Below are 72,089 nucleotides of genomic sequence, written 5' to 3'. Positions count from 1 at the left end.
AATGATGCTGTCCTCTACACACAAAATAGACATTTTTTTTTTCCTTCTTCAGAGTCCCCTTCACTGTTTAAGATTCACTTAGGTATTTTATTATTTTAAGGAAAATAAAATATGGTATTAGTATAAAATATAGTACTAATAGCTAACATTAATTGAAAATTAAATTTTAAATGAGCCATATGCAAAAAAATCCACAAAAAACCCCCACATTTAATACTTACAAAAGTCCTATAAGTTAAATACTAATTCCATAGCTAAAACTGAGGCTTAGAAAAGCTAAATAAGACTTCAAACAAATATAAAGGATTCCAAAGTCACATCTGTGAACAACACTGATATTTCTCATGCCACAGAACTCTGGGGGTAAACTAGTCTGCTCACAGCCTTAGAAGAATCATAAACCTCTCATTTTGACTATATTCTTAGACTTGTGGCCAGTTCAGACTTGAGCAAAGCACTAACAACCAGTTCTAGGAATATTCTGAGGGTCTCCTCTGCTCATTTTTCTTTGAGAAACCAGATGGTCCCTCTAGTCCTTCCTCACTTGTTATTTCTGGTGCATGTCTGCCTACCATGCTTGCTGCTATTCTTTTCTAGTCTCTATTCCAGATGTATGAGTACTGAACCTAAAAGTATCCATTCTGCTAGCAGTAGTTAATGTTAAAACTGAAGAACTGAGACATTAATGCCCTGAGCAGTGCCAATTTTGAATGGATATCAGAACCAGTGGTATAAAGAAGGTCAAAATGAAAAGAGGGTCTGGTCGAAGACTGAAAGGTAGAATACAAATTGGTGTATGACTGGTGAGGCCAAAGCCATGAAGAAATTAGTTGAAAGAACCAGGACCAAAGAACATAAAGTCAAAACTGAGTCACTGAAAAACCCCTCCATCTCTAATGCCATTTGAAAGTAATTTTTCCAGCCAGAAGAGTCCCGGTGTCAACTCAGAGGATGTCCACAGACAACTTGAAAAAAAAAAGTTCTTAATATCTTCCTTTTTGACAGAGTAGTGTCTGACACATAGCAAACACTCAATAAATATTAGTTGGAAGAAAGTGCACACATTCTGGAATGGAAATGCTTATCGATTAAAATCAAGGGTTGTTAAGTCAGACTGAGAGAATGTGAATTGCCCAGAACAAGCTCACTTGGTTTTCAACCATTTTGAGTTTAGAGCTGCTTCTATCTTTTGACATTTCATTGCTATTTATGGTTGAAAAGATTTATTGGTTTAAAAGGAGAAGACATGCACATCTCCACACATGGAGGCACATAAGGCTTCCCCAGACATAAAATAACTCTAATGATGGTTTGATGAGTTAAGGGTAAGTGAATCAGAAATTTATTGATTCAATTTCCTCTGTAATACACAAGGGTTTACAAATTCTGGGAAGAGCTCAATTGAAGAGATCAAGTTTAAAAAATAGAAAACTTTGTCAAGCCATAGTGCAATAATTTTCTCCCAATCCAAGCTGAGATGTCTATAAAATAAATGGTCAATACATTTCTGTTAAGTTTGGTTTAATGTAAAAATAGTTGGACCTGGGTTATTGATCCTGGTCTCCATCACTGATTCCATAAATGAAGTGATACAAATGATATTTTTTCTAATACTTATTGAGGGTTTTAGTATTAGTCAGGCACTGTTCTAGTTACTTTACATGAGTTACCACATTTAATTCTCACAAGAGTCTTATAAAGCAGACACCCTTATTACCACCATTTTGTAGATTAGACCATGGACGCACAGGGAAATTAAAGAATCTGTATCAGTTTAAACAGCTAATCGAAAAGCCTAGGATTCAAACTGAGTCAGTCTAAAAGACTTATTTATTTATTTGAGAGAGAGAGCAAGAGACTGGGGGAGCATGAGTGGGGGGGCAGAGGGAGAGAATGTCAAGCAGACTCCCCGCTGAGTGCAGAGCTGGATGTGGGGCTTGATCTCAAGACCCATGTGATCATGACCTGAGCAGAAATCATGAGTCAGACACTTAACAGACTGAGCCACCCCAGTGCCCCTCAAACCCAGGCATTCTAACTGCCACATACTTTCAATTCCTTGAAATAGATATCCTCTAAGGTCCCTTCCAGTCTGATATTCTTTGACTGTCTATTCCCTTTCATGGTTAACTTTTAATTAATATTCAGAAAGCCAAAAGGAAGCATCTATGGATTCATGGGACACATTGCCATCTGGAAGATGGGTCTGGAAAATCTAAGCTGAATCTGAGCTATGCCTTCCAGGTCCTCTGGAAATCCCAATAGTAAGAGTAGCTTATTGATGTGATCTACTGGTTCTGAAAGAGGTTCAAACAAAGTGAAGGTTTAATGCTAACTTCACTTACCCTTTCTGGAATGGCATGATATCGCTATACTCAAATGCTCTGATTTCTATAGAGCACCAACTATTTCTAGTAACTTCAAGATTAAATTTTGTTACCCTGGCACATAGGTTATAAATAAAGAAAAGTCTATTTAAAATTTGATCTTCATCTGGGGATGTGATATCCAGGGTAAATGAGGAATAAAATACAATAATCAAAGGATAATAAAAAGTAATGGAAAATGACCAAAAATAAGAAACTGTTTCACTAAATTCTGGCAAAGATATAAGATGGAATGTTCTTAGACATTAATAATGTTCATAATCCCATCTTTCTCAAAATATGGGAGAATATTCACGACAAAATACACGAAAGGAGCAGAATAAAATATTGAACACAAATGTGACCATAGCAATGTAAAACCAGCAAATGAATCAAGCACAGAAAAAAGACTGGAAGGAAATTAACTAAAAATATTAACAATGTCTGTTTCTAGTGTAAAAATTATATTTTATTTTTTATTTCTTTTAAAAATTTTTGTTTTTTTCAAATTCCTTACCATGATCATGTTGTTTTTATTATCATGAAATAAAAACCCAATTTAAAAATATGTGAATAGTTTTTTAAAGGTTCTCTGAAATTTTTAACAAAACATTTACTAACACATATAATTCTTGTGAATTCTCTAAATGATGGCATGACATCCAACAGAAGAAATATATAAATGGCAATATAAAAAATATGCAAAGAACAGTACACTATTAAGCAGATAATGTGGTTTCTTGGATTTGTTATGCACTAGCTCTATAATCTTGAAAAAGCATTTACCCTCTCTGAGTCTCAATTTCTTCATCAGTAGGGTAGAGATAATAATATTTTCCCTGTATGCCACAGAGAGTGGTTGAGAAGATTGAATGTGTACAGAAATGCTTTGGAAAATTTGAAGTATCATACCATAGACCTTATTCTTATTAAAGGGCAATAGTTATTTCATTCTTTATGAATAATAAAGGAATTCATATTTATGTGTTTCTTAACTCTTATTATTTACTTTTCTAAATTCCCTTGACCATTACTGGATAGTTTTATCTTTGAGTGAAATAAATGAAGGCCAGAATTTACCAAGTTCTAATATGAGTGGTGATAAATGGGGAAAGGAGTGCATGTGATAAATTATTGAAGAAACATCACTGAACTCATTATCCCCATTGGAATTCTTGGTAGAATCATGGCGGGAACTTTAAGGCTATTGAGAGAAACAGACATAGAAGATCCTCGGGGGGTAGAGTGTGCCTAGATGAGACATGAGGTCAGGGAAAGAGAATCATTAAATTAGAGAAAAAATGCCTTCCTTCCTCCCTTGTACAAATCTGCCTTTACAATCACTTTGAAAACACATCATCACATGCAATATGCCTAGTGCTATAGTGGAAGGTGCAAAGGGCTATAGGAATGTGGAGAAGGATGAGGCTCACCCTGCTTACAGAAGTTAAAGAAGACTTCCTAAAGTAGGTGATTAAGGATGTAGCTGGATTATGCAGTGTGCTATATGGGGACAGGGCAGGGGGGACATTACAGGAAGAGGAAGTGTAATGACAGGGAAGCACAAAAGAGTATGGCCTGCTGTTGGGACTACAGAGGTTCTCTGTGATTGGAGCTAATTGGGAAAGAAGTGGCAGATGAGGCCAGATAATAGGTGGAGCCAGGGTGAAGTCCCTTATATACCTTCATTAAAGGTTTATACTACAATCTGGAGACTATGGTAACACAACTAATGCTCTAGAGCATTAGTATTACATGGTAATTAGGATTTTAGAAGCAGTAGGACAGTGAGCAAACAAAATGGGGATTTTTCAGGTCGGCAAAGACCAGATAGGAAGCTACTTTTTGGTAAGGGATGATAAAAGCCTAAAGGCAATAGCAAGTGGATGAAACATATTTAAAAGGCAATTGGAGGAAAATAGAACTAGTTCACATTTATCAATCATTACTACATGTCAGGCACTGTGTGATGTTTTACATGGGATATCTTATTCTAGCCTTAAAACACTAGGAAGTTGGTATCATTATGATGGACATGAGGCAAATGAAGCTAGGGATTTTATGTAACTTGTCAGAAAAACACAGAGTGCTAGAGATGAGGTATGGATCCAGGCTGCCTAATTTTAAGTGCTTGGTATGCTTGAGAAAATGGTGAGTGTGAGAAAATAGGAAAAGTCCCATGGTTCCAGATTGGGACAGTGGGTGGACAGAAAATGAAGGAGAGAGAGTTTAAAAGAGAGGCATATTTGAGAAGACTGATAATATAACCAGTATTGGAATTGTTGAATATGAAGTAGCTGGGTAGAGACTCCAAGAAGCAACTGGAAATGCTGGTTTAGTATTTATCAAGGAGAACCAAGGAGAACTGGTTTAGTATCTAGGTTGGATATAAATGTTTAATTAATTCTTTGGAAGTTAAGCTGTTACTAAAAGAAAAAGGCCATAAAAATTTAGTTGTATTAATTGAGAGAAAGAAAGAAAGAAAGAAAAACAGGAAGGAAAGGAGAGAAAGGGGGAAGGAAAATATGACAGAGAAACGGAAGAAGGAAGGAAAGAAAGAGAGAGAGAAAGAGAAAGAAAGAAAGAAAGAAAGAAAGAAAGAAAGAAAGAAAGAAAGAAAGAAAGAAAGAAAAAGAAGAAAGAAAGAAAGGAAGGAAGAAAGAGAAAGAAAGAAAGAAAAAGAAAGAAAGAAAGAAAGAAAGAAAGAAAGAAAGAAAGAAAGAAAGAAAGGAAGAAAAGAAAGAAAGAAAGGAAGGAAGAAAGAGAAGAAAGAAAGAAAGAAAGAAAGAAAGAAAGAAAGAAAGAAAGAAAGAAAGAAAGAAAGAAAGAAAGAAAGAAAGGAAGGAAGGAAGGAAGAAAGGAAGGAAGAAAGAAAGAAAGGAATTTGTAATAAGGGAGTCCGATCATCAACATCAGAGAAAAATAACCCAGGCTGGAATGCACTTGTCAACCTGCAATGAGGGCTACTAGATACCAGCACATGTTTTCTCTTCTTGACTCCTAAAGAGGCCTAAAGAAATGCAGGCTCCATTGTGAGTATGCCAGAGTGATTGGAGGTTGACAAAGAAAATGTCTTACTAACTTCTGTGTTTGGTGTGGCCTCCAAAACTGAGATATTTGTTGTAATCCATTATTTTTCCCCACACAAAAGAACATTGCAGTCCCATTTGAACTTTGTATTTGATCAGTTAATGAAGAAATCCAGTGTTTATTCTGAGATGCAACTAAAGCCACATCTTGACTTATTGACTGTTTTGGCTTTGATGAAACAAATTACATACCATCTGCGAGCAGTCAGAATATGCTTCTCTGAGAAGTTATCTACACTCCTCCCAAGTTTCTCTCTATTGATTTTTTTTTTAAGATCTTATTTATTTATTTGACAGAGAGAGACAAAGTGAAAGAGCAAACAGAAGCAGGGGGAGAGGGAGAAGCAGGCTTCCTGCCGAGCAGCTGAGCAGGGAGCCTGATGTGGGGCTCGATCCCAGGATTCTGGAATCATGACCTGAGCCAAAGTTAGACACTTAAGGACTGAGCCACCCAGGCACCCCATCTCTCTCTATTGATTCTTAAAAACAAAACAAAACAAAACAAAAAACAACCGCCCCCACAATATCTAAAATAAAACAATGAAACTAGTCCTCATTTACATGGGTGAAGTATTTTAGAGTCTGTGCACTCTTTCAGAGTAATATTTTCCAACTTGAAAGCTATTAATCCTTTCTGAATTTTAACGAACCCAAAGAGCCTCTCCATCAATTTCATGTAGAAGGGCTGGTGAGTGCCGCTTTCCACAAACTTTAATTTTATAATAGAGTTCTTCAGTTCAAATAGGCTTTTGACCTAGCTAATTTAATTGTCTTTGTTATTGATAGCTTCAGAGCAGTAAATAAACTTAGTCTGAGAATGTGTCTGTGAGGTTTACTTTCCAAACAGCATTTTGGATGACCCTCCAAGTGGCAAAATTTCCCTTCGTTTCTACAAGGGTATGGTGGTTTTTATAATAAGCAACATAAGAGGGTGATGTGAAGTGTTTATTATGGCAGAATATGAGGCATCAAACTGCCTTCCTCCCTTAGAACCATGCTCCCACTGGGATCATCCAGTGCTAGTTTTAACCACTTGGCCAGGGGAAAACACACATAGTTAAATAAATTAAAACATCCTATTTGTTGTACCCTTCTTCTCCATCTGACTCATCCCCCCCCTAACTGAAGGAGGTGGGTGGATAGAAAATGGCCAGGAGGGGAATGGCCTTATCTAAGGCAGAGCATCTGAGAGTAACTTCCCTTCCTCCCTATCAACACCTCTGGGGGTTATCTGAACCATGGGAGCTTCTGGAGCATGGGAGAAGCTTAGGGAAAAATAGCTCAGTGATGCTGCCTGGAGGAAGGAACAAAGACTAATACCCAAGATCTTAGCATTTTTGAGGTTGTTTTGTTTTTGTTTTTGGTCTTGGTTTTTGTACATGCTTTTTGTTTGTTTTAGCCTTTCCTACAGAGATTTGAAGAAATCATGGCATGCTGTCATCACGGGTCCATGCAAGGACTGGTTTGTTTTCCCTCCCTCCCTCCAACCCTCCTTCCCTCCTTCCTCCCTCCCTTCCTTCCTTCCTTCCTTCTTTTCCTTTCCTGCTGTTTCCAATTCTTGTTCCTATTTCCCATGTCACCCACAAATAGGCAACTATTCAAGCATGTTTGATATGTATTCTTTGAGTTATATATGTTCTTTTTTTAAAAAAGTTATATATATTCTTAAAAATATGAGATATGTATATTTTTAATGGATACAAATGGAATTAAGCACTAATTCTTATTGTTGCTTTCTAGATTCACTCAGCATTGTTGTTTTGTTTTGTTTTAAGATCTGTGTCTGGTGCTATGTATACATCTTTTTGGTTGCTTCTAAGTACCCCAAAGTATTCCACTGGGTGAATTCACCATGTTTTACTTACCTAGTCCCCCAACTATGGACAACTTGATTGCTTCCAACTCCCTACTCTCTAAAAAAAAGCCACATTTAATTTTCCTTACACACGTTGTCTGCTTTTCCATATATGTATGGAGGTGTGTTGCTGGCTCATAAGGCATACTACCTGGAGTTTGATTCATTTTATTTTTTTGGTTTATTTTATCTTATTTTATTTTATTTTATGTGTTATGTTAGTCCCCATACCATACATCATTAGTTTTTGATGTAGTTTCCATAATTCATTGTTTGTGTATAACACCCAGTGCTCCATGTAATATGTGTCTTCCTTAATACCCATCACCAGGCTAACCCATCCCCCCAGCCCCCTCCCCTCTAAAACTCTCAGTTTGTTTCCCAGAGTCCATAGTCTCTCATGGTTCGTCTTCCCCTCCAATTCCCCCCCTTCATTTTTCCTTTCCTTCTCCTAATGTCCTCCATGCTATTCCTTATGTTCCACAAATAAGTGAAACCATATGATAATTGACTTTCTCTGCTTGACTTATTTCACTTAGCATAATCTCCTCCAGTCCCATCCATGTTGTTGTGAAAGTTGGGTATTCATCCTTTCTGATGGCAGAGTAATATTCCAGTGTATGTATGGACCACATCTTCTTTATCCATTCATCTGTTGAAAGGCATCTCAGCTTCTTCCACAGTTTGGCTATTGTGGACATTGCTGCTATGAACATTGGGGTGCATATGGCCCTTCTTTTCATTACATCTGTGTGTTTGGGGTAAATACCCAGTAGTGCAATTGCTGGGTCATAAGGTAGCTCTACTTTTAATTTTTTGAGGAACCTCCACACTGTTTTCCAAAGTGGCTATACCAACTTGCATTCCCACCAACAGTGTAAGAGGGTTCCCCTTTCTCCACAACCTCTCCAACATTTGTTGGTTCTTGCCTTGTCAATTTTTGTCATTCTAACTGGTGTAAGGTGGTATCTCAAAGTGGTTTTGATTTGAATTTTCCTGATGGTTGATGATGATGAACATTTTTTCATGTGTCTGTTAGCCATTTGTATGTCTTCTTTGGAAAAGTGTCTGTTTATGTCTTCTGCCCATTTTTTGACTGGGTTATTTGTTTTTGGGGTTTTGAGTTTGAGAAGTTCTTTATAGATCTTGGAAATCAGCCCTTTGTCTGTAGTGTCATTTGCAAATATCTTCTCCCATTGTGTGGGTTGCCTCTTTGTTTTGTTGAGTGTTTCCTTTGCTGTGCAGAAGATTTTTATCTTGATGAAGTCCTAAAAGTTCATTTTTCCTTTTGTTTCCCTTGCCTTTGGAGACATGTCTTAAAGGAGGTGCTGTGGCTGATGTCGAAGAGGTTATTGCATATGTTTTCCTCTAGGATTTTGATGGATTCCTGTCTCACATTGAGGTCTTTCATCCATTTTGAGTTTATCTTTGTGTATGGTGTTAGGGAATGGTTGAGTTTCATTTTTCTGTATATAGCTGTCCAATTTTCCCAGCACCATTTATTGAAGAGACTGTCTTTTTTCCATTGCATATTTTTTCCTGCTTTGTTGAAGATTATTTGACCATAGAAGTCCTAGCAACAGCAATCAGACAACAAAAAGAAATAAAAGGTATTCAAATTGGCAAAGAAGAAGTCAAACTCCTTCACAGATGACATAATATTTTACGTGGAAAATCCAAAAGACTCCACCCCCAAATTACTAGAACTCATATACCAATTCAGTAATGTGGCAGGATACAAAATCAATGCACAGAAATCAGTTGCTTTCTTATACACTAACAATGCAACTGTAGAAAGAGAAATTAGAGAATTGATTCCATCTACAATAGCACCAAAAACCATAAGATATCTTGGAATAAACCTAACCAAAGAGGTAAAGGATCTATACTCTAGGAACTACAGAACGCTCATGAAAGAAATTAAAGAAGACACAAAAAGATGGAAAAACAGTCCATGATCATGGATCAGAAGAATAACCATTGGGGGTGCCTGGGTGGCTCAGTTGGTTAAGCGACTGCCTTCGGCTCAGGTCATGATCCTGGAGTCCTGGGATCAAGTCCCATATCGGGCTCCCTGCTCAGCGGGGGGTCTGCTTCTCCCTCTGACCCTCCTCCCTCTCATGCTCTCTGTCTCTCATTCTCTCTCTCGCACATAAAATCTTAAAAAAAAAAAAGAAGAAGAAGAAAAACCATTGTTAAAATGTCTATGCTGCCCAGAGCAATCCCTCAACGCCATCCCAATCAAAATTCCAATGACATTTTTCAAAGTACTGGAACAAACAACCCTAAAATTTGTATGGAATCAGAAAAGACCCCAATTGCCAGGAAATGTTGAAAAAGAAAAACAAAGGTGGGAGCATCACATTGCTTGATTTCAAGCTATATTACAAAGCAGTGATCACCAAGACAACATGGTACTGACACAAAAACAGACATATAGACCAATGGAACAGAATAGAGAGCCCAGATATGGACCCTCAACTCTATATCTTTTTTTTTTAAGAGTTTTATTTATTTACTTGTCAGAGAGAAAGAAGGAGAGAGAGGGAGAGAGTACAAGCAAGGGTAGCGACAGGCAGAGGGAGAAGCAGGCTCCCTGCTGAGCAAGGAGCCCATGTGGGACTGGATCCCAGGATGCTGGGATCATGACCTGAGCTAAAGGCAGATGCTCAACTGACTGAGCCACCCAGGTGCCCCACCCCCTTTTAAAGATTTTTATTTATTTATTGACCTGTTTATATCTTTTGCACATTTTTCTATCTGATTCTCACCTTTTACTTGATGATTTTCAGATTTTTTTAAATGATATATGTAAGTTCCTTATAAACTTTTGACATTGCAAATAACTTCTCCAAATCTGTAACTTACATATTTGATCCTTGAAATCTTTAATTTTAGTGTGTTAAAATTAATCATTTGTTTTGCCTTTGAAATCATCCTCCATTATCTTCTAGGATCTTTATCTTTCACATTAGATTGTAATTCTAAATCCTTAATCCTAGAGTCCTAGATTCCTGTGTTAGTTTGCAAATTATCTATCTACCTACTTACTATCTATCTATCATCTATTGAGAAAGATTACCAGTTTTATGGATGTGTTGCAACTCACTCATGTATTGTATTTCTCTATATATGTGATTTTTTCACTGAACTCTCTATTCTTTTCCAAAAATCTATTTGCTTGTCCTTGCACCAGTGCATGCATGATTTTTACTACAAATGTTTTATAATGTTTTAGTAATTGATAAAACAAGTGCCCCCTTTGTTTTACATTTTCAAAGGTGACTTTTTCCCCTGTCATACATATTAAAAATAACTCTATTGGATTCCTCAAAAAATATCAACCTGAAATTCCTTTGGAGTTGCATGCAAGTGACAGATTCATCAGAATATCTAATATATATCAAGTTGTCCCACTTAAGAGTATGCAATGTTCCCTCTTAATCAGTACTTCTATGTATTTAAAAGACTTGCATTCCCCTCCCATCAGAGATCATGTGTACTCTTTGCTAATTCCTAAAACCTTTAAGGGTTTTGTTTCTATTTTGAATGGCATTATGTTTTGCATTATATTTTCTGTTTTTCTTCATTCAGTTTGCTTCCCTCACTCTTTCTCCTGGGCTTAGGCCTGTCCGGAAAAAAAAAAAAAAAATCACACATCAGCATTCTCTTTCTGTAGAAGGGCTACTATTTTCTTTATCTGGTGTATCTAAAATACACTGAAATCCCAAATCTGGCTGAGGTTGAAACTTTTATAACTGTGTCTAGTTCAAGATTTATAGCAACAATATTTTTATTACTAGAGAGATTTGAACTTTCTTTTAAGGGCTTAAAATGCTTTGCAAACATCACCTCCTTAAATTCCCACAGCATTTCTAAGGATAAGAATGTAGGTGGCAAGGGTAAGATACTGTCTTCCCTCAGTCATGCAAGGCAAAATCCTGGCCTCATTTGATGTTGCATTCAGTGGGAATCACAGATGAGCCCTTCAGCAGTGAAGACAACTCCCTGACTAGTACATTCAAGTTAGGTACATGCTCTGAGATGGGCTCAGTGTAGAGGAACTAGTGGCTGAAACCAGACCCATGTCCCTCTGAGGAAGTTCTTTGTTTGTATTGGTTTCAACTTTTCCTGCCACTCTTTTCCCAGACAACTCCTTCCCCTTTTTTCTTTTTCCCAAATCCAGATACAGAAAAAAAGCAGTCAAAGTTAATCCAAAGCAAACTGCCAAATATGTTTTATAAGCTTCAATGTACCACTTAAAATGCCAGACTGTTGAACACCAGACATAAAGTGCATTCTCAAGGGCAATGGCTGTAGGTGGAATGTTTCTAGTAGTCGTTAGCCAACAATTTGTGAGTTCTATGCCTGTATTATTTCGTTATCTTGGAAAAAATGAAAGGTTTTCTCCTTCTCTCTCTCTCCTTCTCCTTCTCCCCTTCCTCCTCCTTCTTTTTCTCTTCCTCTCCTCATCTTTGTTCATAGCAGATCTTTTTGAAATGAGGGAAAATAGGCAAAAGAATGTGGTAAAAGTATAAACATGTATAATGACCATTTTATCAACAATATCCAAGAACATTGGTAGAAGAAATGAGAGGAAAATTTGTCTTTAAGTTTTGTCCAAATAAAATTAGAAATAAATTAAAAAAAAAACATACAACAAAATGTATTAGTTTTGATTTTTTAGGAGTTAAATCAATACATGGACTTGGGATAAATTTAAATTAAAAAATATTCTCACAAGTGTTTCTGTGATATTTTCTCTAGAAGAAGAAAATAAATATATTTTGATCACTTTGATCAAAAATCCAACCATAAAGTTAATGACAATTCTTCCTCATACAAGATTGTTACTCTGGGGCGCCTGGGTGGCTCAGTCGTTGAGCGTCTGCCTTTGGCTCGGGTCGTGATCCCAGGGTCCTAGGATCGAGCCCCGCATCAGGCTCCCTGCTCGGCGGGGAGCCTGCTTCTCCCTCTGCCACTCCCCCTGCTTGTGTTCCCTCTCTTGCTGTGTCTCTCTCTTCAAATAAATAAATAAAATCTTAAAAAAAAAAAAGATTTTTACTCATACCATGTTTTAGCATATGCATATTTGCCTCTGAGTAGCTTTTCCAGATTCAGAACAATTTAGTTTTGTATATTCTCTAATCTCAAACCATTTAATTTGGAGATGATTAGAAGGAAAATGGGCTGAAAAAGTAGGCAAAGTTTCTGCAGCCCAGACTTGAAAGGTATTAAAACATGAAGAATGATTTTCCTTTTAGAAGTCATTCCAGTTGCCTGCTTATATAGTGGGGATCATAACTCATGAAGAAGGGGCAGATGGAAAATTAGCTCAATTCTGCAAAGTTTCAGTGTGCTCTGTCTTGAAGTTATAATAAACAGAGCTGATATTTTAAGTAACCCTATCTATCGGAACAGTATTTAAGAAATAAAAGTGAACTTACTAGAGAAAGATTGCATCAGTCTCTTTCCATCTTAAGTATACAAGTTACTATGTGCCTTTGGGATGGTCAATAGAACTCCTGAGAAGAGAGTCAATAATTTCAAATCACAAATAAGAAAAGCATAACAACTGGAGAATAATTATACCAATACATTTTAGTTTATGTGTAGATCAGGGTTCAAATGCAAAATGATTTAATCCACAAAACTGGTTAGTTTAAAAAAGGTGGAAGGGCCTAAGGATTAAGCTCCAAGCAGGGGTTCCAAGATTAAATGTGAAAAACATCACTGCAGAACTGACCCACCGAAAGAGCTGTTGCCACTGCCACAATAAAGAAGGTGAGGAATGATCAGGAAGTTGAAGAACTGGGAAGCCACTGCCTCAACAATGGACTCTAGCCCACACTCCTTCTGAGCTCAGGTCCATCAGAGGATCAAAAAGCTGTTGCCAAAACAACTGACTCCAGAACCCCCACACCATCATAGCCACAGATCATGCCAATGAAATTAATATCCCACCAAATTCTCAACACTCACAAAATTATGCACTGGATACTTAAAGCCTTATTTCTGCTGTTGCTGAGAAGCCAAATGCTTCCATGTTTTGCCCTCTAGCAAAAGTCTCCTATCTGACTTTTGCCTGCCAGTTCTTCCATGGGTACATCCGCTGGATGGGAAACAAGTACTTGCAGAATGTAAGCTATAAGGCAGTTGTGCAATAAGGTAAAACACAAGGTTATTAGAACAGAGTTGAATGAGTAAATATCTACCATTTGCTGCAGTATGCATATTATCTACAACTAAGCAAATTTATAAGCATTTCATAAAAGCTGTTATGACACGAAGATGTTGCAAAGTTACCAGTGGGCAAAAAGGGCAGTAGGAAATTAATTATAGTTTCAATTTGTATTAATTTTAGATATGTAAAATATTAGTGAACTATTCTTTATTTAGTATATATTTACTGCAGTAAAAATATTTTCAAAGGCTTCTGTGGTTCACTCACAACCTCAGTCCCCCTTACCATATTTTTCACATAAGTTCTCATGTTTTTCATCTGTAATTTCACCATCAGAGTTGTCAGAAAACTGTCAAAGTTAGAGTGGATATATTCAATAAGAATCATTTAGTATAGAGCTTTACACTTCTAGTAAGATAGCATCTTGAAATCTTTACCGTTACATTTTCTTTTTTCCTGCTGTATTGTATAGGACTTTTATCTTAATCAGTTAGAGATATCCAGATTGTTTCAAAACATATTTTTGAAAATGAAAAGTGAAGAACTAATTACAAAAAGACACACAGGCTATCTATCCATGGCTTTAAAGAGACTACAGCAGGGTAGTGGGGTGTGACCTCAGAGGGGATCTGGCCTGACAGGGGTGCGAGTGGGGCATTTGGAGAGAAGTAAGATGAACCTTGTCCAGCATTGAGTATGGGCTATGCAGAAATCTGATTGGGAACTGAGCCAAAACAATAAAGTCTGCAGAGCTTATTACCATTCCAGGGAGTGCTGCTCATCACCTGGGTAGCAGTTTGTATGGTCACTGAAGTCAGGGCCTTCCTCAGATTCTGAGAAAGAAGCTCATCAATACCACAAGGTTTTACTAAGCTCCATGTCTACTGTCTTTTGAGAAAGCTTTGCCCATTTTAAAGAGCCCAGAACACTCATAAGCCCTCTAATAGAGTGTAAGCAGACTTGATGGTCAGGAAAGAGGTTGAATGCAAGAAAAATCTTGGCCCTAGAATGAGGATGACCCTAAATATTGGTGACACACTCACTCATTACAAAGACTGTAAGAGGTGTTCATCTACATGATCTCCTTTGAGCCTCACAATATTCCCAAGTCAAAAGCAGAGAAGTTGTTACCTTCATCTAATAAATAAAAAACAATAAACCTCAGAGAGGTTTTAAAACTAGCCAAGAGTCACACTGCTGATAAATGACAGAATATGGAAGGGAACCAAAATTTTCTGACTCTAAGACCTGTGCTTTGTCAATGCACTGGGTCTGTGGATACTGTAGTACATCATTTGTAAAGAGGAGATAGCAAAGAAAACTGTACCACAAAGTTGAATTTAGTCAAGTAGTGTTATTTTTTACTGCAATAGATTTAATGCAGTAAGTAAATTGCCTTACTAAAAGGAATAGGGTTTCTGAAACTTGAATTCAACTTGTTTGGGTAGGAGTATCCTGAAGCTATGTTATCATAGGAAAACAAATGTTTAGAAGAGTATCAATGTCAAAGCAATGGCTGATTTGGTCAATTCAAGTGAATTACCAGTTAATTATATAAAACATGCTTAAAACTGAGAAAAAATGCAGTTAAAGTGCTTATTTGATGTTGTGAAATCAAATCAAAAATCATTGCATTTTTCCCACTTTTCAAATAATGGTGTTGGCACAGTGTAGGGGAAAAAATACTATGGACTTATAGAATCCCATGTTAATGGTTCTTGGTACATTATGAATCATTTAATAAACTCTCTATATTTCTACAGCAAAGTTGAATTGCCGATCCAAATTTTACTACCATCTCCTCTAGCTCCTGTGCTAGGAAAATTAATTTGGATAATTTATTTTGTATTCATTTGCTTCTTTATTCATTCCACCCAGTTTTAAGCACTTGCTAGGTGACATGTACAGAATGATCGTAATAATGAAAATATAATAGCACTTCTGCATGAGAGAGAACCTAACGTTGTGGAACTGTGCTTGAGCCACAGCAGATTTGGTGTTTCTTTCCAGCTCTAGGCAAAAGTTCTCAGAGAACCCAAGAGAGAATACTTAAAAAAGATATTAATGGTGACATTGGCTATCATAATTAAGAAATATTTCTGGTTGTGAAGAGGTAGGATTTCATCATGGTTTAGATATTATGATCTGAAAAACTGGGAACAACCCCAATGTTCAATAAATGAACAGATAAACATATTGGTATACATCATCGAATGAAGATACTTGGCAATAAAAAGGGATAAACTGCTGATTTCTGTAACAACCTGGTTAACCCTTGGTGCATTATACTAAATGAAAGAGGCCACACTCAAAAAGCTACATGCTTTATGATTCCATTGATGACATTCTGGAAAAGTGAAAACTAAAAGAAAGGAGACAGATCAGTGGTTGCCAGGGGCTGGGCAAGGTGGAAAATGGTGTTGACTACAAGGGACATGAGGGAATTTGGGGAGGCGATGAGACTGTTAGGTATCTTAAGTGGGCTGTTACATGTTAAATGTGGCTGGTTTACATTCCTTCTCTATGAAATGTCTTTTGCTTTGTCCATTTTGTATATTAATGTCTCCAGACTCTCAGAACTGAGTGGAGAAGCCTAGGGATAGTTGGATACTTGGGGGAATTGAGCTACAGTAGACACAAACATAGGTGAACAAGTTCCCCACTGAAATGGCTTCTGAGAGAGGCATCTGAATGGTTCCTAGGAAAAAGAGGGAGGATTTGGCTCAATTCTCCTGAAGACTGGGCAATTTGACTCACTTTGATGTCCCTCTGCAAGGCATGCAGAAAATCTTGTCCTCTCCTTGTTATCCTCTCTTCACCATTGACCTTTAATCACCTTTGACCCAGACTATTTTCAAAATTCCCAGAAGCTTCCTGAGACTAGTATTTGTCTCAATAGCAATTTTTCCTTTCTCATACATGCATTCCATCTTACCCTTCCTTTCCTCTTGAGTCTATATAGGAACTCTGACTTGTTGTGACCAAGATAGTGTGGCAAAAGTGATATTTGGGACTCCTGAGGTCAGACATTAAATAGATGAACAGTTCCCACTTTCTCCTCTTAGAAGCCAGCGGCCATGGAAAAGACGCAGGTCCCCATGCATGAGATGACTATGCTGTGAGTAACTAGTCAATGGTAAGGCCATATGGACCATACATGTAAATGAATGCTAGTGAGTGATCCTAGTTGACCCCACATGAAGCAAAAGAACAACCCAGCTGAAACTGCTGAACTCACAGAACCTGTAATAAATTGTGGTTTTAAGTCACTAAGTTTCAGAGTGGTCTGTTTTGTACAGCACACCAAAAAGGATGACTTTTACTGTATATAAATAGTATCTAAAAAATGATACTGGGTTCTAGAGTTTGATTTGTTGGGTTTCAATCAAATCCCACTTCAGCTATTTGTTATTTGTATACCTTAGCCGAATTAATTTGCTTATTGAAGAGTCCTCATTATTAATATAAGTATCATAATAATATTGACCTCATTAAGTTGTCATAAGGATTAAGTGAAGTAATCTATGTGAGTTGCTTAGCACAGTATTTGGAATGGATTTACTTTCAGCAAAGAGAAAATCACAAGTTTGTGTAAATAACAGCAGCATACTTAACCACTACCTCTTTTGTTAGACTCATGGGTCCTCCTGTATTTCCTCACATTCATACACATTCTCCTAGGAACATAGTTCACGTCCTGAGCTTCCCCATTTGCCACTCAGCACCAGTATGGCTACCAAAAGCACACGCCATCCCCTTTTCTGGTGCTTAGAATAGCTGGTTCCATGACATGTTTTCTCTTAATGGCAGCCACACACTGTGCTTGCCAAGGCTGGAAAGAAAGAGAAGACAAAACACAATTCAATCATCTCTCACTGCTGATTTATTCATGATGACTGACTTTTTTCCTATTTTTTCTTATCCAAAATATAAAAAAATGTCATTTATAAGCAAAAATAAGGAATGCTTACAATAATATATGAAACTCCTTATTTCAAAGCATTACATTATTAGGTCCTGAAAACTCCTCTAAGCAGCATTATTTGGTACTGCAAAGAGTTTAGTTAGTTTAGAGGTCAAAAAAAAAGGAAATTACTTTCTTCCAATATCAAGGCTAATGGTGAGGAACCATGGCATGGGTCCTCTAAAACAATGGATAGTGCCCAAATTCTCTACATGGTACAGTGCTTCATTTTGGAAAGAATTTCACTTCTTTTTCCAACAGATTGCTTTTCTAATTATATTTTGCTTATGTCATTGTCCTTACTTTGCATTTTCAGAGAACCCAACAAGGACAGGTGGGGGTGAAAGGAAATGAAATGGCCTAGAGATATACTAGACTCATCTTTTGGAAGTTAGGAGCACCAGTGTATGGTTTTTTACTTCTGCAAGTTGATGGTCAAACATAAAAGAAATGCATTCATATCATAAACCTTGGTCTCATGTTAGATACAAATTATTCTAGAATGATAACATATTCAATCTTATTAGTCATTTACATGCTAGTAAGAAAATTTACATGTTAGTAAGTTAGTAAGGTTTATAAGGTGATTTGTTGATGAGGGTAAGAATGAGAAAGAGGAGAAATGAGACCTTTGGGCAACTGTTGAGAGCAAGGAAAATACAACTCTAAGGGTTTTAATGATGCAGAACTGTTTTTCTTACAGTTATCAACCCAACTTTTCTTATAGTTATCAACCCAGCTTTTCTTACAGTTATCAACCCTTTTAACCCTTGGACCATTAAGTGGCTTGTTTTTTTCATGTATTTGGAAGCTACTTGTATATTGAAATGTTATTGATTTTTTTTTTTTTTTTTGCATAACTAGATAGTATTCCTTCTAGTCCTAGCTGCGAAAGCAGAGTGCTGTTGTCCAACTAGTCACATTGTCACATTTGATGCAACAGAGCCTTACCTGAGACTTTCTGGAGAGTATACACACACACACACACAAGCACGCACAGCCTGCACAGACTCTTTTGCCTCTTTTATAAGTCGAGAAAAGTTTAATTCCACTCTATCTGTACCTTGTGCATGGCCTAACATTTGAGTTGATTGTTAGTAGGTAGTAAAGGAGGAATACACACAGATAATAATGTGCCTTGGTCACCACATACACTTTTATTTCAATCATGTGCCAAAAGGCCCTTTATTCTTGGAAGAAGAGTTTCCTGACAAAAATATTTTATAGTTTTCTGAGGAAATACAAATAATCTGTGGGCCATCTAGCTGTATGAACAGTATAATATACTTTCTGTGGTAGTCTCCAAAGATGGCCAATAGCAATTTTTCCTTTCTCATACATGCATTCCATCTTACCCTTCCTCTCCTCTTGAGTCTATATAGGAACTCTGACTTGTTGTGACCAAGATAGTGTGGCAAAAGTGATATTTGGGACTCCTGAGGTCAGACATTAAATAGATGAACAGTTCCCACTTTCTCCTCTTAGAAGCCAGCGGCCATGGAAAAGACGCAGGTCCCCATGCATGAGATGACTATGCTGTGAGTAACTAGTCAATGGTAAGGCCACATGGACCATACATGTAAATGAATGCTAGTGAGTGATCCTAGTTGACCCCACATGAAGCAAAAGAACAACCCAGCTGAAACTGCTGAACTCACAGAACCTGTAATAAATTGTGGTTTTAAGTCACTAAGTTTCAGAGTGGTCTGTTTTGTACAGCACTATGTACGGGAACATTTTCCTTCCCCATTCATTTCACATGTGTCACCTCCAACAAGGATTACAAAGAAGAAAGTCAAATAAACATGCATACTAACAATTACGAATGCATATACATTCGTAAGTAACACTTCGTTGTCAAGACCCCAAGTAACCAAATTTTCAGTTTAAATTAATCTTTCAATTTAAATTAAGCCATTATGATAGATAACTTTTTTATTAAGAAGTGAACCTCCATACCATTAGGTTTGGAAGATCCGTTTTCAATGTGGTATCTCATTTTGCTAATATAAGCTGAAGGCAGTGGTAAAACTAGAAATGCATGTAATTGAAAAGTACATCCATCTATTCATTCATGTTGTTTTCTTTGATCCACATTTAAAAAAAAATTATGAGCTTGTTTGGAAAATGTGAAAGAAAAAAAATCAATAGAGTAACCATGATTTATAAAGGTGAAACATTTATGTCATGAATATTTCATCAGGGAAATGTGGAAGCCATCAGATTTTATCTGAGCATATTCCTCAATCTGATGTGATTAATTCATGAATGGGCTGACACCCATTATTAATGGAGATGATCACTGGGTACATGGAAACCTCATGAGAGCTGCAAAACAAATACTAGTCTCAGGAAGCTTCTGGGAATTTTGAAAATAGTCTGGGTCAAAGGTGATTAAAGGTCAATGGTGAAGAGAGGATAACAAGGAGAGGACAAGATTTTCTGCATGCCTTGCAGAGGGACATCAAAGTGAGTCAAATTGCCCGGTCTTCAGGTGAATTGAGCCAAATACTCCCTCTTTTTCCTAGGAACCATTCAGATGCCTCTCTCAGAAGCCATTTCAGTGGGGAACTTGGTCACCTATGTTTGTGTCTACTGTAGCTCAATTCCCCCAAGTATCCAACTATCCCTAGGCTTCTCCACTCAGTTCTGAGAGTCTGGAGACATTAATATACAAAATGGACAAAGCAAAGGACATTTCATGGAGAAGGAATGTAAACCAGCCACATTTAAGAGGCCCGTAGTCGAGCAATTGGTGGTACAGCCAGTGGCGCAATACACACCCGTGGATCCCCAGGAGAGTGGGGGTCGGCACAAAGACAAGGTAAATTACAAGCAGATAAAAGAGAAGTATATTCAATAAAAAGCTCTCTTGGAATGCTGCCAGGCCCACTGTGCATCAAGGTTTCAATGGCAAAGGCATGAGGGGCTGGATTGGCCCAAGCTATGCACTGCCCTCAATAGTTTTCAAAGGCGGCCCATGGTGATGTGATTCCATTCTCAAGCTGTTGATTTCATTGAAGAAACCCAAAACTTTCCAAGAGCCATTGAGAAGTACTCTCTGAGACTAACATGTTTCCTTGCAGAGGAAATTAATCATGGGTTTGAAGTCAGTCTTTTCATGGCTCCAAAAACAGTCTGTACAGGTGTTTGTGCCTCTCTCTATTAGTGAGCACCTCAACCTGGAGCTGAAAGCAGTCTGTTTGCATTGGTAGATTTAAATATGGTGGAAGAGACAGAAGATATTGTGATAAGGTGTGTCAGCACGAAGGAAGCGTATACATGGTTTGCACTAGCTTCCTTGATTACATTGGTCGTTTCTTGTTAACACAGAGAATCGGTGGTTTTCAATACCGAAGAGACTGATCCCAGAACATAGTATGCACATTCAAAAGTCCTGTATAGATAACAGAGACATTTAAAAACTTTCAGCATGCAAAAACGTTCCTTAGTCTTTTCCTCACTTACTATGAGTCAGATTATACATATTACATATATGTATGTGCAAATATGGGGAAAATGGAGTCTGTTTTATCCTTTTTTCTATTCCTGGTATCTAGCAAGTAAATACTCAATAATTTTTTACTAAATGAATAGACGGAATGAATGAATAAACTTCTTATATGTCTTATAAGAAATGTAGGGCACATTCATATTTTTACTGAAATATTTAGGTCTCCTTCCTTGATTACACTAATACATTCTTGTATACAACCAATATATTTTTTGTATATGAATTGTTTTAGAGCCAAAGTAGTACAGAGATAAAATAAAATGCAGCAAAACAAAACAGAAAACAATAAACTAGACAGGGATTTAGATTCTTATTTCTGGAGTTTCACTAACTTCTTGGGGCCTTGAGAATTTCACCCGTCTAGATCTTAGCCTCCTCAGCATAAAAGGTAGGAAGGGCAGTGGGGAAGTGATATTATGTTCAAAGTGCTTTTCAGAGACAACATTTTATGGTTCCATAAATAAGTTATATTTTTAGAGCATGATATGAGTCTCTTAGTAACTTCATGAGATGAAGAAAAAAAAAGAAACCATAACATGTGAAAGCTAAGGAATAATTTCAGTTGAGAAAATAGAACAGTAAGAAAATATTTTAAGGGATCTGGTTTAATACCATACCTTCAGGAAGATAAATGGTCAAAATTTGCAGGATTAATGGTGGTCGCATCATTCTTAAATATCTCAGGACACACCTATTTATTTATCTTGTAGCTGATCTGGGATTACTTAACTGATGATGTGAATTTGAAAGCTGCAGTGGCATTCCCTGTCTGTCTGTCTCCCTCTCTGTGTCTCTATCTCTATCTTTGTATGTCTCTGCTTGTCTGTCAGTCTTTCTGTCTCTCTTTCATACACACGCACGCACACACACACACACACATGCGTGTGTGCCAGGCCAGAAAAATCCCCATGGTCAATCCTCAAACAATCTAGGAAGTAAAGGCAACACGTAACCTCTCTGATGCTTTCTGGCCTGGCTGCTAGCCAACAAGACTTGAGGAACTTCCTTTTTCTCATTATCCATTCATTCAATAGCTGGTTATTCTGATTTTACCCTAATGGTAAAGAGATTTGTAAATTTAAAAAATGCTATCTTTATAAGTTAAAAGTCCCATATTTTGGTTATATATGTGCCATTCTATAATCTTTCACACGGTAATCTGCTTATTGGAAGATAACTTCTACTGAATGAAGCTAAAAGGGACTAAATCAAAACAAAGCTTAATTTCTTGGCTTCCCTCATTTTCCCCACTTCACCTTTCCATCCCTTAATTGGCTGTTAAAATGGCTCAACTTGTAGACATTGGGTGAAAAGTGTGCAAAATGTCTTCTAAAAAGAGATGTCAGCAGTTTAGAATATGTCATTTTAGACTTACAGTCTGTTATAACATTTGATTTACCTATCAAAAAGGAAAGATCCATGCTATTTTTTTTCCCCTTCATTAGTAAAATCCATTTTAAGGTCTCCAGGAGGTAAATTATTTTTAAAATTAGTTTTTATTAGTCAGGTTGCAGGGTGTCAAAATTGCACTGAAGCCAGTGGCCCTTCACTGCACTTATTAATATTGATATGATCGCTCTGTGTTCTGAGCCGAGTAACACTGCTAACCTTCTAAGATGGTGAGGATTCCTCTTAAAGGGACCACACAATTTTTTAAAAATAGATCCTCAGATCTTCTCTGGTGTTTGTGAAAAGGGAAGTAGAATATCTGCATCGGTTTTTTATGATTCAATTAATTCAACCATCATTTCCTAAGCACCGACTTTAGGCTAACACTATGCTAGAGGCTAAGGCTGTGAAGGACCTCCAATATGTGGTCTTCCCTTTCAAGGGGTTCAGCCTATTCAGTAAAGATTTCTCTAGCACTGTGTATGTGTCAGATGCTATGTTGGGAACTGTAGAAAATTTTAAATGGTTACAGTATTGTCTCTATAGTCCAGGGACTTACTAATTAGTAGAGAGGATAAAATAATTATTCCATTATAAACAGCCCTAAAGGACCAGTGAAGTGAGAGATCATGTCCATGGGGAGGAAGTCTTTGAAAACAGATGATATTTGAATAGGGCTTGGAAAGACGGGTGGATTCTGAGAGATGTAGATTGGGGGTGCAAGCAGGGAGGCAAGGATTAAGGAGATGTTCAGAGGGAACAGCATGAGCAAAGAGAAGCAAATCTAACTAGAATGTAGTCAGAGAACAGCAAGTAGCTATTTACATAGAGAACATGTTTGGGGATATAGTGGGTGATAGCAGAAATTGGGTTCTGGCCATGTTGCTGAAGCTGAAATGCCAGCTGGAGTAATCTGAGCTAAATTTCCACAGAGCGATTATCTAGCAAAAGTTTCCAAGCAAGGAATCAAATTTACTGCTTATAACAACAGTTTTTGATACAAGGTTACATAAATTCTTTCATAGGCAGGCATCATATCTGGAATGGTATTTTATTAAATATTTGAGGCTATTTTTTTTAATCAAAATAATGCCCAGTAGTTATGGAAAGTGAGAGTCAATCATCCATTTACCATAAAAGATAAAGGGACACTTTGCAACTTATATTAAATATATAATCAGTAATACACTTTAATTTATTAAAGTATAACTTCTTTCAGCATGATCTCCAGTTATTGTTGACAGCACATTATCTACAACTGAGGTTTCAGAAAAAAGATTCTGGGAGCTTCTTTCAGAGCATGGCAGAAGTAAGTCTGAGGTCACCCTGTCTTGAACTGCTTGGGAATCAGTCTGGACCCAAAAATGGACTTGGGAAACCTAGTCTTTAATCAGAGCTTTGCCAGTCACTGTGTTAAATTTAAAAATGCATGCAAAGGATTAGAAGTCTTTTGTTTTTGTTTTTCCTTTCTGAAAAGTAGAATAAAGTCTTCAGAACAAACATTATAGGAGTTCAGAACAAACATGATAGGAATCAGCAGAACTGAACCTAGTGCAACCTGTATTAGAATCTTCTTACCTTGGAAAGCATAATACTAGAAAAGCGATGAGATGCTGTTAATTGACTCAGTTCTCATTCAATCCTAAGTACTGGTTAATAAAAGAGTTAACAATAGCATTAATCGAATAGACACATTTGGCCAATAATACTAACCTAGTGGTTCTCCCAGTCTAATTGGAAAAACAGAATGTAAGCAAATGATTATAACAGGAACTGTTATAGGAGACAGGTATAAAGTATTATGGGAAGATAGACGGACCAAAAACTTGCTGCATATCTGGTTGATGGGATATTCCCCACATCTATAAGGTGCTATTCTCTCCTGAGTGATTCATTTGAAGAGAATTAATATAAAAATTTTAACAGTGTTTTCACTGTTGGAGCCAAAGCTAACCTCTAGGTGAACATTCTCTAGCCTTATTTGCTTAAGTGGTACCACTCTAATTTATACCAAAGAAAGCCTTCTGGGTTCCTTGAACTGGGAGTTCTCTTTTCTGCAGTCTGAAGCACTTAACACTCTCAAACTCTCTGTGTCTTACAATGATCATCATTGGCTAGGAGAGGGGGAGGCACGTGGATGGGCTGACCCATCTACCATTTTCCCATTCTCTCACCTCTCCCTCAGTCTCTCCCTGTGACCTTCCTTCTAATAGATCCCCAGAGCAATCCAATTAGCCCTGGGATAAGAAAACATTTATATACATTTATATACATTTATATATAACTATAATTAATTGTCTCTCTATATTCTCAATTATATCATTTATGTTTCTAAAGTGAAATATAATAAATAATAAATGTATTTCTTATTGGAAAATATTAATATTTTTAATATTACTGAAATATTACTGAAAAGTAATTTTATCATTACAATATGTACAAAGTTTGGCTTTTTGTGACTTTAAATCAGTTTCTAGAGGGGGGCGGAGCAAGATGGCGGAGGAGTAGGAGACCTGGATTTTGTCTCCTCTCAGGAATTCAGCTGGATAGGGATCAAACCATTCTGAACACCTACAAACTCAACAGGAGATCAAAGAAAAGAATAGCAACAACTCTCTCATCAGAAAAGCGACCACTTTCTGGAAGGTAGGATGTGCGGAGAAGTGAATCCGAGGTGATATTCGGGAGGATAGACGGCGGGGGAGGGGCCTCCGTCAGCTGCTTCTGGCAAGTGATAAGCCGCGGAGCACAAAATCGGAACTTTTAATAGTCTGCTCCGCTGAGGGACATCAATCTGGTGGCTAAGTGGGGGGTGGAACCCTCCGGGACAGTGTGGTCTCAGGACCCTCGGGGTCACAGAGAGACCGGGGGTGCCTGAGTGTGGCAGAGCTCCCAGATAACGGAGCAGGGAAGCTGGCTGCAGAGGCGGAGCCCAGGTGCGGGCTCTCAGCTCGGGGTTGTCATAAACCGTGATCCGCGGCACAGTCGGGCCACTGCTCCTCCAGCAGGGACCCAACAAGCGGCAGATCCGGGGAGACTCACCTTCCTCCCCCCGGGGGAGCCCCGCAGGAGTGTACCGCAGGGATCTGCTGAGTTTGGAGACTCCACCTGGGGTTGGGTGCCAGAGATAGAAACGCGCGGTCATAGGCTAGGTGAGCATGGAGTGCGGCCGGAGACCGGGGAGATGGAGTGACTGACAGCTTTTCTCTGGGGGCTCACTGAGGAGTGGGGCCCCGAGTTCTTGGCTCCTCCAGGGCAGAGATTGGGAGGCCACCATTTTCACTCTCCGCCTCCAAAGCTGTACGGAAAGCTCGCAGGGAACAAAAGCTCCGGAGAGCAAACCCGAGCAGATTACTTAGCCGGGAGGGGGCAAGGGAGGGGCAATTCCGCTTCCGGCAAAGACATTTGGAAACCACGGTAACAGGCCCCTCCCCAGAAGATCAGGGAGAACAGCCAGCCAAGACCAAGTTTACTGTTCAATGAGAACAGCAGAACTCCAGCACTAGGGGAATAATGCACATAGAATTCATGGCTTTTCCCCATGATTCTTTAGTCTTTCAAAGTTAATTTTTTTTTAATGTCTTTTTTTTTTCGAATTTTTCTTTTTCCTTTTTTCAACCAACATCTTATCAATCCCTTTTTTAAAAAAAAAAATATTTTTCATTTTTAGAGACATATTCTATCCCTTCATAGTAGTTACCCGTATTTTTGGCTTATATATATAAGTTGTTCTGTCTTTAAAATTTTGAGATAGTTTCTTCTAACAGATTAAAATATACCCTAGATCTCTAGTATATGGTGTTTTCTATTCCCCTGCCTGATCACATTCTCTCCCTTTTTTTTTCTTTTTTCATTTTTTAATCCTCTTCTTTCTTTTTTCAAACAACTTCTTATCAATTCCTTTTATACAATTTTTTATAATTTCCATCTTTACAGTCATATTCCATCCCTTCATCATATCAACCCTTACTTTAGTACATATATAAGTTTTTCTTTCTTTAAAATTTTGGAAGGCACTTTCTTCTAAAAGACCAAAATCACCCCAAATCTAGTGTGTGGCACTGATCTATATACCAGCCTGATCATATTTGATCACATTCTGGTTTTGTTGTTGTTGTTGTTGTTGTTGTTTTGTTTTGTTTGTTTTTATCTTTTTCTTTTTCTTTTTTTTTCTTTTTCTATTTTCTCTCTTTCCATTTCTTTTTCCACTGCTTCAGGTCTTTTCTGATTTGTTTAGAGTATATTTTCTGGGGACATTGTTACTCTGCTAGCATTTTTTTCTCTCATTAATCTATTCTCCTCTGCACAAAATGACAAGATGGAAAAAATCACCTCAACAAAAAGAACAAGAGGTAGTGCCGACTGCCAGGGACCTACTCAATACGGACATTAGTACGATGTCAGATCTAGAGTTCAGAATCATCACTTTAAAGATACTAGATGGGCTTGAAAAAAAAAAAAAAGGAAGTTATTAGAGAAACCCTTTCTAGAGAAGTAAAACAACTAAAATCTAACCAAGTAGAAATCAGAAAGGCTATTAATGAGGTGCAATTAAAAATGGGGGCACTAACTGCTAGGATAAATGAGGCAGAAGAGAGAATCAGTAATATAGAATATGAAATGATGGAAAATAAAGAAGCTGAGAAAAAGAGAGATAAACAACTATTGGATCATGAGGGCAGAATTCAAGAGATAAGCGATACCATAAGACAAAACAACATTAGAATAATTGGGATTCCAGAAGAAGAAGAAAGAGAGAGAGGGGCAGAAGGTATAATGGAGCAAATTATAGCAGATAACTTCCCTAATTTGGGGAAGGAAACAGGCATCAAAATCCAGGAGGCACAGAGAACCCCTCTCAAAATCAATAAAAATAGGTCAACACCCTGACATCTAATAGTAAAGCTTACAAGTCTCATAGACAAAGAGAAAATCCTGAAAGCAGCTTGGGAGAAGAGATCTGTAACCTACAATGGTAGAAACATTAGATTGGCAACAGACCTATCCACAGAGACCTGGCAGGCCAGAAAGGACTGGCAGGATATATTCAGAGCACTAAATGAGAAAAATATGCAGCCAAGAATACTCTATCCAGCTAGGCTGTCACTGAAAATTGAAGGAGAGATAAAAAGCTTCCAGGACAAACAAAAACTAAAGGAATTTGCAAACACAAAACCAGCCCTACAGGAAATCTTGAAAGGGGTCCTCTAAGCCAAGAGAGACCCTAAAAGCAACATAGACCAGAAAGGAACACAGACAATATACGGTAATAGTCACCTTACAGGCAATACAATAGCACTAAATTCCTATCTTTCAATAGTTACCCTGAATGTAAATGGGCTAAATGCCCCAAACAAAAGACACAGGCTATCAGACTGGATTAAAAAACAAGACCCATCAATATGCTGTCTGCAAGAGACTCATTTTAGACCCAAAGACATCCCCCAGATTGAAAGTGAGGGGGTGGAAAACCATTTACCATGCTAATGGACACCAAAAGAAAGCTGGGGTGGCAATCCTTATATCAGACAAATTAGATTTTAAACCAAAGACTGTAATAAGAGATGAGGAAGGACATTATATCCTACTTAAAGGGTCTATCCAACAAGAAGATCTAACAATTGTAAGTATCTATGCCCCTTACATGGGAGCAGCCAATTATATAAGCCAATTAATAACAAAAGCAAAGAAACACATCGACAACAATACAATAATAGTGGGGGACTTTAACACCCCCCTCACTGAAATGAACAGATCGTCTAAGCAAAAGATCAACAAGGAAATAAAGACTTTAAATGACACACTGGACCAAATGGACTTCACAGAGATATTCAGAACATTCCACCCCAAAGCAACGGAATATACATTCTTCTGTAGTGCCCATGGGACATTCTCCAGAATCGATCACATCCTAGGTCATAAATCAGGTCTCAACCGGTACCAAAAGATTGGGATCATTCCCTGCCTATTATCAGACCACAGTGCTTTGAAACTAGAACTCAATCACAAGAAGAAAGTCAGAAAGAACTCAAATACATGGAGGCTAAAGAGCATCCTACTGAAGAATGAATGGGCCAACCAGAAAATTAAAGAAGAATTAAAAAAATTCATGGAAACCAATGAAAATGAAAACACAACTATTCAAAATCTTTGGGATGCAGCAAAGGCAGTCCTAAGAGAAAAGTATATAGCAATACAAGCCTTTCTCAAGAAACAAGAAAGGTCTCAAGTACACAACCTAACTCTCCACCTAAAGGAGCTGGAGAAAGAACAGCAAATAAAGGCTAAACCCAGCAGGAGAAGAGAAATAATAAAGATCAGAGCAGAAATCAATGAAATAGAAACTAAAAGAACAGTAGAACAGATCAACAAAACTAGGAGCTGGTTCTTTGAAAGAATTAACAAGATTGATAAACCCCTGGCCAGACTGATCAAAAAGAAAAGAGAAATGACCCAAATCAACAAAATCATGAATGAAAGAGGAGAGATAACAACCAACACCAAAGAAATACAAACAATTATAAGAACATATTATGAGCAACTCTATGCCAGCAAATTAGATAACCAGGGAGAAATGGATGCATTCCTAGAGATGTATCAACTACCAAAACTGAATCAGGAAGAAATAGAAAACCTGAACACACCTATAACCACTAAGGAAATTGAAGCAGTCATCAAAAACCTCCCAAAAAACAAAAGCCCAGGGCCAGATGGTTTCCCAGGGGAATTCTACCAAACATTTCAAGAAGAATTAATACCTATTCTTCTGAAACTGTTCCAAAAAATAGAAATGGAAGGAAAACTTCCAAACTCATTTTATGAGTCCAGCATTACCTTGATCCCAAAACCAGACAAAGACCCCATCCAAAAGGAGAATTACAGACCAATATCCCTGATGAACATGGATGCAAAAATTCTCACCAAAATACTAGCCAATAGGATCCAACAGTACATTAAAAGGATTATTCACCATGACCAAGTGGGATTTACCCCTGGACTGCAAGGTTGGTTCAACATCTGCAAATCAATCAACGTGATACAATACATTAACAAAAGAAAGAACAAGAATCATATGATCCTCTCAATAGATGCAGAAAAAGCATTTGACAAAGTACAGCATGCTTTTTTGATCAAAACTCTTCAGAGTATAGGCATAGAGGGTACACACCTCAATATCATAAAAGCCATCTATGAAAAACCTACAGCGAATATCATTCTCAATGGGGAAAAACTGAGAGCTTTCCCCCTAAGGTCACGAACGCGGCAGGATGTCCACTCTCACCAGTGCTATTCAACATAGTATTGGAAGCCCTAGCCACAGCAATCAGACAACAAAAAGAAATAAATGCATCCAAATTGGCAAAGAAGAAGTCAAACTCTCACTCTTTGCAGATGATATGATACTTTATGTGGAAAACCCAAAAGACTCCACCCCAAAACTGCTAGAACTCATACAGGAATTCAGTAACGTGGCAGGATATAAAATCAATGCACAGAAGTCAGTGGCATTCCTATACACCAACAACAAGACAGAAGAAAGAGAAATTAAGGAGTTGATCCCATTTACAATTGCACCCAAAACCATAAGATACCTAGGAATAAATCTAACCAAAGAGACAAAAGATCTGTATTCAGAAAACTGTAAAATACTCATGAAAGAAATTGAGGAAGACACAAAGAAATGGAAAAACATTCCATGCTCATGGATTGGAAGAACAAATATCGTGAAGATGTCAGTGCTACCTAGAGCAATCTACACATTCAATGCAATCCCCATCAAAATACCATCGACTTTTTTCAAAGAAATGGAACAAATAATCCTAAAATTTGTATGGAACCAGAAAAGACCCCGCATAGCCAGAGGAATGTTGAAAAAGGAAAGCAAAGCCGGTGGCATCACAATTGCGGACTTCCAGCTCTACTACAAAGCTGTCGTCATCAAGACAGCATGGTACTGGCACAAAAGCAGACACATAGATCAATGGAACAGAATAGAGAGCCCAGAAATGGACCCTCAACTCTATGGTCAACTCATCTTTGACAAAGCAGGAAAGAATGTCCAATGGAACAAAGACAGTCTCTTCAACAAATGGTGTTGGGGAAATTGGATAGCCACATGCAGAAGAATGAAACTGGACCATTTCCTTACACCACACGCAAAAATAGACTCCAAATGGTTGAAAGACCTCAATGTGAGACAGGAGTCCATCAACATCGTAAAGGAGAACACAGGCAGCAACCTCTTCGACCTCAGCCGAAGGAACTTCTTCCTAGAAACATCACCAAAGGCAAGGGAAGCAAGGGCAAAAATGAACTATTGGGACTTCATCAAGATAAAAAGCTTTTGCAAAGCCAAGGAAACAGTTAACAAAACCAAAAGACAACTGACAGAATGGGAGAAGATATTTGCAAATGACATATCAGATAAAGGGCTAGTATCCAAAATCTATAAAGAACTCATCAAACTCAACACCTAAAGAACAAATGATCCAATCAAGAAATGGGCAGAAGACATGAACAGACATTTTTCCAAAGAAAACATCCAAATGGCCAAAAGACACATGAAAAAGTGCTCAATATCGCTCGGCATCAGGGAAATCCAAGTCCAAACCTCAATGAGATACCACCTCACAACAGTCAGAATGGCTAAAATTAACAAGTCAGGAAACAACAGATGTTGGTGGGGATGTGGAAAAAAGGGAACCCTCCTATACTATTGGTGGGAATGCAAGCTGGTGCAGCCACTCTGGAAAACGGTATGGACGTTCCTCAACAAGTTGAAAATAGAGCTACCGTATGATCCAGCAATTGCACTACTGGGTATTTAACCCAAAGATACAAAAGTAGGGATCCGAAAGGGTACGTGCACCCCGATGTTTATAGCAGCAATGTTCACAATAGCCAAACTGTGGAAAGAGCCAAGATGTCCATTGACAGATGAATGGATAAAGAAGAGGTGGTATATATATACAATGGAATATTATGCAGCCATCAAAAGGAATGAGATCTTGCCATTTGCAACGACGTGGATGGAACTGGAATGTATTATGTTGAGTGAAATAAGTCAAACAGAGAAAGACATGTATCATATGATCTCACTGATATGAGGCATTCTTAATTGCAGGAAACAAACTGAGTGTTGCTGGAGTGGGGGGTGGGGTGGGCGGGATGGGGTGACTGGGTGATAGACACTGGGCATGTGCTCTGGTAAGCGCTGTGAATTGTGCAAGACTGTTGAATCTCAGATCTGTACCTCTGAAACAAATAATGCAATATATGTTAAGAAAAAAAAGAAGAAGAAGAAGAAGGTAACGGGAGGGGAAGAATGAAGTGGGGGAAATCAGAGGGGTAGATGAACCATGAGAGACAATGGACTCTGAAAAACAAACTGAGGGTTCTAGAGGGGAGGGGGGTGGGAGGATGGGTTAGCCTGGTGGTGGGTATTGAGGAGGGCACATTCTGCATGGAGCAGTGGGTGTTATGCACAAAGAATGAATCATGGAACACTTCATCTAAAACTAATGATGTAATGTATGGGGATTAACATAAGAATAAAAATAAATAAATAAATAAATTAGTTTCTAGTGTCTTTAAGGAAAGTTGTGAGGACCCAACTCAGAAAAGGATTAGACTCTGCAGGACTCCCTGATTATAGTACAAGTAAGCAATATCAAACAATATGGCAAAATTATAAAAGGAAATGGTATGATAGAGAATTCCCTTTTCTCTTGCAAACATGTAATTTTTTTCAGAATTTCCTAATTGAGAAAGTGGTGTGTTTGTCTCTGATTTGTTGGAAGGGAACAAATATTAATACTGCAACAGATGCCAAATAGCATGGATTGAAAAGCTCTGACATGAGTTGATATAATGTAGATCTTATTTTTATGATGTAATTGTGAATTATGTACTTTATGCATTGGTAATTAGAGAGCTGAGCAAATGGAGAAGGTTTAGCTTAAAGTGATGTGTCCATTAAAATAACCTGCACTGCCACGAGTCTATTCATGTTCATGAGTCTAGCAAATTTGTTCTATTAAAATATGATTGGGAGATAAGGACTTACTGTCATTGTGTTGGAGTCATCCATCTAATGATGGGAATGAAAACCCTCTGTAAATGTCAGATCCACCTAGTATACTGTTTTGCTTTGCAGAGAGTCTTAACTGGACATTTTGGCTGCTGCGGAAATGCTGATGTTTAGCATTTCTCTGTTTTCCCATTATTTAGACATTATCATAAAGAAAATCAAACTAGCCACCAAATAAAAATAGCAATTTTAGCTATCACTTTGTGTATCTTTTAGTTTATTGTTGAAGGGACAGATGGCAACTAATTTTTTTTAATGTGAATATTGTATTTTTCTATTTTCAGTAGACAGTTTGCTTCTATCTACCACATATTTTCCCAGCCATTTTGGATAGCATCTAGGGCTGCTTTTCTGCTCAGCTTTAATCTTTTTTCACAGGGAGGAGAAAATGAAAGAGTCCAGATTTCTCGTGTGTTCCAGTTAGAGATAATGCCACATCTAAAGTACCACATTTGAGGTATAGAGGCAGACTCCTTCATACATTGTGGGTGGGGGTGTAAAAGGGCGTGTTCTTCTAGAAAGGGATTTGGTAATGTGTATCTTTAAACAAACAGCCTCAGAATATCCAATCCTGAGAGTCTTTCTTATGGGAGTAACCATAAAAGTGTATGCAGTGAATTTCAGACTGGAGTGTGCCCTCACACCTTCCTGGATTGGTATGTATAGTCCCTATGTAGAATGCTTTTCTTTCTGCCTTCCTTGGCCACCACCACCTCATCTTATCCAACTCCTTTTAGAGGGTGTTGTTTGAAGAGGCTTCTCTGAGCTCTCTTCCCTGCAGCTGTGTGGATTAGGTGTTCCTGCTCCCACAGTGTGTCATGTATAGTGCTGTTGTTGCATTTTATCATACTGCTTGTAATTGATTCTTCTTGTCTGCCTTGCCTGGTAGACTGAACTGTTTCCTGAGAGCAGGGACTATGTATTTTATCAATGCAACTCTATTACTTAACATAATCCTTGGCTCCTATTAGGTGCACAAAGCATTGCTTGTGGAAGGAGTGGGTGATTCAACCATTCCACAAGAGAGGGAGCACTCTAGAAGACAGCAGGGAGAGGCATTGGCCGTGGATGTACAAAGTACAAATGAAAAAGCCATAAGGAGCTCAAGATAAGACCAGTTGCCCAAGTATGAGGTTGGCCATGTTTCAGTACCAGTTAAACAAATATCCTGTGTCCAATCTAGGATGCTTCACTGAACAGTCACATGACTGTGTTTTTGCTAGTCATATTCCTAGATATAACAAAGAGATCTTAGCTTAGCCACTCTCATGGGTCAAGTGTCTCATTCCTTGCAACTTGCTGGTCTTGTAATCACCATGGTAATGAGTTACTCCTGCTTGCCACACACTCTTACAGCTTCACTCTAGCAGAACCATCTCTCCTCTGGTCTCTGACACTAGTTACTCAAATATGAAGGAACATGCTGGTCTCCACTCCCCCTTATATTCCGGGAAGTCCCCAGGTTTTTACCTTGAGCCTGTTGGGAGGGCATATTTGTCTCGCTTACATTGATTTGAATGAAGCAGAAAAATCTGTATTGAAACTACTTCTTCAAGACATACTAGACCCTTTCATCTACAGCATTTTCCTTTTCTTCACTTTAGAAACCTTCCCTTCCCCCTTCTGCCACAGTTGTGACAAAAGCCATTTAAACTGCTTTTCCACTCTATGTACACACCATAGTCACACACACTAACCAAAATGAGAGTGCATATGCTTATAGGATACATCTATCTCTAGGATATAGCTCTGTTTTGTTTTGTTTTTTCTGCTAAGGCCATTTCCATTGATTAAAACATCAAGCCATCAGTCTACACTGCCTGGGAAGCTGAGATTTGAAAAACACCAAAATAGGTGGTAGAGGATATAAACACAAGTGAATAAGACACATGATCTTTTTTTTTTTTTTTTAAGATTTTATTTATTTATTTGACAGAGAGAGACACAGTGAGAGAGGGAACACAAGCAGGGGGAGTGGGAAAGGGAGAAGCAGGCTTCCCACTGAGCAGGGAGCCTGATGCGGGGCTCGATCCCAGGACCCTGGGATCAGGACCCGAGCTGAAGGCAGATGCTTCACGGACGGAGCCATCCAGGCGCCCCAAGACACATGATCTTGATGGAGCTAAGAATCTCCTTAAGATAAAGAACATACGAAATATATAGTAAATAACAAGGTTAAAGAGGATATGATAAATTGCTTGAGAGTTTATGAGTCAGGTCTTTACCCATGACACTTTTAATTTAATCTTTGTAACTGTTCAATGAGGTAAAATATAATTGGACTAGAATTATAGGTGAGGAAATCAGGAATCAGAGGTAAGAGGTAACCTCCAACACCACACGGCCAGTATGAATCACAGCTGAACTCAGGCCTACACCATGATTTAATCACTATTATATTTTTCCTCTTAGAGCCAGAGGAGTTTGGAAGAAAAGGCAACTGCTGTGGGTTGGAGCACCGAGGAAAGTTTTCACTGAGAGGGGGTAAAATAGAATCGAGGCCTTAAAGGATTGCCAGGATTTAGAAAAATGGAAAGAAAATAGAAGAGTGTTTGGCACAGAAAATATCTTTATAATATCCTTTGTAAAACAAAGGATGGAGATGAATCTAAGATTTCTTGGCAATCTGGTAAGCCCTAAGAATTTCCTCCTCCAAAATAAGTACACTCATTCAACTTGTAGCACAACTGACATGCATTCACATTTTTCTCTCTACAGGTAACACCAGGGGCACCTGGCAGCTCTGGAGGCCATAAACCGAGGGGATATCTGCAACTTCACTCTACCGCGAGAGCTCCTGTTTGCTCTCCAAACCTGTCCGTTTGATATCTCCCACTAGCACTGAACAGGATTGAAAAGAAATGTGTCAGATAGCCATTGCTTGCAGTTCATGCAATACAAAAATGAAATCCTCTTGAAATAATACCAGCTGAACAAACCAGCCATTAAATAAATACAGATTCTGCTTTCCCGATCAACAAGCATATCATTGAACTGTGAGAAGTCTTTGCTAATGTGAGTCAAATGCTGACTGATTGGGAAAAACCTAATATTTAGCTTATGAGGCTTTTATCCATCACCGAGGAGGTCTGAGAGAGTCACAGTGGTGTTTGAGCTACAGCTTTGTTTGCTTGGCAGAATGAGCTCAGTGGCCATGTCTTCCTGGGTATTACCTTGGCAGCGAATCTGAATTTCCTCCCAAAACAGGTTGTTGCCAAACAAACTCTACCAGAGATATCTGATCTTTTGGGTAGCAGGAGAGAAAGCTGGCCAAGGGGCTAGAGAATCAAGAGTTGGAGACTTACACTGGCCTAGGCCTTTGTCCTGTAAGAAACAAAGTTTCCCTCACCAGGCAGGTTCTCTTCATGATTCTTTCTTTAAAAACATTTGCTCTGATTTCCAATCTTCACTTCAGTTAGTAGTTTCAGTTAGTTTTTAGACCAACCAATGTTGGTATTCTTTACTCCCTGTTCAGGGAAATAAGAAATCAAACTTGAACTGTAAGTATGTTACTTGACTTCAGCTATAACCTCTACTTCTGCAGCCTATGGCTTCTTTCTTTTTCTATGAATAAAAATGAGTTACCCAGAGACAAGGCCACAGAGCATCTATTCTCTCAAGTGTCTGTATTGACTCAGACCATGACATTAGCTCACAGAGCTCTTCTCAACTACCATAAGCACCACTCTGCTTTGCTCTCAACTCAGTTTTTGAGTTCAAACAGGCAAATACCAGCACACCTGCCTTTCCAAACCACCCTCTTGCTTAGCTCCTTGTGAACATGAGCATAAAACACAGAACCAAATTAAATGAGATAACCTATGTTGGACATTTAGCCCCATGCCTAATGCGTAGATCCTGCTCATGAGGCTTAGAGGCTTCCCAGAACTTTTTGGAGAAATAACAGTCTCATCTATACAATAGTGAATACAAGGTTGCATTTGGATCCACCTGTTGCCCACATTTGCCCATCTCATAATCTATTAGTTACCTAAGGACTGTTTCTCTACAGAGGCTTCAATTCCAGAGTTGCAAATCTGGCAATCAGAATTTAACCACCTGAATTTCCTTAAAGGATAGAAGTACATAAAACTCATTTATAAGGTATCTATGTCTTAAAGAAAATTTAAAATCCATGGGCTAATCTCCATTTGAGATTTATATGCTAGCAATTCGTTTTAATTGGTTCACTGTCTATCCCTGCAATTGAAGGAACAACAAGGCTCATTTTGGCCTTTCATGCTTGCCTTTCATGGGCCCTCCCCCTACAAGACAGTAAACTAATCATTGAAGATAGGTCTCTGACAGGATGGACTCTGAAAAACAAACTGAGGGTTCTGGAGGGGAGGGGGATGGGAGGATGGGTTAGCCTGGTGATGGGCATTAAAGAGGGCATGTTCTGCATGGAGCACTGGGTGTTATACACAAATAATGAATCATGGAACACTACATCAAAAACTAATGATGTAATGTATGGTGACTAACATAACATAATAATAATACAAAAAAGAAAATAGGTCTCTGACAGTGATGAACACAAAAGATGTAAGCTAAGTTTTATTTATATTCAAATCTGTCATGCATAGATCTTCATTTTTACCTCCCTTTGCCTCCCAACTTCTGAATTTCATTCAGTATGTGCATGCATGTGTGCATGTACTTTTTTGTGAGCTTTTGTGTGGGGGGGTGGGGGAGCATTTTGGTAATTGATTTGAGAATTTTGCTAAATCTCTTTGTCTGGGGCATTTGTGCAGTATGAATGAACATAGATGCAGTAGAGGTGAAATATAGCTGTTTTCAGGAAGTATCCCAAAAGAGGGATAAAAGATGGAGATGGAAGAAGTGACCTGCATGCTTGCTATCTTTATAAAAATTGGCAAGCACTCAGTATGGTTTGGCTCCAGCAGAATGCTTGCTCCACGACTCTGGCCAAGTCATATGCTCTTTTGTGCTTGCCTTCTCATCTGTAAAATGGGGTTAATACCTTGTAGGATAGTGGTGAGAGTTAAGTGACAGACCATATGTGAAAACATTTGGCAGTTTCTTGCGCATATCAAGTGCTCAATAAGTATTAACTTCTTTCTCCCTGAAGCTCAAAAGCAAAGTTTGTGACAGTGGTCTGTTCTACTGAAGGAGACCAAAAGGCATATATCAAATTCCTCTTCTTCCACTAAAATGTCAGCATGCTGGTAAATATGCTGTATCTGTTCAAGGAGAATGAATTGAAATGGTTCATGCAAATTCTATTGAGATTTAAAAAAAAAAAAAAAACTGCGCACAGGATATACAAAGAAGATGATTTCCTTTAGATCCAAAGTCTGATTTTCTTTCAAGACTCTCTGATTTCTTTTAAGCCCTGGGCACACAGGCATATGCTTATGTTTTGGCTGTTTGGAAGCATAATTGGTTTCTCTGGTGAGTTGGCATTCTTCTTTTTCCAGATTTCTCCTTTATTCTCATCTCAGAGAAGCTCTGCCATCCTTCTTTCAAGTGATAGGTGCTTGATACATACTCTTTAGCTGTGATCTGTAGTTAGAAGGTTGGCTTTGCCTCCTTTTTCTACCGATGGGGAGAATATGTTCTTTTTATGATACATGAACTTGAGATTGCAGGACTTTTGATCTGGTTCCTATATGGCTTTACTGGGTATTGGGTGAAAGAACTGAAAGTGAGATTTGGGGAAAGAAGGAAAAGGAACATTTCTCTCTGATTCCATGAAAGACTTGATTTAGAATATTTCCCTCTGGTCCTGTCTGGAAAGTGCTGCTATACTTATAGATTGCTTTGATAAAAGCCTTTCTTTAAAATGCACTAAAATGAATTCAGAATCCCATTTTTTTTAAGTGAAGTAAGTACAGAGCATTTATATACTTTGCTGATTTATTGTTAGAAGAATTCAATGAGATTCCAGTAAAATAATTTAGAGATACTTAAAACCTATGCTACATAGAAGGTATGTGCCTGATACTATATTTTACTTCACACATTATTGATGCTTAGCCTGATCACTTGCAAGCCCTGCTACAAATCCACTGGATTTCCCCATTCTTGTAGTTTGTATCTCTGTTAATATTTTCCTATCAACATTAATGACAAAATACCATACATTTATTAAATAACTGTGTGCCAGGTTCTAGACATTAGTTAATCCTCCCACCAACATTTTGATAAAGGTACTGTTATCATTCCTATTGTATAGATGAGACTATTTAGGCACTGGGAGAAAAGACATTTTCCCAAGATTATACAGATATTAAATTTTAAAGCCAAGTCTCAAATCCAAGCAATATAGGTCGGTAATGATTAATTATGTCTTTAATCATTAGCTGCCCATTGTGCCTAGATAAGTTTAAGACAAGAGAATGTCTTGTTATAAAATGCTAATATAATAATATATAGACTAGGTTTACAGGTCTTCATTGTTTCTTTAGTAGATTGATTGCAAAAATGCTTCCATTTTCCACCCTCCCTGTATCCACATCTCCTGTTAAAGACTTTGCTGCCACTCCCACAGGGACTCATTTCTTCTACCTCTGAATCTCAGTTATGATTTAAGTCCAGATTGAGTCAAGGCCTTGACTTTCTTTGATCCATAAAATGTGGCAGAAGTCATGATGGGCCAGTTCCCAGTCTAAGCTTCAAGAGACATTGAGCCTCCCACTCTAGTTTTCTCACTGAACTTGCCACCATGCTGAGATACAGCCTGAGACAGCCTCTGGAATGTGAAAAACCATCCTGGAGGCCCCGGTCTCCAGCTGACCTGCCACCTGACTGCAAACACAAGCAGCCCAGCCGTGACGCTGCACCCAGCTCAGATCAGCAGCACATCCTTGCTGACTTCTAGAATCAGAAATAATAAAGGGTTATTGCTTTAAGCCACTGAGTTTTAAGGTAGTTTGTTATGTAGAAATAGCTAACCAGTGCAGTGCTGATCTGATTTAGGGGTGGTTTTCTGTTAGTGAGTTTATGCCCTCAATTTCAGGATTATAACATGTTCAAACCTATCTTAACTTCCTCGTTAAAAAAAATAATAGTAATCAAATTAAAATAAATAAATAAATAAACGAACACAAAAAACAAAATAAGAAAAAACAGGGTCCAGAAAGATTAGGAACTTCCATCTTTATTTCCCTATTCCCTGTCCAAGGGCCTCCCTTTTGTTATTCAGTTTCTATTAGAATTTATTAAAGGCCATTTTAAAGCTTCAGGTTAGAAACAGTCTACCTTTATGGGAAGGAAAAAACATGCTAAATGGATTCACCAGAATTTTAGTTTAACACATTTCTTAATGTTGAGCATGTATACACAACCTTTGTTCTATTTTTTGGTGAGTATCCAGACACATGAACTTGCTTTTTATTCTTCTATAGGGACCTTATGAATGGATTTGAAATATGATTGCCAACTAGGCTTAGCAGACCTTATAAAAGAAAAGCATTGTGGGACTTATCCATCAACTTAACACTCCCATACCCCTTAAATCATAGAAATTCTAGAACTAGTATTTATTAGCTTGTTCTTTCTGTACATCAATTACCTTAGGCCCTATATGCTGCAGCTCCATCAAAAGCATTAAATAGTTCCCAGTGGCAAATTCCTGGTTATCTTTAGCTCATGCTGTTAAGTAAGTTTCCACAGTCTTTATAGCTCCAGCTTTTATTGTATTTTTAAAATGACTTGGTTTCAGCTGTTAAAGCCTAAGACATTGACTTAAAGAGAAAATGCATGCCAGCATGTGAGTGTAGAATTTGACTTTTCAGCTTCACCAACGCCAGTCAGTTTGGTGCATCCCTTCTATATTGGAGCGTTTCCAGATGCTGTTAATGCCTGGGTTTCTAATGAAATATTTTACATCTATATTTCTAATAGAGTGACTGGCCCTTCCATCTTGCTAGGTCCTTGACCAGTTAGCTGGTCTGCCTTAGCATTCTCCATCTGCAGGACTTTATACTTCACAAGCAAACTTTCTGCCTTTTCTGATTTTGCTATTTCCTGGATTATTTGACTTGGAAGTGAAAACCCATCCTTAGTTTCCTGATGCCCAAAGCCCACTTCACAATGACCCTGGTCCTCTTCCTTTCTTCTCTAGCCTCTTAATATGATCAAAGTGACATTCCTGCTTAATCTGGTTGTTCTTGCAGGATGTTGCTTCCCCCACCCCAAACCCCACAACCCCTTTCCCCACTGCATCCTCTACTTTTCTCATATGAAATTTGCCTTTTGGAGAGATAGTTACTCTTTTAGGCAAGTGGAGGGGGGACACCATTGAACACAGCCATAATTGTGAGGTAGTATTAACGTCTACAAGGACCTTCCTGGAATTTTAAAATTTGTTGCAATGTCTATAGTGATTTCTCAGTCAATGCAGCAAAGCAAAACAATTAACCAAACATATTGTAACTTCCTTTTCAAAAATCTGTAACCAGTTTTCTTACAATTCTATTTTTATTAGATGAAGGATTTTGAACTGCTCTAAATAGAAAAGTAGGCCAATCAGTTAGCTTGCTGACCGCCTAGCCTGAATTTTAAAAGTTTTATTAGTATTGTAATTTACCATTTCCTTCATTCAGCTATTTTGGGAAAATTTCTGTCCTGCATTGATAGAGCTTTTCTTTCAGGTGACTTTTTAGTTTCATTTCCCAAATAATTTTTCTACTACTTGAAGCCTATTGGACCAGTGTGGCTAAACTATTTCTTTTCTTCTTCTGTGCATGGGTCTTATTTCTTAGAGCAATGGTTTACATACTTGAACACGCTTGAACACACAACCCAAATATATTGATATTCTTGTAAATATAAATATATAATGCATATCTAAGATATATGTGAATATATTCTAAACTTTATAAAATATTATAAAAATGAGAATTAAGCAATGAAGATGTAAAAAGTACCCACTTTTCTAATAAAGTCTTCCTGAATATCTCATATAGCTTCTTTTGAACACCTGGCTTGGAGATGTTACACTGTCTACATGTTATTTATCTGGTCAAAATTGACATACCAATAGGTAAAAACTTGGAAAATTAAATTATCTAATAATAAAATAATAAAATAATAAAATTATCTTTAGACTCCAGATTTGCTATATTCCAGTTACATTAAAAACGGCTTTGTGTTTTTATTCACCATATAGTTATTGATACTCAATAAGCTACTTGCTGAATAGAATTCTATTGTAATCTATAATTCCTTGTATTAGAAGGAAGATACATATTTTTGTTATAATAACACTGAGAATTTCATGTTCTAACCAAAAGATATTAGTTGGCCTCCCTTTAGTTGACAACCTTTTGAAATTGTTGAAGCCAAGCACATTTTGCCAACAGGGAAATAGAGCTCCACTGAACAGTTCCATGGGCTCTGACTTGAAACAGCTTAGGAAGTATAATGTAGGAGCATCTGAGGATGACTGGAAAGAAAATAGACCTGAAGACATCATAGAACAAATACATGTGTAGGAAGGAAAACGGAAGTGGTTTGTGATCATTTTAATACCATTGTATGTGTGCAAGTAAATTTAACTCCATTTTTAAAAGCCACACTAGAAATATTTAATACATTTTAATAAATTTTCCAAGTTGTGACTATCTTCAAAATCTATACGGATACATTTTGCTCGGTTGATCTCTGACTTTAGTCTGTATAAGAATTAGGATGGCTCAATTGGTTATGTGTCTGTCTTTGGCTCAGGTCATGATTCCAGGGCCCTGGTAGTGAGTCCCTTGTTCAGCAGGGAGCCTGCTTCTCCCTTTGCCTGCCACTCCCCCTGCTTGTGCACTCTCTCTCTCTGACAAATAAATAAAATCTTAAAAAAAATTTAATCTGTATAAAAATCATTTTAGGGGAAAAATATATATATTCAGGAAGTCTGGTATAATACCCTCGGTGTGAGTCTGTTCTCTCTGATTCTGAAGGAAAGAAAATGTGTGTATGAAATGTATTTAAAGATTGTTTTCAGAGATGTGAGCAAAAAGTATTTATTTCAGGATAATCTGTGATATTTCTTTTCTGATAACTACTCTAGCTATATGTGCTTTCCTGTATGTTAAACACACACACACACACATACCTCTATGTTTGCATCATCTCATCATATTATACCACAGAGGCATGTTTTGTAACAATTTAGACAGTGCATAAGTAATAGCTGTCATTACTAGATAATTGTAATAAATAATAGATAGGTAAATACATAAAGAGATAAAAAATAATAAATCTATTATCTCAGTTTGGGCATTACTTTTATTTTTGGCTAGTTACAATAACAAAAGAGAGACTTGCAAAAGACTAAAGAATTTATTTTGGGTTTCTGTTGTTAGACTTCTTTCCTTCATTTCCTCATTTCTATCCCTTCTTTCTCCAACCTTCTATTGTTGTTACATTTGGTTTTTTTTTCCTCCTTATCATGTTTGTGGTTAGATTGGAGGCACCTGTATTATAATGGAATATACCAGGGGCTTCAGAACAGCATGCCTGGGTTCAAGTCCCAGCTCAGCCACTTACTTCTGATTTTGTCCAATTTTTTTGTGTTTCAAAATGTATATGTCATAAACCTTAAAAAAACCCTGAATAATTCAGAAAAGTATTAGGAAGAAAATTTAAATTGTCCAGACACCTACCACTCAGATATAATCACTGCATTTTCATGTATATCCTTCCCAATTATTTTTAGTTATAAAAATTACACACTTAAATAAAAAACATATGCATAAAAATAAGATCATATTTTACATACTGTTTTGTATCTGTATTTTTACCTTGACAATGTATTGTAGTCATGTGGCAAGAGTATATGTTTTTATTTTAATTAATAACTACCTAATATTTTACTATATAGATGACCTCTTTTATTGGTTTTAATTTTAGGCACTTCAGAATAAGTGATAGAGAAGATATATTTGCATAGTTATGTGTTGCAACTGTAACTGTAAAGGTATGTCTTTGCAATTTGTATACATCAGGTAAGTTGAGTCTATGAAGAGCTTCTACTTTAACAAATTAAGAGAATTGGGAAGAATATAAGGTTTTAAAAGGAAAAAAATAATGAGACGGGCACACAGCACTATGGAAAAGAACAAAGCAAGCATGAGATATTTGTTTCCTCCTGCCTTTCTGTTTTCTCCCTGCTTCCTCATGAGTTCTTGGTCTATCATTCCTGCTCTTTTCTGAAAGAGAAGTTTACTTTATCGACTCAGGAGTGAACTTGATGTGTTATCTATTGCGTATTTTCCTTCTCATAACTAATCTATTATTGGATGCTAGGATCTTATCCTTCAAAGGGCTTTCTGGGGAAAAAAAAAAAAAAAAAAAAAAAAACCTTGGCAGAAACTTGGAAGATTGGCAAGAAAGAAGTGGGAAAAAAATAAAGAGAATGTAGAAGCAGGAGGGAAAAGAAATTTAGTTCATTACTTTCATTTTTACTTTAATTGGTTCAAAATTGTATCATTATTCCAAAGTACGTTTCACCATATATTTGTTTAATGTGGGTTTCATTTCGTTATTACCTATAATATTTTATTCATGTTAATGCTTACTATGACATGTGTGTTCTCTATCTTGCCTGCATCATTTAAAAGAACCATCTTATTTGCAGATATTTTCAGAATTGCTCACAGTGAATAACAAGTAGGGTAAGAGATGTCAAACACCTTGCATAGGTCCTGGCACAGAGCACTCAAAGATGTTTATGGAAACAGATTCTGAATCTTTCAAAGTGAACCACCACGACAATCTTCACCCCTTTATGTTTAGAAAACACAATTCAGATAGCATAAACTGCTTGTTAGCTTGTTTTCCTGCTGAATGGATTACTAGCCTGATGTCTACACTTAGAGAGGGGAATGCCTTTAAGTCTCCATGTACTTTAACAGCTATAACATTTGCAGAGCCTCCTGAATCAATCTTCTATCTTTCTGGTTTATTGTCATTTAACAACAGATGTGAATTCCTTTCCTGTGTGAAATTTCATGGCTGGACTCAGCAATATTTCTCTCTGGGCCTACAGTTTGTCACTCTGTTGGGCTATATTGAATTCCAGTGTTGGGAAATTGCTGTATATTTCAGCAAGATAATTTTGTTTGCCAAATTTCAGCCATCTTTAGGTATAGAAAGGGACACGCATGAATAGGAAGATTTAGTTTGCACCACTTCACTATATTTCCTCCTTGAGTTCTTCCCCATGACTCATGAAATAATAGTATAGTATCAGCTCCTTATTTATTTATTTATTTTTTGGCCTCTGTTAATCTTTTTTCATTCTAATCAGGCACTACTGTCAAAACTGTGGGCTCACACTGATAAGTGTTCATGAAGTAAGTAGACAGACTCACCTGTTTGTGATCTTTTGCTGCAGGCTATTAGCATTTGCCCATGTTTTTGGTTTCTGTATTCTTTCTAAGATAAATCTTGAGTTATTTTATTCTTCTGCTTCTATTCACTAGTCTCATATAGTTGGACCTGCTTATATTTCTACCTGAATAAATTTATATTTTATTTTTTATGGAAGGATATGTATGGATAGCATTGGAGGTAACATAGCTAAGTATATCTATCATCTATCTATCATCTATCTACCTATCTATCATCTATCTGTCATTTATCATTTATCTACTTTAAAAAGTATTAAGAGCCTGCAAACATATTTTTTTAAAGATTTTATTTATTTATTTGACAGAGAGAGAGAGCACAAGTAGGCAGAGAGGCAGGCAGAGGGAGAGGGAGAAGCAGGCTCTCCACTGAGCAGGGAGCCCGATGTGGGGCTCGATCCCAGGACTCTGGGATCATGACCTGAGCCGAAGGCAGCTGCTTAACCGACTGAGCCACCCAGGTGCCCCTAGAGCCTGCAAACATATTTTTATAGTTTTAGTTTCAATCTGTTTCAAGTGAATGTTGATCTGATAAAATTTCTCATGTTTTTATTTCTTCAAGTTGAGTTGAATGAATGCCTTCAATTTACAATGGAAAAAACATTTTTGAATCATCGATTATACAGGACAATAGCTTGATCTTTTACATTTTATTTAGGAAAATAAACAAGCATACAAACATACAGACACAAAAAAATGGAGATGTACATAGTTGGTTTTTCCAATCTGGCCTTTTAAAAAAGCAAACTTACTCAAGAATAAATAAAAATTTCTTTCTCTTTCCATATATTGAAGGAAGACTTGGATTAATTTCTGGGCATCACAGTTGAAGAATAGACATAAAGCATAATGCCTCATGAGGATATTAGATTGTGAGGCACCCCAAAAAATGTTATTGAAGGATCTGAAATAACTGGAATAATATACCTTTATAAAGAAAAAAAAAAAAAAAAGCTCAAGAGGGGTGGGAATGGCAGCCATATCATTAAATATTCAAGAGGCTGTCAGGTGGAAGTGCATTTTTTCTTTTATGTCCAAAATATATCATGAACACCAGAGATTATGATGTGTTCAATGGCAGATCAGTTTATATTTGAAATTTTGATAGGGCCTATAATAAATAGCACCCTCCTTTCCTACTTGAGTCCTGAGGTTTTTGAGAACAACAATGAAGAAATGGCAGATAAAGATCAAAGTATTATCCTTATTAATGATGGAGTTCAACTGGAAGGATGCTCTTAGTGTGAAAGCTAACTTCAGAATTAGGCAGATTTCTTGTCCCAGAGAACATTAGATGGGGAGGCATCCTTACAAGGGCGGTGCTCCCATAGAAAGGAGGAACATATATTTCTGTGTTCCCAATTCTCACCTCTAAGAGGAGGAAAGTCAAGGCTGAATCAATCATTCGCATTTATTCTGCCCAAATGTATCAATCAGAGAAACGATCTGCCTCCTCAGTAGATGGGGATGAGAGTCCAGGGATATGTTTGGGAAAACTACCTTTATATGGAAATCAGAACTGAGGACAACATACCTCTCTAATAATGCAGAAAGTCTTTTTATTGATCAGTACTCTCCATGTTGCACATATTGCTTTTGGAATGCATTGAGATGTCCACTCATTCAATCAATAATTGTTTAGTGCTCGCCATTTCTCAGGCTCTGTACTCAATGTTGGGAACATAATAGTGCAAAGAAATAGGTAAAATGCCTCTTTTCTTTTCTCAATTTTTCTTTTCTATTCTTTATTTAAATTCAATTTAGTTAACATATACTGTATTATTAGTTACTGGGGTAGAATTTAGTGATTCATCAGTTGAATATAACACCCAGTGTTCATTACATCAGGTACCCTCTTTAATGTCCATCACCCAATTACCCCATCCTCCCACCCACTTCTCCTCCAGCAACCTTGTTTGTTTCCTAAAGTTCAGCATCTCTTATGGTTTGTCTCCCTCTCTGTTTTCATCTTATTTTATTTTTCCTTCCCTTCCCCTATGTTCATCTGTTTTGTTTCTTAAATGCCACATATGAGTGAAATCATATGGTATTTGTCTTTCTCTGACTGACCTATTTTGCTTAGCATAATACCCTCTAGTTCTGTCCATGTCATTGCAAATGGCAATCCCTCTCTTCTCGAAGCTTCAGGCACAGAATCATCTAAGCTCAGGGTAGATGATCATTTGGTAGGAATGTGGTAGAGTAGAGCAGTAACTCTTCACTTTGGCTGCACTGTGAAATCCCCTGGGGAACTATAAAAAATATTGATGCTCAGGCCCCACCCAATTCTGATTCTGATTTAGTTAATCTGAAATTCAGCCTGGGCATGAAGATTTTCTAAAGTCGCCAGGCAATTCTAATATGCAGTCTAGGTGGAACCACTGTGGTTCAAGGGTAAGATCATGTTGAAATAAATGCCTATGCATGTCTTTATCATGCTGACCCCCAGGGCTGGCACATATTACAGGTACTCAAAAATGCCTATTGAATGAATTGACAAACTGGAAAGTCAATGATTCTCAACCCTTTCTCATGACCTTTATTTTTTTCTCTTTCATGTTTGACTTCCATGTTTAATGTACCTGAAATGTTTTCTCCTTCATTCATAGATTTTCTACTTCATTGCCCTTCAGAGCTTCACTTTCTGAGAAGATGCCAAATGTTTCTGCCCTATAGTTATTAGTGCTTGATCATCTACAATGGTGCCAAATTACTTTTACAAGGAAGACGCCGAATTAAGCATATTAACCACCATAAAATAGTATATGGCAGAATTCTTTACTTAAGTAAGAATTCTTTTACTCATTCATTCATTCATTCATTCACTCAGTATGATTCTACTTGCTTGTCTTGTTGCTGGGTTGCTTGACAATCTAGAATTGTTCCAAAATTCTACCTTCCAAAAAGATTTTTTAAAACACAGAATAAAATATGAAATCTTCCATAGCTAAATCTTATGTGACCTATACATAATGAAAGAATGCATGCAGTAACAAGATAATAAATATTTATTGAAAACCTTCTGTGTACTAATTGCTGTTCCAGGCATATATGTTATACCATAGTAAATCAGACAGTCAAGTGCCTGCTTTCAAAGACCTTATTATGGAAGGTGGAAATGATATTAAATGAATAAATAGAAAAAATGAGAAAATACTTTGAAATAAGGGAATGTATTGTAAAATAAGTGGATAAGGATACCTCATTGATAGACCACTTTGGATAGAGTGATCATCAAAAGCCTCTGTGTTGAAAAACCATTTAAACTGAAACCTAAAATATCATAAGCCAATTTCTGGGAAATAGCGTTCTAGATAGAGAAAACAGCAAAGTGGGAAAGTGCTTGATGTAGCTGGTGGCTCCAACTTGGTAAATGATAGAAGTACAATGGCAAACAAACTTGTTCCTCTTGGGAGTCATAAAGTAGACCACTTTATGACTACATGGACACTTATATTTTTGACAATATGGGAGACTTAAAAACCCTGAATAAAAATACAAGCATCCTTTTAAATGCAGAGCTAAGCTCATAAGAAAGAAAAGGAAATTACCAGAGGCCAGAAATGAACAAGGAGCTAGAAATCAGAAATAAACAAAAAACAAAGCTTCTGCCTCCCTGTGGAGGGAGAAAGGGAGCCAGGAATGGATAGGGTAAGTAACCAGGAGGCTTACATTCTAATGGCCCCATCAGTCCCAGGAGATAAGGCAGGATTCCAGCCCACACATGGCAGAAAATTGGCATGGGCAACTCATTACAAAGCCAGAACCCATGAAGGGTCCCACCCTCAAAAGAAGGGTGGACTTGTAAAAAAATCTGCCCACTGATAAAAGAAAACAAACTAAGAATCCATCTTGGCCAGGGTAATAGGGGCTAAATGAAAGCTCTGAGAATTTGTGACCACAAGTCGCCTCCAGGAAGGCCTAGTACAAGTTTTTACTATAGTGTGACCTGGGAAAGCACAGTTAAGAAATTAAAGTGTCCCAGATTAGTTCTCTCTGATAGAAATGAGATTAGGATGAAGGACAGGCACCCAGAGGACTTCAACTGTATCATTAAGGTTTTATTTCTTAAACAGAGTGATACTTAGGAGTTTATAATCTTTTAAGATTTTATTTATTTATTTATTTGACAGAGAGAAAGAGAAAGTACAAGCGGGAGGAGCAGCAAGCGGAGGGAGAGTGCGAAGCAGATGCCCAGCTGACCAGGGAGTTGGACGTGAGTCTCGATCCCAAGACCCTGGGATCATGACCTGAGCTGAAAGCAGATGCTTAACCGACTGAGCCACCTGGGTGACTTTGGAGCTTATAATCTTAACATTGAATAGTATGTCTAAATTTAAAATAATTTTTAAAATATAGATATAAAATGTAATATTTTTAAATGATAGAAAATGTTAAACTTTAACAAAAATAACCAATTGCTTAACTAATATTTGACCAACAGATTTTCCTTATGTGAAATCCTGGCCTGTGAAGACAACTCTACAGATCTACTACCAAGTACAATTTACTCCTAATTATCCATGTGCAAATATTCATGTAATGGTTTGTCTAGCCAAGGCAACTGTCAATACTTCCCAACGTGACAGAACATAGTTCCTTTCCCATTTCCTTGATTCTCTTGATATGGCCACCAATATCATCATCATCATCATCATCATCATCATCATCATCATCATGCCTAAATTCTTAACTCTTATATTAGAACATGAGCTTCTGGAGCACAGAATCAGATTCACCTCTGTATTCCCCACAATACTAAGCAAAGGACTTTGTATCCAGTAGACATCACTGTCATCTATCAGCCTTAACTGACCCTAGGCTGTACTGAGAATTACAAATATAAAAATAGGAAGTGGTCTGGCCTAGAAGAGCTGATAATGTAATTAGATGGAGGTGGGGTGAGGAGGTCACAGGTAGTGGATGTGGAATAACTGCTGGCATGAAATTTCCTTTGGAAAGGAACTATCTTTGAGATGAAAACGTCTTGATATTTTGGGAGAGAAAGTAAGACTCTGGTGGCAGAAATATTCAGGAGACAAAAAACAAAAATGATGGCTTAGATACTCTGCTTGAGAAAGTGAGAGAAAGTTTGTTCTGCTGTGAAAAGGAAGGGGAGAAAGGAGTGGCAGGGGGACGAGAGGTCCCAGGAAAAGGGTATGAGACTGGGGACACAACCCAGTCAATAAAATTTCCTAGTTGGGGGGGAAGCTGCTGAGGAACTGGGATCTCCCATGTGCTATCTGAAGCTTTTTGTGTTGCCATGAAATGGGTACCCCCCCCCTCCATTTTCCTCAGTTTGTCAGTAATGGCTACCACTTATGAATGTTTTCATTGAGTAAGGAAGACTCTGGAAATTGAGAAGGAATTGAATTTTATATTTAGGTGCACCCAAGACAGAACAAAGACAGTACTCTGAGGCAATAAGATGATCTACAACCTGAAATATTTCACAAGGGGTATAAACCCATAGTCCATATAAAATGTAACCTCTAAAGGACTTTGAGGAAATCCTGAATTTCCACTAGGTGTTAAATGGAGTTTAAAATTGATGCTATTTAGCTCTAAAACTGCCAAGAGACCCTTGTTAACATCTGGGATACATTTTCAAAAGGCAAATAGCAATATAAGGTGGAAGATATTAAAAACCAAATGAACAGGACTCAGTGTTAAAGCAACATGAACGTGGGAAATACTGAAGTCTGTGAGTCAGGGATGGGATTCTAGAAGAAATACTTGAGCTAGATCTCCAAGAAAGAATAAGGTAAATGAGAGGAGGGGAAAAGAGTGAGGAAAGTGTTTGAAGCAAGGAAAATAGATTGAGCACAGACTTGAAAAAGGAAGGCTACCGACCTGATGACTAATATGTACTCAAGGAAAGCAAGCAAATTTTAACAGTAGTGCAAGCAAAACATAAATTACTAAAAGAATCATGTAATACCTCCCCAATCTAAATGTTAATAGTGTTAGGAGTTTCTGGCCTTTTGGATTAACTATTCTATGGCTTCCCTCATAAGTACATGTAACTGTTTCTATAAGTTATAAGGTGCCAACTTGCACATACAAGTATTGCCAGGTGTGGGAAGTCTGTGTGTGTGTGTGTGTGTGTGTGTACTGTACACACAACAATCATGTATTTGGAAACAGGTAACAAACCAGCCTATTTTGTGGTTATTTTCTCAGAGGAGTGAAGGTGTCTGGGGATGGATACAATGCTGATGATGTTCTAGTGGACTCTTCTCTGTGGCAGTCCTGGTCAGAGGCATAGCTGTGCTTTCTGAAAGTGGAGAAGTTTGGAAGCATTGTCAAGAGGCCTGAGTTTCACAACATTGCTCCCAAGGCTACAAGTAGTGTCGCCCTGTCCTGATAGTCTAAGGGCCAGCCAGTGGCCCAGGCGAGGGCATCAACAGGTAGTCACCCAGGGAGGACTGAGTAACAAAAGGACACATGCAGCATCACCCAGCACACGTAGTAGTCTCCTGCTGCAAGAATAGGAAAACTACTTAGCATTTATATAGAAATTTTCAATCATTAATTAGTTAATCCACATAACTCCCCAGTGAGGAGAGTATTTTTAGTTCTTTTTTGTTTCCAGATGAGGAACTGAACACACAGTGAGGTTAAACAACTTGCTCAAAGCTAAAAATCAAGTCAATAAACAGCAGGCATGTGGTGGCAATGCCATTTCTAAATTCTTATTTTGTCTGCTTAGTCTATAAATTCCACTTGGTCTTTGGGGAAAGATGGTCAAGTTGCTCCTTAGAGACAAGACCTTTCACTAGAGTAAATGGTACCTTTTTCTGCTAACAAAACCCGCCTGGGGAGATTTTCTGTTTCCCGGTTTGATGCTTTTTGCCTACCCTGAAACCTCTTAGATGTACTAATTCAACAGTTGTACAAATAGAAAACCTTTAGTTTACCCTATGATTTAGCTCCATTTCAGTCAACTCTCCACAGTCCTTTGTTGGAGTGAATCTTCCTCATGGCAATAAGTGGCAACGAAGGCAATAAAATGCCAAAGGGTTTTATTACACTTGGGTTATTTTAAAATGAAGACCCCTTCATTTTAAATGAAGATGAGGAGTTGGGGGGGTGGGTGGGTAAAATAGGTGATGGGGATTAGGGAGTGCATTTGTTGTGATGAGCACCGGATGTTGTATAGAAGTGTTGAATCACTATATTGTACACCTGAAACACACTGTATGTTAATTAACTGGAATTTAAATAAAAATTTAAGAAACAATAAAATAAATAAATAAAATGAAATCCCCTGGTGATGAAAAGTTATGTCTTATATGGTAATCTAAGCACCTCCCACCACCTTCTAAGAGGTTCTGCTTCAGCCTGCCTGTTGTAGATGACGTAGGCCGTACACCTCTCAGGGGGAAGCTGTGGCCTATTGAAGAACTTATACATTTAAATCAAGTACAGTAAGACTGAGCTTACATGAAATTGTTTTGGAAACAACTCATCACCATCACCAGAAATAATTAACTGAACACAATACTCTTTGCTCAGAGGGAATTATGCAAACACACAATGCCTACACTTTAGAAGCTTAAACTAATTTGGTCACATACAAATGGGATGAATAGATATGAAAATAAGACCTTAAAGAAGATAATATATACCAACCTATATACATACATATATGCACATATATATATAAATACCTAGGTATTCATATATTGTCCTTAGTTCCATTCACATCTCCCTCCATATTTCATATGTGTGGATATATATATAAGAGAGAAGGAGAGAAGGGAGAGAGGGAGGGAGGATGTCTGCCCACAGGTCATATTTGTATGTATGTATATATATTTATGAATTAATTTTAGGGGTGTCTAATAGGGTAATTTTTATTAATAGAAAAGAAATTAGAGGCTTCTTATGGCCCCGATGCCATATTTCCAAAACATCTATACTTGGATGTTCCACGATCAAATCAGTCTCAGCAGAACTGAAGACCAACTCTTCCTCTAATCAGATCTCTTTCCCAAAAGAACTCCAGTATTTCAGAGTTGGAGGGATTCTTGCCCAAGGATCATCCAGCTTATGTGTGAAATCTCTAATTCTCAGTCCTTTCAACATCAACTCTTAAGCTCTACAATTACCTCCAAGACAAACCTGGCCTTGAGCATGTTCATGGAGATCTTTACTGGGAAAAGGGGTAGAGAGGGAATTAGCTGACTTGAAGACTATGCAGTTCAAGGTGACCTCAGAGGCGGTTTTGGGTATTAAAATAAAATTGAAATCCAACCATACAGTCTAATAGACTGCCCAGTAGACTGTTATTTGAGGGAGAGAAGCCAAGTCTGAGGCAATGAGGTTAATTCAGAAAATATAAAACTGAATTAATTGGGTTTAAACTGTGAGTCACAGGCAGCACACAGCTCTTGCTCCCTGTACACAATTTATGTAACTTCATCCAAGAGACCAATAACCTTGTTACAAAAACAAATGAGCTTAGTCTAACAATGTCTAAGAAGAAAAATAACCCCTCAAGATTGCTTTGATAGTATTCTTACCTATTTCTCCATCAATTATCCTCACATCCCTTCTTTATCTTCAATCTCGCCTTTCCATTTTCTGCTCCTTCGTAACTTCGTATGAAGTTATTCTGAGTTCTTCTTGCCAACTCTATTGCCTCCACAAGTTAGCATGGTCCCCTTTCTCCTTTTCAATGCTAAACATTTCAAAGAATAATTGATCCCTCAATGACTTTCTTGCTTTGCTTTCCAATTTTGTCACTTGGCACAACTTGATTTTCACCTTCACAAGTTTACTTAGGACTCTACTCCACTAACATCATCATGGGTTTCCTGATTGCTAAATCCAGTGATATTTTTCAGTATATATGACCAACCTCTTCAACTAGAAAGCTTGTCAACATCTGGCCTTAATAATACCACTACCCTTCGTTCTCTCTTTAATTCTTAACTCTTTCAATGGCCTCTCTCTTTTTTGTCTATTAAATGCTATTATTCCATAGGCTAAGGTACAATCCTTAGCCCATGTCTTCTACATTCTTATTCTGAAGTAAACTCATTAAATGCCAGAGATTCAATGCTGACACTTCTGTGGATGAAACTCATTCTACATCTACAGCTTTGACTTTTCCAAGCAAGTATTTTAGACATTTCCATAACAATGACCTATCAGCACCTCAAACTCAGTATGCCCACAATAGAATATTTGTTATCATACTTCCCAAAGCTACTTTAGTTCCATATTCCACATTCCAGTCCCAGATGATACCACCCACTCGCTTACACAAACAAGAAATCTTAGTTAGATGGATGCCTCCTTGCCACTCAATTTTATGTCCAATTAATACTTAGGCTTTTAAAAGTCTACCTCTGCAGGGATTCTTAAATTGTTTATTTTATTGTGAATATTTTTTTAAATTTTATTTTATTATGTTATGTTGATCACCATACATTATATCATTAGTTTTTGATGTAGTGTTCCATGGATTCATTGTTTGCGTATAACACCCAGTGCTCCATTCAATACATGCCCTCTTTAATACCCATCACCAGGGTAACCCATCCCCCACCCTCCTCCCCTCTAGAACCCTCAGTTTGTTTCTCAGGGTCCATAGCCTCTCATGTTTACAACCCCCAGTGAATCTTACTACAAGTGACCTCTTCATCATCAATCTCTCCTCCAATTCTTTCCCACAATCCATCTTCAATGCATGCTCAGAGTTATTTTTATCATGGATAGATTTGATCAATTAATTTCTCTGCTCCCCCCCAAAAATTTCTCTGGTCAAAAAACTTTTATGACTCCCCCATTGTCTTCCTCATAAAGTCTAAATTTTCTCCTACAATTTAGATCTTTCATAATTTTGTACCTCCCACATTTCTTATCTATATGCCCACCAATCCTCCTCCCTGAACCAGTCTTATACCCTAAATTCCAATTCTGTCTCCATTTTCCAAGTGTGCCATGCCCATAATGTTTCTAGCTTTTCTTGATCTCTATTTTTCATAGTCCTAGTGAGTCTTCATGAAACCCTGCCAAAATTCCCTTAGATAAAATAAACACTTACCCTCTCTGAATACCTTAAATACTTTTTTGAGAAGCATGTATGGAACTGTCTCATTTAGTACTCACTGCTACATACCTGTAACTCAAATTCCAGATTTTAAATTCATAAAACATAGCCTTGTTCCTCTTAAGGTTTCCTGCAATGCTTTTCATAGTGCCTTTTACATAGGTTTATATAATAAATGTTTATCCTATTGAATTAAAGTCTTATTGTTAGTTCCTTAAAATATGTATTAGATTTTCTATTCTTTTTTTTAATTTAAATTCAATTAGTCAAGGTATAGTACATCATTAGTTTTTGATATGTTCAATGATTCATAGATTTTCTATTCTTTTATTCCAGTGATGCTATCCCCAGACAAGGCTCTAGTCACTGCTTACCTTGTTTACTACCTTTATGGACTTTACCTTTCAGCCCTTCTTGTGTAAGTTACCCTTTCCTTATGTTGTTGCCACTTCCAATCCCAAAATGACCTTGATTGGCTTTTGTACCAAGTCCAGGACTCCACTGTCCATCCCTCCTTATCATCTGAGATCCCCATTCCCTCCCTCTCTAACTCAAACTTACTTCCTACTACTCCATTAACTGCATTCTTCATAGCAATTAGATCCACTTCCCTCCAAATTCTGTATGTGCCATGCTATTGCCACCTTCCTGCTTTTGTTCACCCTGTATCCTCTACCTGGAATATCCAACTTTCATAGCATGCAATGTCTAGCTCAAATTTCATTTCTCTCTGAAGCAATTCTTCATTACCATTCTTCTATGCATGGCTGTTATACTTAAAATCAGTATCCCAGGTAAATAATCATTTTTTTCTCAATAATTGTGATAGGTTGGTTAGCTTTCTCTCTCCAGCTGGCTCTATGAGGCCAGATGCTGTCATGCATATACTTCTCTGTCTCTGCCAGCAACTTTAAGCACATTGCTGTCACATTATGCTTACTAATTGATTAGAAATAATCCATCCATTAGGGATCCATTCCCTAATAAAGCGGGACAATGTAACTCACATAATATTCCAGAAAATTGCATGTAGTGGATGACTTTTAGAAGAGCTGTGATGCTGTGGATTGGGATGCCTAGCTCAAGGCCCAGGTAAACATAATGCACGACCAGAGAAGCAGCCGGCAGAGCCTGCCTCACTCAATGAGATAGTTTATTGTGCCAACCTCATCTGCTGGTCCCCTCAACCCTAATTATAATCAACTAATTCTATTAGCTTCTTAAACCTATTTCAAGAGAGAGTGCATTATAACAAGCAACCATCATCAAGTAATAGAGTTATGCTCTTTCTACATAGGGCTCCATTCTAGCCAGTCAAGCAGAAAGAACAGTTTGCATTAATGTTCTCATAGAAGTGTACAGTTTTCACTTTTTTAAAACTTTGTTTCTTTGGTCAATTATTTTGGTCTGCAAAAGCCCAAAACAGGTATGGTATTTACCTGCCGATTTCTAAGAGGAGTGGGCAGAACAACATATAAGGAGAACATTTATTTCAACATGTTAGGGAAGAACGAACCTTGATTCTGCAAAGCTTATTAGCTGGAGGTAATAGAGAAGGAAAGGTGTTGGAATGCTGTAATTGCTGCCTTTATGCTGTTATGCAGAACACAGTGCCTCTGGGCTATTCAAACAGATTTCCCCAATCCAGAAAGACACTGTTATTCTCCATTCCCCAGAGCTCTGAAATGGGTTAACATAAAATTTAATACAAGTACTGGGATGAGATTAGACTGTAGAAATTTGAAAGACAAGCACATTATTTATCTACATCTTAGTAGGTGACTCTGGTGACAGAGGTCCTTGCCAAGAGTGATTCCTAATCTGCAAACTAGAAAGCATAAAAGGGTAATTTTCAAAATAAAATAAAATAAAATAAAAACTGTTATATAGATATAAAATGTCCATGTGTTAAGGATTTTAACTCTTTACTAAGGGAATTGTTCAGATGTTACAACCAGTAAAAGGAGAACCCAAAGGACACATGCATTTATAGACCAGACATAGTGAAAGCAGTGTGCAAATGGGGGCAAAACCAACTCTTGCTCAGTGGAGAAGAGAAGTTAGTTGTATCACCACTGGATGGAATTTGCTTGTCTCTAGACAACAATGATGTTTCATTGTTATCAGCTATCTATAACTTACAGATTTGTAACATAGCTACCCTAGAGTCAGAATCACAGAGCCCTAAAAGGTGTGATCTAGATAATGCACTGTTTTCCACTGAAGCACCAACTTTTCCCTCTGGAAAACTTCTAGGGCAATAAGTGAAATAAAATGTTCTCTTTCTGAATTGAAGGAATGGGGCTTTCTCTAAGAAATTCAGAAAGAAAAGGATATTAAATATGATCTCAGCTGTACTTTGGATGCATACCTAAATATGTTCAAATCCTGTCCTGAAGTATATCCCTAAGCATAAGCCCTGACACCAGGTCTGAAGAAAACTTAGTGGACAGAATGACTTAAAGTGCTTTCCTTCTCTCTAGTTATTTCCTTTATTATTTTATTTTATTATTTTATTTTATTTTAATTTTGCTGTTGTTGTTTTTATTTTCTTCCACCTTAGAAAGAAAAGAGTGACTGCTTTCATACATAGAACAATGGTTGAAATGATCAGTCAGTGAGTCAGGGAAGTGGGTGGGAGAGGTGACAGGCTGCTACCAGCATCTCCAACTACTCTTAACTGCACAGAACAGGCATAATTCTGCCCTAAGAACTAATCAAGCTTCTCCATCTAGTCTCAGTCTTAATTTTAGAAACATGTGTTCCAATCTGGTTTAGAAGACATTTCCCTCCCAGCATATTGTTCCTTCTTGCTTCTCCCAAAGCCCACTTCTGCACCTAGGAGGCCCTATGGGGATCAGGAGAAATCTTAATTTAGTAAACACCACACCAACCCAAGGAGAACACTGCAGTGTTACACAAAGGAGTTAATGCTTCTCTGATCGAATTTATACCTTACTTTTGCATAACCAACATGTCTGTTAAAAGATCTCTCAAAGCCAGATAGCATCTCTATCCTTAAAATGAGACTTCAGCTACCTGGGAACAACCCACTGTCTCTTCTGGACCTTCCTATTATTGCAAATTCTGTAGCTAGACAGTCAACATGCTAAACTCCCTTAGACAAGGACAGGAGGTGTCTCATACTCTGAGACTATTTGATTAGAACAGAAAACAGCAAATTATGGCCTATGGGCCAAATCCACCCACTGACAATTTTTGTATGGCCTACAATCTGATGGTTGAGAAAAAATATCAGAACAATAGTATTTCATAACATGTGAAAATAAAATTCGAATTTTGGTGTTCATCAATAAAGTTTTATTGGAACACAGTCATGTTCATTTGTTTCTGTATTGTTTGTGGCTTCTTTCACCATACAAGGGCAGAGTGGTATAGCTCTGGTAAAGATCCTCTGGCCCACAAACCCTAAAATACTTACTATCTGATTCTTTACAGTGAAAGTTTGCTGACCCCTGGTTTAGAATCTTGTCTCTACCACTTTATTATCCCAGTGACTTCGGACAAGTTACTTAGCCTCCTGATGCCTCAGTTTCTTCATTTGTAAAGGAAAGTCTCTCATTGTTTTCTTATGAGGACAAAGGAGCTAAATATATATAAAGTGCTTCACAGAGTATCTGGCATGTGGTAAACTCTGTATGAACATTAGCTACTATCATTATTATCATTTCTACTTTTAATTTTACTACTGCTGGTATTTCTGTTATTATTCATAGCTCCATTATTGGAGTGCCTTCTTTGTGTGAGATACTGGGCTAATAATTTTACATGGACTTCTCTAATTTACATGGGATTTCTGTCCTCTCCATTTTTATGAGAGGAAAAAAGGTCTGATGAACTTGAATAACATGCCAAAGTCATTCAACAAATAAATAGAAAAAACAAGATTTAAATACAGGCCTGACTTCAAAATTCAAGTCTATCCTACCATACCAGTGCTTTTTCCTTTTTATAATGGAATTCTTAATTTTCCCTCAACCAGGGCGCCTGGGTGGCTCAGTTGGTTGGGCGACTGCCTTCCGCTCGGGTCATGATCCTGGAGTCCCGGGTTCGAGTCCCACGTGGGGCTCCCTGCTCGGCGGGGGGTCTGCTTCTCCCTCTGACCCTCTCCCCTCTCGTGCTCTCTGTCTCTCATTCTCTCTCTCAAATAAATAAATAAAAAATCTTTAAAAAAAAAAGTAAAAAAATAATTTTCCCTCAACCAAATTTTACTCAACATCCTGATTTCTTTGATGGCTGAAAATGTTTCCTCCACTGCTTAATTCAGCCTATGTTTTTGCCTATCCCTTGCTCCTCAGTTGGCTCCTGAATCAGTCCCAGGGGATGGTGGGTCTCTGTAAGGCAGACTAACAATGCTGTACAGGCTGCCATGCTGTGTCTCCCTCAATAGCACAGAAATCTTGGATCTTCTTGAAGGACCATTGCTTGGGGGTGATAAGACATGAGGATGAGAGGGCTTTCCAATATTTTATCTGTAGATTCCTTAAACTCAATGCAATAATAGCATAGTGTGAAGACTCAGATTCCAGAGCCAGAGTGCCTATATTCAAATAACAGCTCTGCCTCTTTCTTGCTCTGTGACATTGAACAAATCATTTGACTTTTATGTGCTTTGATTTTCCCATGTATAGACTTAGCTCTAACATTTGTGCTGCCTGGAAAAAGAGTACAAATGGAAGCCTATATACCATATGCCCATTTAAGTCCATAAATCAAGGTAGCACATTGTTATATGTTATTCTATTAACTTAGGAAGATAAAATGAGTGTTTAGAATTCTCAGGACATCATATCAGAACATGATGACACTGAGACAGCCTGTAACACACACTTCTTTCTTCCACCAGACTCTTCTTTTACAATGAGGGTAAGATGTTTATATGATGGTTCCATGAGTGCGAGTTTTTTCTGTGACTGCCATAAGCAGCTATCTCTTGGCCATCCCTAAACCATCCAGTTAGGCATGTCCTCTGGCCCTATTTCTGTCCAAGAGGAGGGGCACAACTGGAGAAGGGCCAGAGCAGGGCCCACTAAAGCACAGAGCCCAAGACAAAGACCTCTCTTGCTCTGGCCCAAGAATGGAACTATTTATCAGTTATTGAAGATAATAATGGAGAATCCACTGCTGTGAGAATTAATAAGTTAGCATGTTTAAAGTGCTTAGAACAATGCTGAATGAATGGTAAGAACTATACATATAACTGTTTGTTATTACCATTAATTTTATCCCCACTGTTAGTGAGTAGAAATCTGTGCTTTTGCAAACAGCTAATGAAGAATGTGACTGACCTGAGATGGATCTAGGAGGAAACACCAATTTGAAAAGAAATCACAAAAGATGGAAGGACTTTATATAGATTCTTGGCCAAATCTTTTTTTCAAAATAACTAAAAACAAAACAAAACAAAAACAAAAACAAAAAACATGGGAGATGTTGTATGAACAAGGGCTCAATACTATAGAACAGGTAATATGTGCTAGGGCAGTTGAGAATCTAGAGATTAACCTCAGTGTCAGGGAACTGATGGCAATCAGACAAATTGCAAATCATACATCTCCAACCAAGTAACTACAAACTCTGGTACATTATGCCATTGTATATTGGTATTCCTAATGAAAGGAGTCCATGTCCTGATCTTGTTCTCTACTACCAGTTATATTAAGCACATATTTATAAGCAAACTGCTGAACTTTAGAATTGTATGTAAAATAAGTGACTAGAGAAAATAAGTGGCCAAACAAAAAAAGTAATGCTAATACAGCCAATACAGAATTTTTTTTGAGTTAAATAATAGTGACAAAGATAACTTCCACTTACCAAGTATTTTATATACTTACAAATCAGTACCATAATACCCATTTTATATATGAAGAAACTAGGGCTCAGAAAGGTTAAATGACTCTTCCAAGACCACACACACAGTTTGGAGCAGCAGAACTGGCATTTGAATCCAGAATTATCTTGTGCCAAGTCAACATTTGGACCTCAAAACCTGCAGTCTCTTAATATGCAATGTACTTGAAAAGAGTATATTGTTTTATGTGCACAATCATGCCTAACAACTGTCATCCAATGCAATCATCCCCATGTTCCAGCAAACTTCAAATCAGGTTTATGCTTCTCTCATGTGGTTTCTTCCCTTTTGGTTTGGTCCCTGGATTGTCAAAGTCTTCACTAATATATTCATCATGGTCCCTAGCTTAAGCTGTTCTACTAAATTTTTATTCAAGTGGCACTTTAATAAATACCAAGGATGCCTATTGACAAGCATTAAAAAAAAAAAAATCCCTAGTACAAACCACATTGCTGACTATGCATTCTATAGGGTTTCTTTGCCACAGTCCTGGCAGACCAAGTTGGCTATTTTAATTCTAGTTCTGGGAAAAGATGGCCAGAACCATGCCCTGGACTTGACACTTTTCACCCAGACCCTTTTCTCCTCTTCAAAGAAGTATCCTCTTTTATTCCATGTCTGCAGTGTCCCTGCCACCTGGCCACTCACAGAAAAGGAACAGATTCTAGAACATCACTTCCCAAGGTGAGGTATATCCATTTCATTCTCTAAATGAGGAAACTGCTGGTGCAGAAAATCACTAAACAAAAAAGCATCTCCTTCAAATGCCCTCATGAAAGGACACATTCCCTGGCAGTGGAATGAGGAAGCAAGCAACCATTACAAAGGGGCACCGTCACAAGGAAAAATCTGCTCTTTCCAAAGTTCTGTTCCAGTCTCCCAGTTCTGTTAGCCGTTGGGGGCTATGCCACGCCAACACAGAGGCACTGACAGCAAAGATCCCAGGCTTTATTGTAGGGTCTTGAAAGCAGTGCCAAGAAAAGCCCTCACTTTTAGCAACCACAGCCTCTGAGATCCAAAAATCAGTGCTTAACCAAAGCCAAAGCCACCTCAGCTGCTTCACAAGCACATCCCATTCTACACTGGCATGATCTCTCAGATAGGGTACTTCTAAATACAGTACTTGCTTTTCAAGAAGGAAGCTTTGTTATAATGGAAAAAATATTCTAACTTGATGTAATATTTGCTTTCAATTCCTAACTTTTGTCTCTTACTATCTTCATAAACTCCACCAAACAGTCTGTTTCCTCATTGACATAAGAGAATAATAGTATTTGCTTCTTGTTCTTATAAGAATCAAATGGGATATTGTATATGAAATATCTGTGAAACTAATAACATTATCCATGGTTGTCCTGGTATAGTCTAGTTACTTCTGTTCTGGAGTCTTCTTCATTTTCAGTTGGCCTTTCAGTTTAGAAAGGAAGCAATTACCAAAAGTTGCAAAGGTCATGAATCTCTTTCTTTTCTCCCAATCTTCTTGCAGTGTTTCAATATAAAGTGGTTGTCACCAACCCTTTCTTAAACAGCCAAGATCTTCACATTTGGGGTTGTGTTAGGTGACAATGAGAAATGAGCAGGCTTGTTAAAGAGAAAGGGGAAGCTCCTTTCACATCTGGCTTCTGTGATTAAAATTATACTTTCCCTTGACTCTTCAGTGTTGTCAAGGAGTTAAGCTGTCATCCATCCCCTGTTTACTCCAGATTCCTTTTTAGGACTGTTGGCATTATGATTACCAACCGACAAGTGAGTCTGAATATTGAGGCTGATAATGATTGGCATCCTTAAACATGGTAAACATGAAGACTTTTCATCCAGAAGACACTGATTTCGTTTCTGGCAGTGATGAGGGATGGGCCATGTCAAAACCAAATGAAATCTACAGTTCTGTGAAAAAACAGACTTCACAGGAAGGAGAACCTGTGGCTGAATCTGACGTAATCAGTCTCCCAGAGTCTGCCTTCTCTCCTTTTCCTCTTCCTTTGTCTTTTTCTTTAGACACTGCCCTTTACCCATTTTCCTCCCTTGTCTCACATTCCATAACAAAAGATATATACAGTCAACACATAGCATCTGAACGGACTGACTTATACAGTGTCTCCTTAGGACTTGTCATTACAGTGTCTGCAGATCTAGCTGTGTGACCCTGAAAAGTGTACTTGACCACTCTCCAATGTGGAATTGGCAATGTCACAGTCTTTCCCTGCCCAGTTCTTTAGTTTTAGCAAACTAAGAACTGATTATAAAGATGGAACTAGAATCTTGTGTCTTCCAAACAGGAAATAGATGATCAAATCTAATTAGCTTTCAGCCCAACAGAGGCAATGGAACTACACAGATGGGCAAGGATGAATGATTTTGAAGAGAAAGAGAAAATAGCTTGAACTCAGGAAATCTCTTTGCTATTTGTTTGTTTGTTTGTTTCCAAATCTGCAGATTCTGCAAACACTAAGTATATTTTATGCCAGGCACTTCCTCCCCTATTTAAATTCATTGACACATATGTAATAAGCTGGCTCACCAAGTTACTTGTCAAAGGTTGTATAAAAATATTGTTAGGAGGTGCCTGGGAAGCTCAGCCGGTTAGGTGTCTGCCTTAGGCTCAGGCCATGATCTTAGAGTCCTGGGATCAAGCCCCACACCAGGCTCCCTGCTCAGTGGGGAGTCTGCTTCTCCTTCTCACTCTCACTCTGTGTGCCCTCTCTCTCTCTCAAATAAATAAATAAATCTTTAAAAATATATATATTGTTAGGAAGGGCCTTAGGCATCATCAGATCCAACCCTTTTGTTTGACAAGTGAGTAAAATGAGGTCTAGAGATATAAATTAACCTGCAAAATGCCTCATGGTCCATGGTAGATATGAGCCTAGAAATTATGGTATGGAGCTCTAATTCATAATTCTTCCCACCATAGTTAAGGCTACCAGGCAAACCTCATATAAATAAGCCAAACATTTTGGTAGGACTCAGAGTATTATATCTTTTCCAAAGAATGAATAGAACATGGCCTCCACATTCGTGTGTAGCCCTGCAACTTGGCAAGTATCTCCTCCTGTTCCAGAAACCTTGTGCTATTATCAACAGGATAAATGGGCAGCTACTTAATTAAACCAACACTGGAAGAAAGAAACTTAAAGTCTGACTATAGATGCCCTCTTGTTGCATAGCAGATATTCTCCAGGAATCTCATGGATAAAACAGTCTTTAAGGAAGGGCCAGCTGAGCTAAAGTGGAGACCTAAAAGCTTGCATAAAATTTGCAGCTTGCAATCCACAGCTGAGTCTTTGAATTTTAAATTCTGTGGTGTGACAATGACATAAAACAAATTTGTTTGTTTCCTTCTTTCTTAAGAGCCTAATAAAGACATTGTACAGAATCCATTATCAAATCTTGGTAGAGTCTTTAATTTGAGTTCTGGTGTCCTAAAAGTTCAACTACCACCAAATGCCCATCCCAGCTGGTAGGTTGACCTGAATGGCAAATCACAGAGCTGGCAGCATTGGCAAAATGACAACAGCTACACACACACACACACATACACACGATATATCCATGTGTGTATTCTTGTGTGTGTATGTATATATATTCAAGCCCACCCCCATTCTCTTTCATAATAAGAATCTTTTATCTGCTGAAGAGCTGCAGATCTGAACTACTACAGTAGCCCTGTTAACAGCCAACTCTGTGACAAGGGCCTACTCAAAAGAGAGGAAAGTCAATAAAAGTAAAGTGTAAGTGTACTGTTAATGACAGGTTCTTGCAGGCACTTTCCCCTAAATTATACCATTCCTATTCAAATACCATCTCAAGAGTCTCAGACAGTGTCAAGTGCAATCATTGTTATTGCAGTTGCCAAGGTAATCAATTGAAATCATAATGAAGGGAACAGAAGGAAATCAATAGAGTCTGAAATTACAAATAAAGAGAAGCTATCGTTTAAGAGCATTTGGCTGAAATCTTCCATATTAATGGAGTCAGAAATGGCTGTGTCATTCAGAAGCAGTGTAGTGCATAATTCAGCTGAGTGCATTAGAACACCTAAAAGCAATTGCAATAATTAGGGCTGCCTACCAAGAATCTGTCCACCTTAGAAGGCATATTGCTGAGTTGTTTATTATAGTTCCAGTGTGTTTTCATATCTGAATATTTTCAATAATTTCCCAGAGCACCCTTAGGCAGGAGGCAGGATTAACTTGCTCAGAGACATTAAGAGCAGGTTGTTGGTCCAGTTTGATTATGAGACTGGGAAGTAAGAGGGACTAATCATGCATTTTATTTTAGAAGTATTTCCTTTTTAAAAAATTCTATTTATTTGTGTAGAGTGATACAGGTAGTAGCAAGACATAAGTGTGAAAATAGATTATAGGAAAATTGATTATTGCCTAGTCTTTAATCACATGCCTGAAAAAGTTCATTGGGCTCTGTTAGAGTGACATAAAATCTTTCAATTTCACTGTTATTTGTAAAGTCAAAATGAGTATTCCAGAATTGCTGAATACTCATAATCAACTGTACCCTAAGGGGAGAACAGGAGCCAAATGACAGTAAAGATTGAAAAGCTATCCAGTTCTTTTATCAGGAAATAGTCCATAAAAAGGATAAGGAATTATGAAAAAATCATGTAGGCTTTCTCATACTGGCTTATCATTGGGAACTGAAAATGACAGGTTTATGGATTTCAGCAGAAATATGTTTATTATGTTATTCAATATTCTATGACAGGCTTCCCATATTCACTCCACTGCTTTGCAGGCCTTGACTTACAGGCTATCTGTCTAAGAAATCCTGAACTTTTGATCTCAATCTATAGATGGCAGGAATACATAAAAAGTTTACATCTGTTTGGCACTGATATTATGAGAACCTTGGAATTACATGCATATATACTTTATACATATTTAACTCTACCCTTTCAGTCAAAATAGAAAGAGAAAGGAATACAACAATTAACCTAGAGTGAGTTCTGCTTGCCATTCTACACAGTGAATCTATACCCAAAATTGGGCATGAAATGGGAAGTTAAAAGGTATTTTTCCCACATTAATCTTGGTTCCCACTTGCCTCTCAGAGAGTGAACATTGTGATTCTGGTGTTTAAACATATGTATTCATTTATTCATTTACCTATTTATCAGTAATTTATTTTTGTACAACATGTTCTCTATATGTAAACCAACTCCTTCACATCATGCTCAACCAAAGGATTATCAAATTTCTGCAGATAAGTTAGTAAACTCTTCATTCCATGTTGATTAGGAATCATTTTTCTAGCTTTAAATATTAGCCAGGCACAGAAGAAAGTTGGATTGTCAGGTCTGGGAGCACAGTCTTGATGGAACCAGTTAATTATGTGCATTTTACTGATCCTTTGTCAGTTGTCAAACACTGAAGGATCAAGCTGATATTATATGGAACTTACTGAGAAAACTGTCCCTTTCTCCACCAGGGCAAATTCCTACAATACTTTCAAAGATAATTTTAACTGTATACAGTGTTGGCTGGTTTTAGAGCCCAAACCTCATCCAAGATATAAACTCTTCAGAAAATAAATTTTCTGCCAGGTCTTAGCACTAATTCAATTCACAGCAATGGAAACATGTTTTCCAGAGCCTACAGATCAGTCACATTGGCATCTTTTGGGAGCTTCTTAGAAATGCAGACTCTCAGGACTCATTCCAGATCTACCATATCAGTATTTGCATTTTAACAAAATACCCAAGTGGTTTATATGCATGTTGATGTTTGAGATTCCCTGTGCTAGACATCACATGAAAGGAAAATACTTGGCATAATAGGTCCTCTTAAAGTGTTACCTTATTAACTAAGAGGAAAGCAAAAGAGAGAAAGAAAACATATGCACATATGTGCAGGTGTACTAGTTGGGGCAGAGTACATTGCTCCATATACTAGCATATTATAATCATCAACTTAGCTTTGGCATTATAGTTATTAGTAATCATAAATAGATTCAGAATGTATTCATATTTTATAATATTGAATCATCTCTCCTCCTACCTCCAGGCCATGAGAAAGCATGTAAACAAATAATTAAAAGGCAACATGATAACTGCTATAATAGAGATATAAATAAAATGCTGGAGAAGATGAGAAAATTGAACAATTCATTCTGACTGGAGGGATTGAGAAAAGGCTTCCTTAAGCAGATAGTGGTTGAATTTGATCTTAAGGAGACAGGCATCCCAGACAACAAGAATGCAAGAGGTATTGAAAAGCTTTACCATTTTGGAGTTGCCAAGAACTTGAGTGTGCCTAGTGCCTAGAGTGTATGCCATTTTGAGATCTCTTTAGTTTAGGGAAAGAAAGGGAGAAAGAAAGGGACAGATGGGAAGAAATTAGGCTGGAAAGATGGAAGGGGTGGAGGGAGCTCTCTAGTGTTGAGGCATCACTACAAGACCTGAGACAGATGTGTTAGTGCTTTCAAGCCCAAAATTCAAGTTTTTTAAAGCTGATATAATATGGTCAGATTTTTAATGGTTTTATCAAAACCACTTACCAAAAAAAAAAAAAAAACCAACAATAACACATAAAATCACACTCACATATTAAGACTGTGTTGCTGAAAAATAAATGGCTGTTCCATCCAATAAAACTGAAAGCCTGGTTTTCAGAATACAAAACAAGTTGAAATATTTGATATCATTTTTTTTGCAAAATATTATGCAGTATATAATGCCCAAATATATGTTTTATCTTCCCATTGTCTGTTTTCCCATTGGCTGTTCCTTTGTTTTCAAGTATACAAATAACCTCAGCTTTAAACCTCGAATTCTACCATCTATGGATATTCAGATCTTTCCCAAGATACACATGCATTATATGGGGGATTTTGTCTTTATATACTTCTCTGTGTCTGGGCTTTTGCTCTCTCATGTGCTAAGGGCTGTACCATGTGAATCTAGACAAGAAATTCAGTTCCTCCACCCATTCTGAAGGGGAAAAAAAAGCTGCTTAAAGCATTCTTAGATGTTCAAAAGTTCAAGAGAGAATACAATACCACATACCACACAGTTTTACACTCTCCACAATTCTTCTTCTCTCTCCCTTCTCATCACCATGACCCATCCCAAAGTCTCAAGAGAAGTGTAAATACCTCCCCCACTATTATAGAAGGCAGCTTCCTCCCCCCACAGGAACTCACCTTCTACTCCAAGCACTTGCTATAGCAGTTTTCAAAACTAGAAATTATCCTCTCCCTTAAAGAAGTTGTGATAGTACCTGTTAAGAGAAAAAATGTTTACTTTGTTGTACATGTACAATTCAGACACATAATGTGTGTATGTATACAGATACAAACACATCCACACTTACTTATATGTATACACACACATATATATGTATATCTCTACATATATACTGTATATAAGTATACGGGGTGTGTGTGTATGCATAATATACATGTAAGGACAGAAGGTTGGAAGAATTTGTAAAACAATGTTAATCATAATTATATCTGGGTTTTGGGATTATGAGTAATTTTACCTTCTTACTCCCCCAGATGCTTTTGTTACATACAGGCATATGTAATTTAAAAATTTGTAGTAAAAGGGAATGTGTTCAATAGCTAATTTTATTTGAAGGGTTAGTTTCATTTGAATAATGAGCAAAAGCTGACATGAAAGGGCTTACGAACTGAATAGGGGCTGAAGGATGTGAGACAATCCATGAAAACTACGGTTTGGAGAAGTTATGCCTTGAAAGGAAGGGGTAATTAGGTTAGTAGTTCTAGAAGAGTATTTACTAAATTAATTCCAGAGATGGTACTTAGGCAAATACATCTAGCAAATACTGTCATCAAGAAAAATTTTGAACTATTTTTAACCTAGCATTTCCAAATGTATTTGACCTAGAATACAGTTTTTGCATCAAATACTATACCTTGAAAGACTTTGTTCTATAGGGCACATTTTGGGGAATGCTGCCTTAAGGAATAGTGGAGTTAGTGAAAGTTCCTATTTGCTAGATGTGAATATGCTTGTGGGCTGAGGGAAAGGAGATAGTGGAGATGAGATTGAAGATTTAAGACAAAAGAAAAATCTTTTTTTTTTTTTTAACCAAAGTTCCAGAGAAAACGGAAAGGGAGGAAATCTAAGAACTTCCTACTCAAAAGAAAGGTTTTTAAACCAATAATTTCAGCAACACATGTTGAAATTTCATTTTAACAAAGTTTCCCAAGAAATGTGTTTGCCCATTAATATTTAGGAAACTTTGCTTTAAGAAGAAGTAAGATCAGAGACCTGAAAAACGTGGGAAAATGTTTGCAACAGCTGCTGTGGGGATGTGGTAGGGTCCATTTCATATTGATTCATTTGGTTGTTATTTAAGTTTCTCCAGTGAAGCTCAGAACCTGGGAGTAGAGAAACAGAATTATGATTGTCTCCCAGGGTGGGGGATTGAGAAAGAGAGGACATAAATGAAGAGCAAGGGAACAGGAAGTTCTAAAGCAGTCAATGCAATAATGTTGAAAACGCTGAATTGGAGTTCATTAGAGGATCCAAGAAAGCCAAAAGGAAGCTGAGGCATGAATGAATCAGGAAAAACCTCAGAGGCGTGAAGTTGATAAGGAAGTTGGGTTGGAAGCATGGACTTCTGGAATGCCAAGAGTGAAAGTGGAGTGCCTTTGGAGTGATAAGTTTATTCAACTTTGTGTAGCTGAAATGGAATGGAAATGCAAATTTCAGAAACTAAAAGTCATAAGCTAAGAAATTTAGAAGTTAAGGCTTTAATTTTCTCATCAACATGTAAGTTGAAGCAGTCAGAAATGGTGGCAGGGACTGAGTGGGAAGAAGAAAGTTGTTGATTAGATGTTCAATCCAGCCAAACTCCATCTCAAAGCAGAGCCAGACAGAAGTAACTTCACTTGTTTGTTCTCTCCATCTGTCGGGAAGATGAGGCCAAGAAAAGGACAGACCTTGGTGAAGGGGAGAGATGATGAGAAAACAATGGGAGCAGAGGAAGGGAAGAGATGATAGGGAAAGTCCAAGGGAGAGAGTTTTTTCCTGCTGTCCACAGAATTGTCATGCACAGCACTAGATGGATCTGAATCTCCTCCTCTCTGTGGTCCCAGATGGGGTTGGAATATGCCAATCTAACCCCCAACTAAGGACAATTTCTTCTTTGTATCTGCTTTCTAAGTAAAAGAAACATGTATTAGAAGTCTCCCAGGAGATTTCCCCTTCAGTCTTACTCCTTACAATTGTTACTTCCTGGATCAATCCACACTCTCAATTCCATCCCTATTAAAATACCATTGGCATTTTTCAAGGAGCTGGAACAAATAATCCTAAAATTTGTATGGAACCAGAAAAGTCCCTGAATCACCAAGGGAATGTTGAAAAAAGAAAAACAGAGCTGGGGGAATCATGTTGCCTGACTTCAAGCTATATTGTAAAGCTGTGATCATCAAGACAGCATGGTACTGGCACAAAAACAGACGCACAGATCAATGGAAGAGAATAGAGGCTTTAGAAATGGACCCTCAATTCTATGGTCAACTAATCTTTGACAAATCAGAAAAAATATCCAATGGACAAAAGACAGTCTCTTCAACAAACGGTGTTAGGAAAATTGGACAGCTATATACAGAAGAATGAAACCAGACCATTCTCTTACACCATACACAAAGATAAACTCAAAATGGCTGAAAGACCTCAATGTGAGACAGGAATCCATCAAAACCCTAGAGGAGAACATAGGCAGTAACCTCTTTGACATCGGACACAGCAACTTCTTTCAAGACACTCCAAAGGCAAGGGAAACAAAAGCAAAAATGAACTTTTGGGACTTTATCAAGATAAAAATCTTCTGCACAGCAAAGGAAACAGTCCACAAAACAAAGAGGCAACCCACAGAATGGGAAAGATATTTGCAAATGATACTACAGACAAAGGGCCGATATCCAAGATCTATAAAGAACTTCTCAAACTCAAAACCCCCAAAATCAAATAACCCAATCAAAAAATGGGCAGAAGACATGAACAGACACTTCTCCAAAGAAGACGTACAAATGGCTAACAGACACATGAAAAAATGCTCAATATCACTAGCCATTGGGGAAATCCAAATCAAAACCACATTGAGATACCACCTTACACCAGTTAGAATGGCAAAAATTAACAAAACAGGAAACAACAAATGTTGGCAAGGATGTAGAGAAAGGAGAACCCCCTTACACTGTTGGTGGGGATGTAAGCTGGTACAGCCACTCTGGAAAACAGTACAGAGGTTCCTCAAGATGTTAGAAATAGAGCTGCCCTATGACCCAGCAATTTCATTACTAGGTATTTACCCCCAAGATACAGATATAGTGAAAAGAAGGGACACATGCACCCGAATGTTCATAGCACCAATATTTACAATAGCCAAACTGTGGAAGGAGCTGAGATGCCCTTCAACAGATGAGTGGATAAAGAAGATGTGGCACATATATACAATAGAATATTATTCAGCCATCAGAAAGGATGAATACCCACCATTTGCAATGACATGGATGGAACTGGAGGGGATTATGCTAAGTGAAATAAGTCAAGCAGAGAAAGACAATTATCATATGGTTTCACTCATATGTGGAACATAAGCAATAGCATAGAGGACCATGAGGGAAGGGAGGGAAAACTGAAGGGGGAGAAATCAGAGAGGGAGAGGAACCATGAGAGACTATGGACCCTGGGTTTCAGAGGGGAGGGGGATTGGGGGGGATAGGGTAACAGGCTGATAGGCATTAAGGAGGGCGTGTGCTGTGATGAGCTCTGGGTGTTATACGCAACTAATGAATCACTGAACACTATATCAAAAACTAATGATGTACTCTACAGTGGTTAACTGAACATAATAAAAAAAATTAATTAATTAAAAATAAAAAGAATTGTTACTTCCTAAACAGATTACTGGCCAAGGGAAGGAGATTGCTTGGACCAGTTTACATGAATCTCTGGGGTGGACTAGATCCTGGGGAAGCAGCAAACATGGTCACTGTTTCCAAGGCACCCATGCTGCCACTGGTTTCCAGGGGATCACTGCTCAGCTCTGCCATCCTGGTTTCTGCCCTCTTCCCCTAACCACTCTCAGCCTGTGGTCAAGATACTCTTAATTCATAAAATATTAATGACCAGCCAGCTTTTGCCAGTGTCATCCAGGGGAAGAGGTAATCCAATTCCAGGTGACAGATCCAAGTTGTCTAGACAGCAATATCCCTTAGGAAAGGCAACTATAGCTAGATAGAAAAATAAAATTAAAATTAAAAAAGATTCCCATTTTTTTATGAAGTTTGAAATGCCAAGAGCACTAGACTAAGGGACTGGGGACAGGACTACTAA

Source organism: Mirounga angustirostris, unplaced genomic scaffold (assembly GCF_029215605.1).
Source record: "Mirounga angustirostris isolate CCGP_5_RB_7025 unplaced genomic scaffold, mMirAng1.0.hap1 SCAF_15, whole genome shotgun sequence".
Lineage (NCBI taxonomy): Eukaryota > Metazoa > Chordata > Mammalia > Carnivora > Phocidae > Mirounga > Mirounga angustirostris.
Note: the sequence above shows the minus strand (reverse complement) of the source record.